This window comes from Panthera tigris, chromosome D3 (genome assembly GCF_018350195.1).
Source record: "Panthera tigris isolate Pti1 chromosome D3, P.tigris_Pti1_mat1.1, whole genome shotgun sequence".
Taxonomy (NCBI): Eukaryota; Metazoa; Chordata; class Mammalia; order Carnivora; family Felidae; genus Panthera; species Panthera tigris.
Window position 1 is genome coordinate 62,101,995 of NC_056671.1, and position 72,089 is coordinate 62,174,083.

The 72,089-nt window shown below is 38.7% G+C and overlaps 1 long non-coding RNA gene across 1 annotated transcript; it reads left to right on the plus strand.

The window, feature by feature from the left end:
- The first annotated feature begins 9,541 nt into the window (after window positions 1-9,541).
- On the plus strand, window positions 9,542-41,144 carry LOC122232774. The gene is made up of 2 exons (XR_006210168.1): window positions 9,542-9,720; window positions 39,631-41,144. It is a non-coding gene; the product is annotated as an uncharacterized LOC122232774 (long non-coding RNA).
- Window positions 41,145-72,089: the final 30,945 nt, after the last annotated feature.

The window sequence follows — 72,089 nt, forward strand, 5'->3', positions numbered from 1 at the left end:
CATAGCACTTCCTTGTGAACATACTGTCAACACTATTTTCTTTTTACATCTTGGGCCAAAACATGACAGTCAAATGGAGTGATTTTCCCAGATATATTTGTTTTTCTTTAGAAAGTAGCTGACCATGGTTTCTAGATATGCAGGAGGTGTTCCCCTTCTTTGGTTGATGATCACAAGCCCACCTTTTTTTTTTTTTTTTTCTGAAGCTTTGCCTTACAGAGATACTAATGACCACACCCAGCCAACTTTCCTTTCTCTTTTTGGCATCACAATCATAAATACATTCAGCACCCAAGATTTAAACAAAGCAACACTTCTCTGGCAACTTAACAGAAAGGAAAATCTTGATCATAGCCAAAGAAATTCTGTGCCCTTCAGCCTCAGAAATAAAGTCCAACTTTTTCCCATTCATAGTAATTGGATTTAAGGGTCAGTCCAAGTTTTCTGCAATGCCATGAGAAAAGGAAAATGTGCATTCCTGCCCTGCCCCCAACAACTTTTTACTTAAGTCTGAGATTTACAGGTCTCTAAAGTTAATGTGAAGATGAATTTCACTTAAAGGTATTCAAACTTAACAAGAACTCCAAACATTCTTCCTTTCCATCAAAAGTAAAATTCTTGGTCGGTTTGCTTCCTGGGGAAAAAAAAGTACATGATCACTAGGGAGATGGATATTTATAATTAATACACCCTGTGAATGTCAGCTTCAGCATAACTTTTCCCTCCACACTTGTCATGGTGTCGCATTCATCCTTGAGGGATCCATCAATTCACACAGTAGCATCAGGAGGCCAGAAGGAAAGTTTGTCTTCATTTCTACCTTCTTTCCAAGGTTAACTAACTTCAGATCACATTCAGACTAAAATAAGGAATTTGGGTTTTTTTTTCCCTGGGTTTTAGTTCTTAAATGTAAAAAAGAAAAAGAAAAATTAAGCATAAAATGAGTATGATACATATTCATGAAGGTCAAAGCAATACTCAAGTTATTGCAGTGTTGGTGACCTTGAGCTGTTATCAGTTTACTGACTTTTATCTGTAAGGATCTGAAAAAACATACCCCAAAGATACTGAATACCTATAGATTTAATGATACATCCATACATTTCTACTAGTAAAAACATCTGTAAATACAGAATCATACAATGATGAGGTGTTGATTACAACAAAGCAATGACAGTGACTCATTTCACTACAATGAAGCCTTCAGCCGAAAGGATGAAGAATCATTAATGTTGGTGCAAATGTCTAAAAGTAAAGTAGAAGCAGAGCCAAAGTTGTCTTCTTTTTGCTATCTGCTACCTTTATGTTCTTGTCCCCAACATTACACACTAGCTCTTTCCTTACTCTTGATTTGTATATAGCACTAAAAATCCTCAGTACTATGTTTTTAATATTATTTCTGTGAGCCCCAGTTTAGCTGGGACTGAGATTTCTTGAAATATTTTTTTATAGTTTCAAGGTTCTCTGTTGCATTTCCTCTTAGTCATGTACTGCTTTCTTCTGTTCTTTTAATCTTTGACTTCATCTGATTTTAAAACCAGCATAGTCAAATTTTCTCTAAATGACTATTCATGCTCTGAATATATAATCTGAATTTATTTTTCAGACTCTCCCATCCCCTCTTTAGCCACACAACTGCCTCAATACCAATCTAATGGTGTTTAACCCATAGTGTGAAGAGACTCTTCTAACTTCTTCTCTACCTTACAGATCTCCTTCTTTCTTACCTGACCTTTTTTTTTCTCTGTCTCTGCTTCCTCCACATCTTGATACTCCACCACCCACAACAACTATAGCTCTTCTTCCTCTACTTATCCTTGCCTTTGACTCTCTTCCTTGGCAATATTATCCAATGCCATATCTGACTAACTGTTCCACAAGCAACTCAAAGGCCACATGTTCAAAGCCTAGTTAGCCAACCCTCTGCCCAAATGAGATCCTTTTCCACAGAGGGTCACATCTCTCCTGTAACTGGCATAAACAGTTCCACAAAGTCAAGTTACAATATGGTCAAACAGAGAGGGTTGGCCAGAGACTCAACACACCTCCAGAGCAAGGAAACCAGTGTTTCAGCCTTGAGGTTCCTTCTCCTCTGGAATGCGTCAAACAAAAAGCCTAGGGGTATCTAGAGTCCCAAAAGTGAACTGTCCCAACTTTTACTACCAATAAGAATCTAACAAGTCTCTAGCTGACATTGTTGCCTTTTTTTTTTTTTTTTTTAAGAGTCAGAGGTTTGTCACACAGGGAATCTAAAACAGAGTTGACCTGGGGCGCCTGGGTGGCACGGTCGGTTAAGTGTCTGACTTCAGCTCAGGTCATGATCTCACGGTCCGTGAGTTCCAGCCCGACGTCAGGCTCTGTGCTGACTGCTCAGAGCCTGGAGCCTGTTTCAGATTCTGTGTCTCCCTCTCTCTCTCTGCCCCTCCCCTGTTCATGCTCTGTCTCAAAAATAAATAAACGTTAAAAAAAAAAATTTAAAACAGAGTTGCCTTGTGCAAGCACTTGCAGTGGCCCCAGTCAGTGACAGAGGAAGATCTGGCACTGTGGATTCTCTGAGTGATTGACCCCATCCTCAGGGTCCTTTCCCCACCCTTTGACACCCCAGCGATTCAGATACATCATCAGTTATGGGTGAGGAACATATGTGTGTTTTACAATGACATCCAAGCAATCCTGGTATGCCTTTAGCTTCTTGCCTTACCACAGTGAGCACCTCTAATTCAGTATTGTCTTTTCTTACTCTTTATTCTGAATTCCAGCATGCTTCGATCACTTGTCCCAAGGTTCCTATCACTTCTTAAAAAATCAAAAATAGTCTAGAATATGATGAAAATCAAATGGGCAGAAGGTTTTTTAAGTATGTAGCTTTTACTTTTAGCAAAATTAGTTCTTCCGTACATAGAAGTATCCCATCCCTAATATAGACATTCTGTGATCTGTATTTGAAAAGCAGTGTCCACATCTTCCCTCTGCATGAATTCTGAAGCATACGCCTGCTACATCACTGCTTGTGTGTCTAATTCCTCTTATCTGAGTTCAAATGCTTCCCACCACATCCACTACCCCGTTTTCATTGATTTTTCAGTTATAGATATTTTGAAGCTGTAAAACTTTTTCTCTTCTCTACCTATTAAACTATCTGAAGAACAAATTATGCCCTTCCATTCATAAATCTTGCCCTGCCAAGTCTCAATAGAGACTTTGGCAATTACATTTTGTGTATGTGTGTTTAAATATCATTATCTTTGTTCTCTTCCACTCAAAGTAATTTCTTTACTTTGAATTCCCTACATTGTCTCAGATTTATCTTATCTCTTGTTTCACTTGTCAGTTACTTTTTAAAATACAGTTTCATGATGCTTCTATTCTCTCTACTATACTGGAATACAGAAAGCTAGTCTTCAAGTCTTTTTAACATTTCCATTAGCAGAGGGCACATTTTCACTTATAGCAGATCAAACTTGGGGTATAACAGATATCTAATACACCATTATATATTCCTATAATGGTGCTAATAGTTTTCAATATTTATTTAAGTGTCAGATGAATTATATATCCTCATTACCACACCTGTAAACACCACCTATAAATTTCCATGAAAATTCTCCTATTTCTGGAGTTTGAGAAGGTAAATCCCAGAGAACAGAAGGAGGGAGTTGCTCAATGAATGCAATTTCTGGCTCCCTTTCCTCCTTTTCGGCTGAGATAACTTAGTTTAACAGACACTCAGGGCAAGGTGTTTAGTCAAAGTATTTATTTCAAGTTGTCAGAAGCAAGAAGCTAGGAAGAGATTAAATTTACTGCACAAAGACATGTTTTTACATAATTTACATAGAAATTTCTTGAAAGCAGACACATGCTGTTAAGAAAAAAAAAAAAAAAACATGATTAGGGCGCCTGGGTGGCTCAGTCGGTTGAGCGTCCGACTTCGGCTCAGGTCATGATCTCACGGCTTGTGAGTTTGAGCCCCGTGTCAGGCTCTGTGCTGACAGCTCAGAGCCTGGAGCCTGCTTAGGATTCTGTGTCTCCCTCTCTCTCTCTGCCCCTCCCCCGCTCATGCTCTGTCTCTCTCTCTCTCTCTCTCTGTGTCTCTCAAAAATAAATAAACATACCAAAAAAATTTAATTTATATTTTAAAAAATGACAAAAAGTAGTTAACAGAGGGTGCAGAGCCTTCTCCCACTACTTGCCAGTTTTCAAAGTGAATAGGGTCAAGGGCAAATGTACCACTTGGCATCTGTGATATGTTATCATAAGCAACTTAAAGTCTGAAGGCCACTGTGATATGTTATCATAAGCAACTTCAAGTCTGAAGGCCAAAATTCACACCTTCAAAGGCATAAAGGAATAACCAAGCGCATGGTCAAAGTAAATACATATTTTGAATATTTTGAATCCAGGAAACCAAGCAAGCAAGATACAAACACTAATCATCATAAGAGTGAAATTTAAGCTTAAGGCAAGGATGATTTTCCCTTTGACATCTGGTGATTGTCATATATGTTCTCTGCCTACCTGCAGATGACTCAGGACTTCAACAGAATACACACCTAGCTGGGGGCCAGAGTGCTACTGGCCAGACATATTCTGGTTAGAGCTTTGGTGACGGCAGGAATTTTGTAGCCTCAGAAATTTTGTATATGACAACTCCTTGTCATCAAGCAGGTATATGTCACTAGTTGATTAAGTAAAATAGTACACATGTAAAATGTAATTGCTACTATAGTAGTGGCTTTGAGAAAGTTCAAGAAAGAAAGTGATGAAGATGATCTGACATAAATACTATAACAATAAGGATAATATCTTATTATTATTATTATTATTATTATTATTATTATTATTTACTGAGCACTTTATACATACCAGACTTTGTTCTAAGTGCTTTATCTCATTTAATCCTCACCTGATGCCTGTGAGACAGACACTATCATTACTTTCATTTTTAGATCAGGAAAGCAGGTTAGAAGAGGCAAATAGAATTAGGCAGATAGTAAGGTCTGGCACAGACACTACAACCCAAAATAACCAGATCTTCAACCTAAACTGTTATGGGGTTCTGCAGTATGATCCTGAGGAGTATAAAGGACTGGGAATGCATAGGGGAGAATAATAAACCATTAAACACAGTGCAAGATTAGCTGGATGGGCTCAGAGTACCTCTACTTGGAAATGGGGAGATACACTGAATAGCTAGGGTAGGGCTAGATTCTAGAAGGAAGCCTTCAGGGACTATACATTTATAGACTTATAAATGTATAACTTCATGGGTTTCTGGTTTCCCCAAAGTCTCAGTCTCAGGAATTGCTAGAATTATTTTCTTTGTAAACCCAGGAGTTATTCATTATCACACAAATATGAATTTAATTCTGGTCTTCATTCATAAGGAATTAAGACTTACGGCAGGTCACTTAACTGTTCCAGGTCTGTGTTCACATCTGTCACATGGGGATAATAACAATACATATGTCATAGGGCTACAGTGAGACTTAAATGAGATAGTTCTCAAAACACATTCAGCCCTAAGTCTGACATATAGCAATCAGCCAATAAATATTAGTTTTTATCACTACTCTGCAGGGCACTGTTCTAAGAATTAAAAGCATAAAGTATGGTGTCAACCCCTGAACTGCTTAAGTTCAAAAAAGGAATACTGAGATAGTTGCTATTTGCAGATAAAATGACACAGGAGGAGTCTTTTCCATGAGGTGTCCCCCAGGAGATGCAATTGAATCAGAATTACTCCCCAGCTCAGCTTGTACTCTCACTGTCCTCAGTCTGTACCAAACATGCTGATAGGTTATATCTGCAAAATAAGAGACATTTGGTAAGAATGAGGCCTGTGCCCTGTCTATGGGTGGGTAGCTAAGGAACACGGAAAACAGAATTTGGAAGAAGAGCAGGTTTAATCCTGAACAAAGTGGCCGAGTGGTGTGTGTGTGTGTGTGTGTGTGTGTGTGTATCAAGTTGGTGATATTTTCCTGGGACTAGTACACAAGGGAGAAAGAACAGGGTGAAATAAATTTGTTGGATCTATTAAATTCAGGTATCCTGAATGTCCATAGTCCTCTTCCAACCTGATCATTTAAAAAACGAGTTTGGGGTAACTCGTGCCTCCACATAGCTCTTCCACCATCTAGTGAACACATCACCATATTTTTCCAAGGATTCATTATACTCATAGTCCTTTTTTGTAGAGAAGAGCCCTTTGTTTAACCAGGTTTGTCTTCCTCAGAGTTACTTGCTCAAAAGTCACTTTTTGCTTTCCTCCTAATTTCCCTTTTTCCCTGTCCCACATAATTAATTGTACTCCTTGGTGTATCTGGTCCCTTCTGTATGCCAGGAGGGAAGGAATGTAATTAAATAAACTCATCTAAGGTAAGAATGACTGATATCTTTTTGATATTACCAGAATCAGGCATACTTTGAAAATGTATGCTGAAAATATATACTGAATGACAGTATGGTTAGAATCTAGATTCAGCTAGAGTCAGGAGAAATCAAGCTCTTTCATACATTGAAGGGGGAAAAAAAGAAGGCAATACAGGAGAGAGATTGTCGGGGTTTTCCGGCAACATGGACAAGAATCCCTTCTTGTGGTATGTTTGACCCAAAATTTCCTTGTTATATTGGAAAATACTCTCTCATAGAATACTATTAATGTGACACATGAATTTAGAACCAGGGGGAATTCTAATTTGAGAATATATGCCAGTGGTATTGAATTATGCCTTCTGGGAAGATGGTGATGATTCCAACAAAATTTTAGCAACAAAGCAGCACAAGGACCAATGACATTCAAATTGGTGTGACACAAAGATAACCAGGTAGACAGAAACATTCCGACTTTTCATCTCAGCTTGGGACTTGCAGGCCCCCTGATGAAAGGGACTCAAGCCACAGCATTGAGGACCACTCGATAAAGATGTTTTCCCAGTATGTGGCAGCAGTTAAAAAGCAAATAGGTTCCAGGGATATAACAAAAAGGGTTGGAAGATACAGTGGCACAATGAACAATGAAGCTTTTTTCTTCAGAGGGACTGGACGCCTGCCATCTTACCACCTGAAAGCTACAGGGCAGGTTGAAAGGATCCCAAGCAATGCGTCTGAGACAGCTCGAAGTGAGGATGATCTATTCTGAATGTCTGGGAAGCCGAATCACTGGCAGTCAGATGGAAGGATTCACAATTATGAAAGGCATGGCGAAAGCTGATCAGATTCTCCTTTCTACTAGGCTTCATGCTTCAAAACAACCAGAACCTCATTTTTATTAAAATGCTCATCGCTGTCAGTTAAGGAGACGGGAGTCTGCTTGACAGCATTGCCTAAAAGGCATTGTTAGGGATGCTGGCGGGGCTCTCAGGCCACCTGACCCAGACAGGGCTCTTGCTTATGCATCCTCATAGCACAGTATTGGAAGCTAAAATACATTGTGAAGACAAGTCAGGCTGATTTCTAGATTAAATTCCCCTGTCCACTGCTGTGTGCTTCACCGAATGTGGTAAGCTAAGCGTGAACTTCAGCAAAAGGGCTGTTGAGCAAATAAAGGCAGATAAAGAATGTTAAAGGGCTAAAAAAAAAAAAAATTATAAATTGCAAACTGTCAGACCATCTATAGCCTCAGCCAAGTCCAAATGGCTTCATTTTCCTTTTCTAGCCTAGCCAGTCCGCTTGTGTCTCTCCCACTGGTATTTTTGGGATACAGTCCAGGCCATTATGAATAGATCCAACAATGTGCAGTGATCTTGAAGCTTGCAGAAAAGTTTGGGACTACTTAAATTACACCCCATTTATCTTTACCAGGGGATTGTGTAGATCTGTCAAAAGTATCCTTGGTTCCCCGGTGAGCTAACTTGCAGTAATTCTGCCATTTGGGAAAGATTTAGAGGTGCAGTTCATAATAAATGCTCAGGATTCAGTATTTCCTTTTAGTTGAATCTTCTGTCTCCTTCCATTTCAATGACTATAACCTCTTTCCCTTTGTAACATATAGCCATTCACCCTGGGTGTCTTTTCAGTTAGATATGAAGTGATGCTCCTTTGTCAACTTTAACCTTCACCCAGACATGGAAGGCTGTTTCCATACTCAATCAAGCCATTTGTTAAATGTTTATTTGCCAGGGGTACAGCTAGTTCAACCTCCTGTGTTCCTGAATGTGATGTTTTTCCTTTTCAGAATGGTACTTAACTAAAGCAATACTGTAGGGTAACTGCTGGAGTTTTCAAGAATCCAGATGCCAGAGTATGTGGTCTTGTGGCAAGAGCCCATGTCCTAGAGTCAGAGGAGCTGAACTATATACCAGGTTCTACTCTTGGTAACTCCACAATTTTTAGAGAGTTTATCTGGTTCAGCCTTGGTTTACTCCTTCTGTGAAATGAGAGCAGTGTTTGCCCTCAGAAATGTATTAATAATTAACCTATGTGATACACATAAGGACTATTTCACATAATGCCCTGTTTTGACTAACTGATCCTTTCTGCTTCTCTTCTTTTGCTTTACTTCGTACCTACTTTCTCTCCTCTCTCCTTCTCCTTCTCCCATCCTTCTGACCTTTTTCTGTATCCTATTCTGTCTGCAATATTTCCCAGTTACCCCCTCCACTCTCGCCAGAAAAGTCTGTTAACAGACCGTACACATGCAGCACTCACTCCTGCAGACTTTTTGCTCACATGCCCCCTGATTATGTCTGTAATTGTCTCTCCATGCCCCAAGCATTATTCAAAGACTGCTCTTCCTTTAAGATTCTACTTCAGTCTTTCACTGTGTACACCAGTCTGATAGTTCTACCCAATTCTCAGCTCTTTTTCCATTTCAATCCCTACTATACCTACTTTGTGTCCCTTTAAGAGTTGGTCACTCTTCTCCACGTTTTTATTTGTTTGGGTTTTGTCTGCATAGAGTCTAAGCTCACTAAGGCCAAACTTATACATAGTTTGTATTCCCTGAAGCACCTATAATATTTGTAGATAACTTGTAAGCCTTAAAATATGTTAAATGATGGGTGACTAAATCTTAGTCCAATTTTCCACTTTGGTCTTAACTATTTTAACAATTATATCTGTAGGTGAGAGAATTCCCTCGTTCTCCTATAAGGTTCTCACTCACAGGCCAATTGTTGTCATGTTTCTAGTCCGCAATTAAATATTTAGTTAAAGTTATTTTAAAAAATAATATTAAGGGGCGCCTGGGTGGCTCAGTTGGTTAAGCGTCCGACTTCGGCTCAGGTCACGATCTCACGGTCCGTGAGTTCAAGCCCCGCGTCGGGCTCTGTGCTGACAGCTCAGAGCCTGGAGCCTGTTTCGGATTCTGTGTCTCCCTCTCTCTGACCCTCCCCTGTTCATGCTCTGTCTCTCCCTGTCTCAAAAATAAATAAAATGTTAAAAAAAAATTAAAAAAAAATAATATTAAAAGAAAAGGCCTTCTGAATAAAATTTTGACTACTGTCTATGGCTTTAGTGTATTTAGGGTATTATAATATATGATGATGTTCTGGTAAATGTTTTAATGTTGTTGTAGGAAAAGTGGGGGGGGAGGACCCTTATCTGTACTGTTTATCAGTTTCCATGGTGTAAATAGTCTCATCATGGCGGACTTTGAGCTTCCAAAGTGATGTCACAAAGTACAAATTTGCACATTAAAAGATGTGTGTGCATATTCAGCCTCTTGAGTCATTACATGCCAGCTCCAGCTCACCAATGAATATCCCACCATCTTTAAAACAGGTGATGATTTTCTCTGTTTTAGAATATCTTAAGATCTTCTCTCTCCAGACAGCTCTAAAATACATTCATTCTGTAAATATCATTCCCATTGACAAAAAAACCAAGAGCTGTCCAGGGATGAACTTTCCACTTTGGGAAATTTTTCTCAGAATTCCTTCCTAATCTGCTTTAATAAAGACTGACATGTTTGTCCTTTAACATGAAGAACTGAAATCATCTCTCTTCATCTCCAGAATGAGTTCACCTCTATAGTACTAACATTGCTTTATTCATCTCTATTTTTATGAGCATATGCTAAAGAAATGGAATTCACTGAGTGTTTCTTTCATTTTAAAAAAAGCTGTTGGCATATAGCATTAGTTTGGTATACTTACACACCAGCAAACATGGAACTTTCATTCCAGGCATTGGTCTTTATTACTTAAAATTCCTCCTTTCCTAAATATACTTCTAGTCAATAACACTCTGATAACTGTTTTACCTCCAGGATGATAGATTCCAGCATTTCCCACCATGGCTGATTTTAAGCTTCCAATAAATTGACAAAATTCCTGAAAATGTATTCATCGATTCTAGTGAGCTTAGACTCTAATAAAAACAATCCAGCTTCAACACATCTCTGCCCCAGTGCACCTATGGTGGTACCTTATGGTACTAATGCAAAGTGGGTGAGGCATCTCTTTTTCATATTCTATTCAATGCCACACTTCTAAGGATTGTCTACTTCAGAAAGTACACTTGAACTGTACATATTCAAAGGACGAAAATTCTAGTCTGGATCTTCCATAATTAGCTTTGGGACTTTATGCCCATCTCTTAACCTTCTTTGGTCACTACTACAACATATGTGAGATGCCTTTCCAGCTCCAACATTCATCTTTCTGATCTAAGTGTAGATAAATGGGCTTTGCAATAATAACCAAGTCTATATGCCTTTGGCACCTGTGTCAAGTATTACACATCTATAGATGTTATGTCTGTAACAAGTTTCAAATAGCTTAAAAGTTTCACAATTTCAAGTAGTTTACACCTTACCAAAAAATGTGACTGAAGCATAAATTGTCTATATGTATTAGCTTATCAATTCCTTCTGCAGAAAACATCTCTGACATTTTACTCTTTCTGCTTACTCCTGAAGTCATCTTTGTAACTCTTTCCCCATCAGGACTGTTACTTTATTTCACCTTTGTTTTGTTTTCTTATTGTTGTTTTGTTTCTCTCCCTTTGAAACACAGTGATAAAGACCTGGGAAATAGGTTTGATTAATTTCAAAAATTCATGTTATCAGCTGCCCATCCCAGCAGATCGATCACATGCATCACAAAACATTCGGATCTTGTCTCTGTCCTAAGGTTATAATTCTTATATATCTGGCTCTCCTTTGTTAGGCCATTCCATTATTTAACATAATGTATACTAACAATTTTGCACACTACAGATAGAAATACTGGCTGTCTCTAGAGAATATAGGAAGATAATATATTTGTTTTCAGCAGAGTTAACATTACTTTATGCGACCTCTGTACATGCAACATAGAAAACAGCAACTCTAAACCAGTGCAAATCAAGAATTCAGCTCAGGCATCTAACCTCATACTGTTCACATGTCAAAGTGAGCTCAAGCAGCAGGAAACTGGCCTGCTCTTTCTAATTACAATTATGATAAGAGTTTAGCACAAGTCTACTTAAAATCATAAAACCTTTCGGTGCAAGATTGGTGTTTTATCTCATTGTATATTCATATGATTAGGTTTATTTGACTGCTCAGAGGAAAAATTGACTCTCATTGTCCAACATATTCTTATTTAGGATGCTACGAGGAGTAACCCATGTGCAATCACACATTGTCTAGTTTTCATGCAAATAACACAAGCGTGAAAAAACAAGGTGATGGGAAAGGCTTTTACTCTCCTCCCTAAAGCTAATCTCTCCCTTCCAGGGAGACCACAAATCTCAGGTTCAAATAAAAAAAGTCTTTAATTGGGTGGAATTTCTATGCAAAAAAAACTAATGCTATTTGGACCAGCAGGCAAGTGCAATTCTCCATCTCGCCAGGGAACCACATTTTCTCTAGTAAGCTGGGTCCCTCTTTCCCAGCACTGGTAAGGCAAAAAGTGTTCCAATTAGTGAAGCTGATTTTTCTCCTATCAGTCTTCTCTCATGTGCCAGTGTGGGGTAAGTAAGGGTAGGCACAGAAAATTGCTTTAAGTCATTGATGGAAGAACCAACTGATTGACTGATATTGGGCTGAAGCAATCTTCCCGTTCATCCATTGGTTTGCCACTCATCGGGAAGCCAAGAGCACTGAAAGTGAGCCAAGCCTGTCAGATGTGCCACTGAGAACACTGTTCTTTGCGGAATATTTTTGGAAGCCAGATGCCAATCACTCATGGGACTTTGCCACTCAATAAGAATTTCAGATGTGGACTTTAATTATAGTCTAGCAGAAAAAAGATGATGGAGGGAGCAGAAGCAGCTTTATTTTTAGCAAACCCAGCTCTTAGCCACCACAAACCCTGTGAATCTATTTTAGGGGCTTATCATTGTTGTTTGGTGGCTTTCATCAATGTTGCTAAAAAGTATCAGGTTGACAGTTTGGGGAGCTGAAGATCTTCACCCTAGATAAGTGGAAAGATAACAATGGCCACATTTGGGAGAAGCTAGGCCCCCCAATGATCTGGTACTAACTTACTGAACTTGCTGAACCACCTCTAGGAGATGTAGAAAAGTTTGGATTTTAAGAATAAACAGTTGCCTCTAATATCTGCCTCAAAACACTTTAGGGAGGCAGAGCAAGCTAGTCAAGAAGTCTACAACTGAGTGAGGGAATGAAGTAGAAATTAAAGGAGAGAAGAGTTCTAATTTTATTAACACTTTAGTCTCTATGCAGACTCTCATGGACCACATAGATTTCTACTGAAACAGTCATTTTGGCTGAGGCAATCAATAAGGTATTGACATGTAATGAGCACAAACTTCATACATAATTGGAGAACATGTCAGTAGGTGGAAATGCATAACATCCATACTTGTATTATATAGTAATGGTTTCATAGAAATGATAACCAGCTTCAGAGAAATGGCAACAAATTTAGTGGTGATATTTAGGAAGATGGCTTTAAAAGATGGCCATGACATATCCCACCCTGACCCCACACATACACACACCCTAGCTAGGAGTTGGACATAAACTCTTTTTATACCATGAGGCAGTCATCAGAAAGTAAAGACTTGATACATGTGAATTGGCAACCTACTGCCAAGAGGTCCCCTCAGTCCATTACCATTTCCTGAGCTCTGCATCCTCCATTTTTTAACTTAATGTTAAAGGGCAATGAGGCCAAGACACCCTACTTGGAGGTTGCTGTTTTATTATTTATTATACTCAATGTGCTGTCCTTACATACTCCCTCATTTCAAACCATGGTCATTATAGGCCATGAATATGTATTAAACAAATAATGCTTGAATGATACTGCTTTGGAATTAAGGAAGATTATATCCTGAATACATGGAGAGCCCTGGAGGAGCTTGCAATCAAATAAGAAGACTCAACTAACTCAGCATAGGCTTCAAACAGATGTAAGGACTCACTGTTTACTATTTATTTTCATTCAAAAACTATGCATTGAACACTTACAGTATCTGATCTCTGATTTGATCTAAGTGATTCTGGGGATATAAAATAGATACATAATGTAGCACCTGCCATCTACTATAGCATACAAGTTAAAAATGTACTGCAGATGCAATTACATATAATAAAATACCAAAATGAGGGACTTAAGTAATATGAATTACCTAAGATCAGATCAGAAAGAGATCAGTATGGGCTGATATATTTAGTAAAGATTTCAAAAAACTCCATGGAGATAAGGCAATTATCTAGTTAATAGCATAATAATAAATAAATTGAAAAAATTACCCTAAATAATGGACTTTTGGGCTGAAATTATCTACTTCATGATTCCGATTTGATCAGAAAAATGAGGTATAGATTTTGGGTAGCCACAAAAACACTGTTAATTAGATGGGTTTACGTTTAAAGATATATCATCAAATTGGAACGGTAACAGACTAAAAGGACCTTTTAGTAGTCTGCCTTTTCAGTGCTATAGAAGTAATACGTGTAGTTCCCTTTTGTGAATGGACCACTGTGATCTGAGGTGACCATAATGTAGAGTCCAAGTTCCACTGGCTCGTCTCCTAGGCATGTTTGGAACAGTTCCTGTTCTCATACTATGTCCACATGAAGTGGACAAAACTACCACCATCTGTTCAAAGCAGCAAGGGATAGCCCATAGCAGCAAGTCCTAATGACCTGTCTTGATCAATTCATCACAAGTATTCACTGAATTCTTGAGATGTTGAAGACAATCTTCAGAAGTATGTGGAATACAAAGAAGATTCCTGCCCTCTAAGAGCTTACTAAAGAGTAGGGAATCAAGAGATGAACATATAAAAAACAACTAATTATAAACAATATAATAAATAATAAAAGTCAAATCAATAATACAAGATATGGAAATGAAAGTAATGGGGATCAGTTTGAGAGAAATATTTCTCCCTTCCCCAGCTCTTTAAAATTACCAGCACATCTCCTCCCCTTCCCCACACAGCAGTCAGGCAAAGGCCAGCTAGCTATAGACAGAAATCCATTTCCTGGCCATCACCCAAGTCTGCTTTCAGACTTGCTTGCCTCCTTTACCCTATACTCTGGCTCTCAATATCTACTTGTAGCTCCTCAGTTTGGCAACTTATTGAAACTCTCCTTTCTAGTTTAGTAACATTGGTTCCTTCTTGGCTTTCCCCTCTGCACCTTCCCCTGAATTCTGTATCTACATAGCTTCAGATAACAGACTATCATTCCCCAGCCTAACAGAAGACTAAAAGCCAGGTCATCCTCTGGCCACTCCTGCCAAACGAAAGTAGCATCAGAGCAAAGAAGAAAGGACAATTAAAACATGCATACTGTGTCAAAATAAAATTAATGCCAAGCAGTCAAAAGTTCAGCATTAGAGAAGGAAAGGATGATGTTCCTCCAACTTGATCATTTCCCAAAGCAGCCACTGAGAAGCTTTAAGCCACTATCTTGAAATCCTTTTGTAAGAATTTAATGTTGAGCATTCTATTTGTTGGGTTAGTACTTACTGCTTGGTCACTTGTCTACCCAACTGTGCTTCATTTTGTTCTATGGCTTGACTGGCCTATGCTAATAGACGGTGCGTCTATGGTCATCAACCTGTTGTACTCTCTTTTTGATTTTGACTCATATTTACTGATTGCTGTTCAAGACAAAAATAAGTGACTTCTAGAGCACAGGCAGAGTTCTTAAGCATTTCAGATTCTCTTATCTTCTCAACTAGGATGTAATTTCTAATGAAAAGGACTCCTTTTGTTCTAAGTCTTGAAAAGAAGGGAAAAGTAAAACAAGAATATTTACTCTTATACCTCCATAGTTACCTTCTTCCTATGGCCAAAATCTTTCATCCCTAACCCTCAGAGACTTTGAAGAATTTCAGTTAAAACTCATAGAATAAAGGGATAGGAGAGCAAGGTAGGAAAGTGGGTTGTTTGAACTTGCTTTCAGGAGAACAGAATCAACATTTCCCCTGACTCCCTACATCTTAAAATGTGGCAGCTCAGTTATGGGTGATGACTAAAGGACTCTCTCTATGACTCTTTTATGACCACTCAGAATGTAACTCAGGTGCTCAAAGACCAAGAAGACAGATGCTGTAAGCAATTCTAATGTGTCTGGGGACAGCCGTGGTGGCCAAGCTGTCAGCAAGGTTGATATGCTGACACAGTGCCATAGAGTAACACCAACAGCCCTATCTCCTAAAAGCAAAGCCTCTACAACAATTACTGGGTTATTAGGTTATAACATGTAGTTTCTTAAGGAAAAAGCAAATATGTGAACCATTATCACTTCCTATCATTATTGTTTCAATCACCTCCTATAACTATATATATATGTACATATGTACGTGTGTATATATATATATATACACACGTACATATGTATGTACATATATACATATATATACACATATACATATATATGTATATATAGTTAGTTAACTATATGGCATTAACTCTAGAGCTAGAGATTCTGAATTTGTTTCTGTATGTGACATTTGGAAAGAACTGAACCTCTCTGTATTTTGCTTTCCTCATCTAAAATGGGGATAATAATATCTATTTCAAAAGGTTGTTGTAAGGATTAAATGAGATGGTATAGTAGGGTCTAGTAAGTGCTATTTAAGTGTTAGCTATGTGTGTTGTTATTATTACGAGTTGTCCAGTGCTTATAGACAAATGCTTAAAAAGTACAAGTAATCCCTCCATTGTCTTCTAGAAAAGTTCCCAACTCCTTAGATGAAAATACCATTCAAGTCAACAAATACTTAATTTTTTGCTCAAAGAGGGATTCAAAGACTTAAACACACATGGTTCTGAGCTTCTTACTCCAAGGGAGTTTCTAGTAGAGTTTCATAGGATGCACAGTGCTATCCACATTTGAAATCCATTATCAACTCACTCTGATCTGTGAATTACTCTTTTTACAAAAAGGCAAATACAAACACCCCCCCCCTCATTTCCACCCATGAACAGATTAAATAGATTTTTGCCTACAGAATCCAAGGCATGCAGGACAGAGGACTCAACAATGAACCACAGAACCTCACAAACGAAAGAGGACACATTCTAATATCAAACATTCGTCCAACACATCTCAAAGGAACCAAACCTCCTTCTTTTTGGAACCAAAGCCTCTTGAGCCTTGCTTTGCCTGAAGAAAACTTTGAGCATTTTTTTTCCTATGCTTCAAGTGATATTGCCTGCCTATGGGACAAAAGCCCCAATATAAGAAAAGTACACCCAGCATAAACTACCATGGCACAATGTCGCAGAAAAGGATTAGCAGAATTTGAATACTGAAAAATTCACACTGGATCTAAACAGAAAAAAATGTCATAATGGTAACAGGCTAAAGCTTCTCACTAACTCCTTCCAGGTGAGGTAACTAGAAATGAATATCACAACCACGTTACATTCAAGGTATAGTTCATTATATCCTTCTCTGCCTAGCTGAAATAAATAGTGCACTAAGAAAGCTGACATATCATGGTGTATGTTCTGTTGGTCTCAGCCTAACCTGTGTGTGTTCTTAGAGGTCTCAAGTTAAAGAACCTTCCAAGAGGTGTTAAAAGGAGCTATCTGAAATAACAGGATCCTTCCTGATGACTGGAACCAAGATCCTGGTGTCCAAAGTGGACAAAACTGGATAAGAAACACCTACCTATTGGGGCGCCTGGGTGGCTTAGTCTGTTAAGCATCCAACTTGGGCTCAGGTCATGATCTCACAGTCCATGAGTTTGAGCCCTGCGTTGGGCTCTGTGCTGACAGCTTGGAGCCTGGAGCCTGCTTTGGATTCTGTGTCTCCCTCTCTCTCTGCCCCTCCCCTGTTCATGTTCTGTCTCTCTCTGTCTCAAAAAATAAACAAACATTTAAAAAAAAAAAACAACCTATCTATTACAAAAGGTTCCTTAACAGTCTGGGGGCACTAACAGTGGCCTTGCACCTAGGCCTCTATTTTCCTATTGCAGTGGTATCTGCAATTACTCCCTTCTAGTCTCTACATCACTTTTTAAAGATAAGTTGGTTTCTCCCCTCTTTGGCATGCATCACAATTTCTCTGGTCTAGAATATTACTTTCATAGTCCTCATCACTTATTGAAATTTTATCTCTCCATTAAGACTCAATTCCCACCTCTGCACAACATCATCCCTGATCATCCCAGCCTAAAGGGCATTCCCTCCCAATTTACAATTGTGAACTAGTTAAGAGGAGTCACTCTGTTGGTTTCTCTTTCCCCCTCTTCCCCAGTGAACTCTGCATATGTTATTTGTTATATGAATTTTATCACTTCTAAATGCTACTATATTGTGACCATTTCCTTATCCCATTTATGTTGCCTCTAAATACATGTATAAAAGACTGACTATATTACAGCTCAGATGAGTAAGCTAGAAGGTAGGAAAAAAATGGAAAAGGCATCAAGACCATGCTGTACATAAAACAGTCCTCACTCTTGAGCAGGGCCTTGGCTTTGACTTCATGAACTTTACCAACAGCCAGTGTTTTTTCTTTTAATGATGTTATTTTTAATTAAGTAAAGGAGTTACAAGCTAATCTTTCACAAATGGAGTGAAAAGAAGGACTCCTTCACTTTAGGAATGAAATCTTGTTTCATTTCCCCTTTGATGTCTGTATTTAGGTTGTCTTTTGTGACCTTGGCAGGCAAATTCTACCACTGTGCAGCTGAGGTTACGTGACAGAAGGGCCTGGCCTTCTCCAAGCAGCATTTGCTCACCCTACAGAACTTATCTGGTGATTCCAAGGAACAAATGGCTTTTGCTGGGCTCTTCAATAATATGATTTGCATGCTTGAAATGAGATCGCCAAAGTAATTGTAGAATATTGCTTGCCATTACCGTCATTAAAAACAGGCAGATGTAGGAGCACTCCCAGGGAAAATCTTCCTGCTGGGTTTTCATGGAGATAAGTGCACAAAATCCACTTTTGAAAAGATGTTGAATGGAATGAATTTGCCATTCACTGGCTGTCTGATGATGATTTGCTTGTTAATTGGAAGTTTAGGCTTTAGAGAAGCCTTAACAAATTTGATTGCTAAATTCAGGAGGTTTACTCCCTCCTTACAAGCCATATTCAGAGGCATAAATCCTACTTTTTGCATATGTGTCTATGTGCTCATTTAGAATCTCTGTGAAAAGAAACCAATCCTTGACCCTCCTGTCAGTGCCACTTTCTGGAGTGACTTTACCAACAAACAAGGACAAAGCATTTTGTACATCTGGAAGTGTCTCTAGGGCCCAAATATTCACTAAAAGGGGAGGGGACAGAGCCAAGAGATAAGCTGAGAGAAAGGGCAGAAATGTTATTAGGTTATTTCAATGTACATGTCTGTTGAATGTCCCACACTTTGCTTCTAAAAACCAGGAGGCTGGACCCCACTTCTGGCACCATCTTATTTCCTTTGCAAATCAGCTCTTCTGCTGCTAATAAACTCAAGTAAAATGTAAAACAGGACAGTTGGGGAGGGGTGGGAGAGGGCCAGTGAGAAAACATTTGTTTGGAAATCCTGCTGCTTTTCCTCTCTGTTCAGACACAGGCTGAGTGTCCTCTGATCTGAACAATGTCAACTAGCTGGCAAGGTTAGCAGCCCCCTGAGAAGGGTCTGCTTTATTTTTAACGACCACAGTTGCACATCTACAAAATGACTTTATTTATCCCTGTCATTACCTATCCAGATTAGTTTCCTCTAAGTGACGATAAGTTTACTGCCAGCCAAGGAGAATGACAACTGCCATGTGGGGCTACATGAGCAGTTACGTAAACAATCTACACAAGAGCTCCTGTACAGTGTCATCTAGCATTTCCAAAATCTAATAGTTCTAGAAAGAATGACCAAATAGCCTTTTCTTTTTATCATTCCAGGGGATTCAATAGTGTATATGTACATCATCTAATAAGCCTGCACCAAACATTATTTCTAACAAATGATATTGGCATGTAATTATACATAACATAAATATACAGTGGGATCAGTTCTATGCAGAGGCCTACAAATAATAGCTATTTTAAATATTTACTAAATTAAAAGCCTCTCCCTGATCCTTAGTCCTTGTGGAGTCTTATGGAGTCCTTGTGGAGTCTTGTGTTTGTCATTACAAACAATATACCTAGGTACTCCTAAACCTCAACAGCCATAAAGAGGTAAATTCTCCCTCTGGGAGGTTAATACTCCAGCCTCACATGCTTTCTGCAGTTTGTGAGACACAGACCACTGTGGCTGCATTCATTTATTCAAAAGTATGTTTTAGGTGTTGTCTATGTGTCACGGTCTGTGTAGATGCTGACGATATAATGGTGAGAATGGTCTCCTCTTTCAAGGAACATATAATCCAGTGGGGATGAAATGAAACTGGACAGCTGTAGTGGTAAAACTTAACAAGGATTACTTATGAGGGAAGAGCAGCCAACCTAGTCTCAGTGGTCTAGGAAAGGCTTCCTGGAGAAGGTGACCATTAACTAGACACCTAAAAGAATGAGTAGAGGAGAGGAGAAGAGGGACAAGATGGTTTGGGTGGAAAAACACCATATACAGAGACTCAGCTGCAGGAGACTGTGAAACACACTCAAAGGCTGGGTGCGGTTCAGGAGAGCTGGAAGGCAGCATGAGCGAGGAAAGTGGCAGTGCTGATGAGAAAGGGGATCCTGGGGCTGTGAAGGAGATAGGCAGGGTCGTGAAGGCTTTTGTATCCCTGGCTCCTGGCACAGCGATTACTCAATAAATATACAGAATGAATACATGCATGGATGAATGAAAAGTCAAGGACATATATGAAATCCTGGCACTAACGAGGACCAAGAAGAAACATTCGCTTTGCTCAGAATTTAGGGACATAACCAGCTCCCCTACATACCATTCTTACGACTCTACAAAGGGACCAAAACAAACAAACAACTGTGAAGCAAATCATATTTATGCCAGAGCTTTGCTGAAATCATAGAAAAGTCACCTCAACAGAAAGGGGCCAGAAAGGTTTTGCCTGACTTGCCCTTAGGGCATCATAGCAAGGACCCGCCTACCTCCTCAAGGGTGGTCCAGACACTTCATTTCTGGTTACCACGTGGAAACTGAAAACAGAGAGCACTGCTCCCAGTGATATTCAGAAATTAAGGCAATTTTCCAAAATAATTTAAAAGAAAAGACCATTTTCCCAGGACACTTTGGGGAGAGGGGAGCACAAGAGCGGAAAAAGGAGAAAAAAGGGAAAGACTCTGTTTTTCAAGCTACCCTTCAGTGTCCCTCCAACTGAACCTTTCTCACACCAGCTCCCTGAATAATGCTAGTTCTAAACAAGGAACTAACCACCTCTGAAATTTCAGCCACACCCCAGAGACACAGGAGTGCATCCTATCATAGATACAAGATGCTGCTTGCCTGATAGGAAACAACAGCTCATTGATGGGGTTGCTAAGGAGACCCTTGGCTGGCAAAGCAGTGATTGCAGGGCAGCAGAGTTCAGCGAGGATGGGGTTTCCGCTGCCACTTTAAAACAGAGCAGGCCTCTGTCCCATTACAGTAATTGAATTCAGTCACAATACTTAATTTATTTTGAATTTCAGATTGTAGGAAAGAACACATGATATTTTTTTGTCTGTCAAAAAGAGGCACAGTGTGGGGGCACCTAGGTGGCTCAGTCTATTAAGCATCCAACTTCAGCTCAGGTCATGATCTCGTGGTTCATGAATTCAAGCCCTACATGGGGCTCTGTGCTAACAGCTCAGAGCCTGGAGCCTGCTTCGGATTCTGTCTCCTTCTCTCTCTGCCCCTCCCTGCTCACACTGTCTCTCTCTCTCTCTCTCTCTCTCTCTCTCTCTGTCTCTCTCTCTCTCTCTCTCAAAAATAAATAAACATTAAAAAGGGGGGGCACAGTGTTACAAAGGCTGAGAAACCGCACACAAACCCTGTGACAAAGCCTGCTATCTTTCTGGGTTTCTTTCTATTCAAGATTTTTAAACATCAGTGGCTCCTCACACAACATACACACACACACACACACACACACACACGCACACACATGCACACACACACACACACACGCACACAGTACAATAATGTCATTTATTTAGGTAGTGCTTGCCCCCATCTAATGCTAGGATATAGTCTCTCCTCGTTTCATCTATATTGGGTAACTGTTCTTCTATATCCTATGAACTTAAGATAAAACAGAGAGTGTTTATTCACCAGAGTTAAGGGAAATTAAACAGAGCAAGCAGGGCTAGTAAAGAGTTACAAAGTTTTATCCAAGGTCAGCGTTGCCTGTTAGTAGTAGAGCTGGAAATAAAAGTCAGGACTCCCCCTTCTTTTTCCTGTCCTGTGCCCATTGGACCAAACTGCTCTCAATCAATAGGCAGCCAGTTATGACGGATTCACATTCTACCCAGTGTCAATAAAAACAAAAATCAAGTTTTAATCAAAACACATAACCAAGATCTACATTTCTCTTGGCCACAATAAATCTTCCCCAAAGGAAGCGGGCTAAAATTCTTTACATTTAAAAAATGAGCTCCGCTGGGACTCCAAATTCCAGTTCGATTTTTGAGCCAAGGCATTTTTTTTCTTTATCATGCACTTGGTGCTGTAGTGTGATAAGGGCCCCATGCAGACCATAAAACTAATTTATCATCTGTAAGGTGTACAAAGAAAATGGTAGCTGCCTACTTGTCTGCTTGACATATGAGGTCATTTTTGCCGCTAGCTTTCTAATACTGAGCAATTTTATCAGCTATTTATATACATTAATTGTGGGTACCCATATGCTCAATGTTGTATTTAATAATGCATTGCATTGAATATGCATTCCTTAAGTTTTAGCATGCAGCAAGCATCTTGCATTTAACTATTTGGTTTGCCTATTAAAGCCCATAATTCAGCTATGCCATGTTACCTACTCTCTCAACTGAATTTATGTTTCTTTAAATCTGGCTCACCCTGCCGAAACCCACTGAACTAGACAAGGCCACCTCACATGTCCCAAGGGCTCCAAGAAAAAACAAGCAAAGGAAGTGCCATGGTCCACTTAATAATACTCAAGCAAAAGGATTATTTGATGAATCCTTTTCCCCAAAGGAGAACAGCATATTCACGCTTCACAGTGTAAATATAAATACAGTTCTCAGGCAACAGAGACACGGGATGCTAGATAAAGTGTGAAAAATACCACGGCAAACGGCTATGCCAGACTGATTTCTTAACTATCAAGAGGGAATCAGTTCAAACATCCTAAGCAATCCCAACCCCCTATTCTCCAACGCTTCCCCAATTTATCCCTCAGAAAAGAAAACAAAGTCAGTTTAGCTGGATCCTTGGCCGACTGATTGCTCTAACCATTCCTCCATGCTAGAAAACTCACTTTCTGATAAGGAGAAGCCCAGCTCATCACCCACCCTAGGCAGTATCTCCCCCCATAAGCTTACATTGTCACAAGTGTTAACACTTGCATCATAAATTAACTGCTATAGGACAAAAACTTAAATGGCCCTGACCAAAGACAAACAATTTCTATGGGTATACTAATCTATAAAGTATTATTCCTCGAATGCCTTGGCACATAATACAGAGCTTTTATTACCCAGGAGAACAAAAGAATGGTAGATTTTTTGATCCCAAGGAATTAAAAAAAAAAAAATCAAGGCAGCCAGGTCCACGTAAAACACAGCAATGGCAGATCAGTATGGGCAAAGCCAGCCTAATGGCCTAGGTGGTGGGGTTGGAAAGTGACCAAAGAGAAAGGTCACCTGGTCATCTAGGTGTGAAGACAATCATGTTTCTTTTCTTGCCAGAGTTTGTGATCTACATGGTTTGGGTCACATAATTTGGCATTTAAATGTGTTGAGAAGTCCTGCTACAACTGGATAACTTGAAACTATACAGAAAATAAATAACATGGTACCCCCCAAATTCCTCACTTTGGTTCAAAGTATGTGTCCTGACTATGCCTGATTCAGCTGCTATCTGTATGAGTGGAGGAATCCACATATAAATGTTGACATTACCTTGGTTTTTCTATAGAACTCTAAACCTCTAGCTTTCATGTAGGGTAAGCAGGATATAAAGAGCAAGCTGTGATGAATACCCCTATGAATTCTTCCAGTGACCAAGCCACCAAGCAGGGCTCTCTAAATTTGCTCAGCCTCACCAGACATTCCAATGCTAAATCTTTTTATTTGACTTGATAATTAGTTAAAGTCCCTGTGGCCTAGGCCCTGTGACATTGGTCAAGGCAGCCTGGGTCAAAAGACATTCTATGTCATTGCACCTGACCCTTTCAATGTCCCCTTATCCCATCTCTAAGGTTCTTATACCACACAACCTTCTACAGTAACCATTTCTTTCTTTTCAAGAGAACTGCTCAGAGCCATTAGTCCCATGTCTGCCCAGTCATTTATCTTCCCCTCTGCCCCATCCCCAGGAAGTGCTTGCTCTCTCTCCTTATAAAATTTCCCTGAAAACCCAGATATGCCTGGATTAGCACTAATAACAGATAAGGCTCCACCATGTAAATATTCTCTATTATTGACATTTAACAATTTCTGTTAAGAAATCATCTTCTCGAATCAGACTACAGATCCCAGCTCTGCTAGTTATTCATTGTGTGCCTCAGCTTCTTCAGCTGCAAAATGAAACTGTTAAAAACAAACAAACAAAAAAAAGAAATCATCTTCTCAATCAATATAAAATGGCTCCAGGCTAAGGCTGAGTAACTTGCCTGCACAATCATGTATAGTTTGGAACTCCTCTCGTAGCCCCCTATCTCATATGTTAGAATCACTGCCAAATTAATGAGCAAAAAAAAAAAATGATATCATAGTTTAATTAATGCGTTTAAAATTAATGCTAGGTAATTCCACAGTCTTTGGCTAAAGTGATTCAAAAAAATTAAGTTAAATTAAAATTAAAAAAAAATTTTTTAAATAAGAAAATATTTGCTTAGGCCTAACATAATTCTCTTTTGCCCCAAGTTATGCCTATTTTTTATATATTTATGAGCTTTTATAATTTTATGCTTCTGCTTAATTTTTCATACATTTTTAAATTACAAGATGCCAAATCTGGTAATAAAGTTCATGAAATCATTGGGGTCAGGAAAATGCATTAGATCACTTAGAAGTAACTACTAAGTAGAACAGAGAGGATTCCAGAATGTCGTTAGAGGAGTCCAAGAAGGAGGCTGGGAAGGAGTAGCTAAAGATATAGGAAGAAATCAGAAAGTGCTCCTTGCAGTTTCCAAGGAGCCAAAGAAAGAATACTAAAAGACTTAACAAGTCTCAAGCTCTCAAATGCTGCTGATAAGGTAGGCAAGGTGAGTGTCTCCTAAATTTAGAAACAGAAGTATCTTTTCTCCAGTTTTATTGAAAAATAATTAACTTACATCACTGTGTAAGTTTAACATGTGTAGCACGATGGTTTGATTTACATGTTGTGAAATGACCATCACAATAGGTTCAGCTAATATGCATCTTCTGGTATAGATACAGGACGAAAGAAAGAAAGAAAGAAAGAAAGAAAGAAAGAAAGAAAGAAAGAAAAACAAAGAGAAAAAGAAAAGAAAAGAAAAGAAAAGAAAGAAAAAAATGTTCTCCTTGTAATGAGAACTCATATAGGAAAATTCAGAGAATAAATCCTATAACATACAGCAGTGTTCACTGTGGTCATCATGTTGTATACCACACCCTTAATAGTTGTTTATCTCATAACTGGAAGTTTGTACCTTTGACAAGATTAGCTGTAGTGAGTAGTAGGGGTGAAAGACAGGTGGCAATGAGTTGAGAAGGGGTAAAATGGGAGATGAGTGAGGAGAAAACTTCTTTCAAAATGTTGGTTTAGTGGTCATAAGGGAAATAGGGAACTGGAAGGTTTTTTTTTAAGATGAAGAATATGGAATCCCAAGGAACCCTGAAGATCCAAAAAAATCATGAAAAAGAACAAAGTTAGAGTTCTCTCACATCCTGATTTCAAAACTTACAACAAAGCCACAGTAATCAAAACAGTGTGGTACTACCATAAAGACAAACACATAGACCAATTAGACAAAACAGAAAGCCCAGAATTAAACCCATGAATATATGGTCAGATAATTTTCAATAAGGTTGCCAAGACATTTCAATGGAAAAAGGACAGTCTTTTCAATAATGGTGCTGGGAAAATTGGATATCTGTACGTAAAAGACTGAAACTGAACCCTTCCCTTACAAAATTAGCTCAAAATGGATTAAAGACATAAAGGTAAGAGATAAAACTATAAAACTCTTACAGAAAAAAACATAGGGGAAAATCTTCATGACATTGGATTTTGCAATGATGTCTCAGATAGGACACCAAAGCACAAGCAGCAAAGGAAAAAAATAGATAAATTGGATGTCGACAAAGTTTTAAAACTTTGTGCAAAGGACATTATCAACAGAGTGACAAGGAACAGAAAGGATGGGAGAAAATATATGCAAATCAAATACCTAATAAGGCATTAATATCCAGAATATATAAAGAACTCCTAAAACTCAGTAACAACAACAACAACAACAACAACAACAAAATAACCCAACTTAAAAATGAGCAAAGGATTTCATGGTCAACAGATACAAGAAAATATGTTCAACATCATTAAATATCAGGGAAATGCAAATCAAAACCACAATGAGATATCACCTTATACCTGTGAAAATGCGTAGAATCAAAAAGACAAGAAATAAGACGTGTTCATGAGGATGTGGAAAAAAGAAACCCTCGTGTACTTTTGGGGAGAACATAAAATGGTGCAGCCTTTGTGGAAAACAGTACGTCAGTTCCTCAAGCAGAGAATTACTGTATAATCCAGCAATTCTATGACTGGGTATATGCCCAAAAGAACTGAGAGCACAGATTCAAAACGACTTTTGTACATTCAAGTTCATCACAGCATTACTCACAACAGCCAAAAGATGGAAGCAACCCAGTGTCCATCAGCAGATGAATAGATAAACAAAACGTGACATATGCATATCATGGAGTATTATTCAGTTTTAAAAAGAAGGAAATTTCAAACATGCTACAACATGGATGAGCTCCAAGACATTATAAAAGGTGAAATAGGTCAAACACACACACACACACATACACACGCACACATGTGCACAAAATACTATGATTCCACTTATTTGAGATGCCTAGAGTGGTCAAATCCATGGAAGACAGAAAATAGAATGGTGGTTTTGAGGAGATAGGCAGAGAAGGAAATGGGGAGTTAGTGTTTAATGAATAAAGAATTTCAGTTTGGAAAGATGAAAAATTTCTGGGGATGGATGGTGGTGATGGTTACAGAACAATGTGAGTGTACTTATACTGTGGGATTATACATTTATAAATTGTTAAAATGATAAATTTATTATTATGTATATTTTACCACAAAAACAACAACAGGGGCCACCTGGGTGACTCAGTCAGTTAAGTATCCAACTCTTGATTTCAGCTCAGGGCATGATCTCACAGTTCCTGTGCTGAGAGTGCACAGCCTGCTTGGGATTCTCTCTCTACTCCCTCTCTCCCTGCCCTTCCCCCCTCTCACTCTCACTCTCCTTCTCTCTCCCCCCTTAAATAAACAAATAAATAAATAAATAAATACACAAATAAATACAACAAAATATGAGGGAGATTATTTAGGAAGGAGACTCACAGAGCCCAGCTATGAATCAATACCTATGTCTCAACAGGAACCATGAAGATAAAAATAATAATGGTTTACCAAGTGAATATTTCATCATTTCTTTGTGATTAGCAAATACTGCAAGTCCCATTTTTCAGATAAAAATACTGAATCACAGACAGGCTAAGTAACATATCCAAGGTTTTCTGTATTGCAATTCCTATGCCAGCACCTTTCTCCAGAGACCTATAGAACCATTGCCAATGATACAGTGCACACAATCCAGTTCCTCTGAGTGTCTTACCATGAAATCTTCCACAATAGCCTGATCCCTTCCTACTCCAACTTCCCATTCCTTCCTTGCTTCCCTCTTTTCTACTGAGCAAATCCACTCAGATGTGTAATCCCCCATCTAATTGGTTTGCCTTTGCCCCATCTCTCTCTTTAGACTTAATTGGAGAACTGTGCCTTCAGGGCTGTTTTATGTGATTATAGTATCTATGGGCTGAGGAGAATTGTTGCTCTATGAATGCTTGTGATTGAGTTGACTCTGATCCATGGTGTCCTCAGCCAATGTGCTCCTGGAAGGGATGGAGAAATAGATGTGCACTTGCCTCAGAAATACCACTCCATTCTCCAGCTTGTTGCCATTACAGTCCATCCAGTGCCATGCACAGCCTTAGGTGGAGCCTGAGGTAAAACTAAAAATCAGTAATACTAATCCTGCCTTACTTTAAAATTTTGATACTTTCCCCATCATGGATTTTTGCAGTGACTTTCATTTTTTTAACATTACATTAAAATATTACTTATCTTTATTATTGGGTTCTTTGGTACTCTCTTAAATGTGCCTGAAGCAAATGCCCCTCACTCACCACACCCTAGTTCCGACCCAAATCTCTCTTCATAACTAAAAAAGACAGAAAGAAGGAAGGGGAAAAAAAAGGAAAAGCAGAAACAGCCTTCTCTGAATCAGTTACTACAACAAAATAGTGAAGTCAGGTGCCAGTCAAGTGTTCTGGGGATAAAAGACGTGAGAAGGATCAGCTATAACCCTAAGTAAAAAAAGAGCCTGGCATAAATGTCTTTCATGTACCTTTTTGACAAGATCGTTTCAACTTAAAATCAAAAGCTTATATTTAAACACCATAAATTGCATATCTATGAAAAATGAAGTCCCTACAGGCTAACTTTCTGCATTTTTGTTCTCTTTAAAGAAGGTATTAGAGCAATTTGGACTGTCTTCTTAAAAGATTTTTATTGTTTTGTGATAGGTAGCAGGAAGCTATCAACTGAATATGTAGCCAACAGGTCAGAAAGAAAGCAATGTGGCTTGACTACTAAGTATGTCAGTTTTGTCTTTAACTGACCGGAGGCCCTTGTGTATATGTATGTATGTGTGAGTGAGTGTGTGTGTGTGTGTGTGTGTGTGTGTACGTACACATGTTTTGCATTTCTCACCCCAGGCCTTGTTTATCAGCTCACAGCCAAGCAACCTGAAATAGCTTTGTTTTCTAAGTACTACAGACCTTTTCTCTTTGACTAAGAAATCTGTCAGGAGACCTGGCAGAACATTCTCCCATTTGATGACAATGGAGATGAGCAAGTCTGCTCTCCCCTTTCCAGGGAATGCATTTGGAATCAGCTTGAGAATGCTCTGGTCAGATCTCAATGTATAGGATTGTTGAGAGAGGAAAAACTGTCTCTTCATTCCTCAGGCAAGGCAAATACCATCACATTGCAGGCTCTGTGGGAGAGTGGAGATAATGAGGTATTTTGAAACAGCGGACATTGTCAGAAAGACAGAAATTGGGAAAAGGGCTGAGGTGGTGAGTGATTATTTCTCAAAGGAGCAGTGGAACACAAAATGGGTCTCAGTTTGGGTTAAGCAAGTGAGATGAGAAAAGGAAGTATGTTATAAATTATTTACCACTGGATGTAGTTTAGCTTTGATCTTAGTCCTAATTGTGCTTTGTCTTGGTGTGTATGAACTGAAATGACTTTCCAATTCTTCTGACTGTATATTCCCATGGACACACACATACCCCAATGTTCCTTAAAGGATATATACATAGGCCAAGTTTAGATTCTCTTATGAAGTATACAATTCAACAGGTACCGGGAATGTGATATACCAATAAATACATCCCTCACCATGGCCTGAAGTGTCTAAAGTTCTATCATTAGAGATGCATTAATATGAGTTCATCTTTATCTTCTCACTTGATCTTTTTATTTGTAAGTAAAAAGTGCCTTGGGGTGCCTGGGTGGCTCAGTTGGTTGAGCTTCTGACTTTGGCTCAGGTCATGATCTCTCAGTCCGTGAGTTTGAACCCCACATCCGGCTCTGTGCTGACAGCTCAGAGCCTAGAGCCTGCTTCGGATTCTGTGTCTCCCTCTCTCTCTGCCCCTCCTCTTCTCATTCTCTCTCTTTCTCTCTCTCAAAAGTAAATAAACATTAAAAAAAAATTTTAAGTGCCTACAGCAAGAGGTAGCATTTATTAGGTGCGCAATAAAGTATCTCCAAAAGGCTAATATATTAAATCTTTAACACTTCAGATGACTATACATCCTCATTTGACCAAGACAGTCTTGGGTTATGACTACTGTCCTGAAATAATAATTAGCAACCTCCTTCATATTAAAAGTCATATTAAATAATAAATTATACACTTACCCTATAAACATCATACTTTCGTTCAGTCTATTAGTTTGCTGTCCTCAGAAAAAAACCCTAGAGAAATATGATGATAATGGGTCTTTGGTTATACTGATGTGCTAGTAAGAGAGAAGTATTGAGCAGTGAAGATAAATGTCACCTATTTCATAATTTTGCTTCTGGGACATTTATTCTATCCATACCTCATTTCCAGCAGTTCCCTCATGACATGTGGAATATAACGCAGGACTTCTCATACTTAGTTATAACCACTCTATCAATTAAAATCCACCAAGAAAAGCATACAACAACTAAATAATATACACGTGCAGGAGACTGTGCATTTCATCTGCTAAGCAGAAACTTCAGAAGGGCACAAAAGGCCAAAATGGCCACCACTGCTGCCAGCTTCTGACCTAGAAGAAGAATTAGAGAAGAAAATGGGGAAACCTGAATAACTCACAAACTCAGTAATAGTCTCACAAGGAATGGAAAGGTCAGCCAGCATTAACTGAGTAGGTCTCAGAGAAAACTTGGCTTCTTCCAGATACTTCCCTTGCCCTTTTGACTAGGTCAGAATTGGTGGGATTCTCCATAAATACTATGGATTTCCTGTCTCATAAACCTTGCCACACTTTCCTGTTATTATTTTTAAATTATCCATCCTTCAGCTAGAATATAAACCCTACGATCATAAAAATAATTAACATGTATTATGTCAGGCAGTGGTCAAGGCACTTTGCCTCAATTCAGTGAATCCTTAAGGTCTTCCCACCAATGATATTCCTCTTACTTCTGATTCAAAAATAAATAAAACTTAAGCACAAGTAGATTCCTCTAGGTCATAACATTTTCTAAGAGGCAGAACTGGTACAGTATCAAATTCAGATTGTTTTTAACCACTAGGCTATGTTGCCTGCCTTAGATACCAGGAATTAGGCTGTCCTGTTCTTTACTGCTATTCCCTCAAGCCTGCCATAATGCTTGTACCATAATTATGGCTCAAAATTACTTATAAGACAGATGAATAAGTACCTTTTACATGCTGGCCACTATGTAAAGTACTATTCCAAAGAGCCAACTAAGTCACAGCTCCTGCCTTTGAGGACCTCACACTCCATCAAATCCCAATGAAACAGGTAAAGTCTAGTCAATAAGATGAAGACAGGGTGGATGCTTAAAGCTTTGACCTTGTTCCACATATTTTAAATTCAACAGCCTTGCTGTTAACTTTAAAATATGTTGTTATGATTGAGCTTAAATTTAAAGTGGTGTTTCGCAAAAGTAACACATTAGAGGGAAATACAGCAGAATCTTGAGAAATGTGGTAAACTCAGAGTCAGGTACTATCTTATTGATGTCACAACAGAAATGCTGAAGAAAAAGTGTAATGCTGTTTTCCTTTCCTCTTGAAGGTGCTGCATTGTCCTTCAGTAGCAAGTCAGTGAACAGGAAAAGTTGTGGACAACAACGGCTAGGGACAGCTCTGAGGAGAAATTACAGTGCTAGATAGCTAGGAATGAGTGATATACTATGATAGGACCTGCTGTGATACTTTTACTTTTTATACCATGATTTAAAAACATATGGCATATTTTCAGGTTTTTTTTAAATTCTAAACTTTAATGAATAACCAGAAGGGAGGTGTAAGAACATTTCAAAAACCAAAGAAATCACATATCAGGACACTATAAACCATCAGTCTTAGGATCTTAGTAGATAAAGGGCTGGCTAGAGTCACTAGTAAAGAGTTGTGGGCGACACAATGAAAGGGTGGGACAATAACGCAGGGATTAAATGAATTAGAAATAAGAAGCCTCTGTTGGAGTTTGTCTGTGGGAAAGTGTTTGCTATTATGGTAAATGGTTATTCTTCCATCATTAATGTAGGAACTTTTCCAGCCATATATATGCCTAGAATTATGTACTATGCCTTAAATCCTCTCTTTCTTGCCAACACTCTAAAATGAATTCTCAACATTTAAAGAGACCTTTCAGTTCCCCCAATCTCCAGCTACATGTCAACTTCATCTCTACCAAACTGACACCATGATGACTGACATTGGTTTTGATTTGACATTTCAACCGCTGAAATACACAGGCACACTCACTCACACTCACATACACGGAGCCTTCAACTGAGATTTGATTGGCATCAGTCATTTCATAACCTGTCTCTTGGGGATCGGACCAATGGACCTTTTTAAAGCTTGCCTTATTGAACTAACCCTTCTGATCTAGACGCATGATTCATACTTGCTAATCTTCTTGGGAGCCTTCCTTACTCTTAACAAGCCTGTCATTTCCTTCTTCTCCGAAATATTTTTCTCTAAGTACAAGATGATTTAAAATGTTATTTTTTATGTCTCTTGACTTTTGTGAGAAAAAAAAATCATATAAATGCATCAAAGAAGTAGCTATTCCACCTGATTAGTGAATTTCCCCCAAAGGAATATAGACATCACCATGGCTGTGGATTACATTTTAAAGGAACATAGGCTTCAATTCAACTTAACAAATATAGCACCATGAAATGTTAGGCCTGGAAAGTTCCTCAGAGTTTAGTACAAACTTCAACCCAGTAAAAGAATCTCTATGTCATTTCTCTCAGATAATTAGCCTCTGTTTGAACATTTTCTGTTAATGAAAGTTGTTTTGTTTTAAGGTTTGGTTTTTTTTTGAGAGAGAGAGAGAGAGAACAAGCATGAGCATGAGTGGGGAAGAGGCAGAGGGAGAGGGAGAGAGAGAATCCCAAGCAGGTTCTGTGCTCTCAGCACAGAGCCCGAAACAGGGCTCAATCCCACGAACCACTGTGGTACCCCGATAAAAGCTATTTTGAAAGTGAATCTCATTTTGGGTTCTTCTACCTCTTGAAAGTTCTAACTTACTGAATATTGAAATCAACCTCCTTTAACTTCATCCTAAGTGCCAGTTTTGTCATCTGGAACCACATAAGTAACAATCTCCCCTCCGCAAGATAGCTCAGGGCTGAACTAAGCTAGATGTCTACAGTTCTAAAGATTTATATATTTCTTGTACTCAACCTCAGGACAATCTCTCCCTACTAACATTCTTTATCACCTCTCACATTCTCTACAGGCACCTAAAGAGCCACACTGTGAGATTTTGTGATCACGCTTGCAGGTTTTCTTAGAAGACAGTTCACCTCTTGCTATGTTCCTATCTCATCTCCTCCTAATCACAAGGTGGTTTTCTTTTTCCACTTTGAAAACCATTCTTCTTAATGGAAGTCAAACATTCCCTGGACAGAAAAGAGAACTGTCATTTATTGAGGGGCTCATATGTGTCAGGCACTGTACTAAATGCAAAGATGAGAAAGACACAAAAATGGCAGAAATACAATACTCTCAAGAATTTCACCATCTTCTGGAGGGAAAGGGACACAGTTAAATATATAGATAAATACAGTGAAAAATAATGTGATATGTGCTATTCTTTTTTCTTAAGTTTTATTTTAATTCCAGTGTAGTTAACATAGAGTGTTATATTAGTTTCAGGTGCACAATATAGTGATCCACCATTTCTATACATTACTCAGTGCTCATCATGATATATGCTATTCTTTCAAATGAGTCAAACAATTTATAATCATATAGAAGAACTGTATTTCTTTCTTTCTGATGAAGGAGAGTAAAGGAGAGGGAGATATGCTCTAACATGGGAAGGCAAAAAAGGCAATATACAGGAAGCATTTTATATAACAGCTATACTATATATACATCTTTGATGTAGTAGTGATCTCCTCCTGTTTCCTAATCTCTACCATTTTCAGAATATAATTTATCCCATAAAATTTATTTCCTGCAAACAATACTCCCAATTCAAAATCCATCAATGTATTCTCATTACCTAAGGGGTAAAATACAATAATATTAATTTCCATACTATCTTTACTCTTAATTGATACTATTTCTCTACTTAGGTCTTTCATTTCAGTATACTCAAGAAGATTACAATTTCAAGGCGTTCTAATCCTTGGCTTTCATCCTTTTAACCCTGGTGCGCTAACATTTCCAAATTACTCCTTTCATACCACACTCGCTTCTAATGGAATTCACCATACCCTCAGAGCCTGGAAAGGGAGCTCACAACTGAATATCCACTCCACACTAGGCAATGAGACTACATCTTGTCAGAATGTAAACAATAGCCAGTTGGAAGACCATTAGCTCTCAAATTAGTATACTGTGTCATCAGAGCTAGAGTAACCAGCAAGGCAGATGGAGGTCAAGAACAGAGAAAAGTTAAGATGAATAGGCATAGAGAAAAGTTAAGATGAGCGGCAGGCCATGAGTTAGCAGTGTAAGCCAACTGAGAAAAAGAAAAAATGGCTCAGGCATGCAAGAGTCACAGAAGCCAGAGACCATGTGCCTTCGGCAGTGGTTGGGGGAGGAGCCTCTGTTCACAACTTGCCCATTCCAGTCCTTTCATGGGTGTCTGAGCAGGACTTGGCTTTATGACCTTTTTAACTGAGATAGTAACTGTTCTTTCAATAAAATTCCTTTCTACTTGAGCCAGAGTCAATGAGCTTCTGTTCTTGCAGCAAAGTAATCCTTGCCCAAGACACACCTACAGGATCTACTCATATTTCTCTTAGAGTCTAACTTATTCTTAACCACTCCATACCAGCATGGCTCCCAATAGTTTTTTCAGGAAAAAAATATATAGGACTATGATGAAACAGATGGTAATATGTTGGGTTTTTAAAAAATTTTTATTCTGTTTTAAAGTTAAATGAATAAAGGAAGAGTATTTCATGTTATTTCCTTTGTATAATAAGAAAATGGAAGTGTTTAAAACTAGAGCTTGATGAAAAGAGGGAAAAATGAAGTGGAAAGATTTGTGTACTTTATCTCTGAAATTTAAAAAAGCAAAATAATGTTTGGATGTTTTGATATGGGGTAGCATAAAGATGAGTCCCAAGCTGCAAAAAGAAATCTTAAGGGACATCATACCTAATTGAAGAAATAACTAACCCAAGTGGACAAAAACAATAAAATATATAGTTTATATTTACATATTTTAAATAATAAAAAAATATGCAACACAGTCCTAAGCCAGTCAATTCTTATTAACTGTGCTGTTCTCTTACCACAAGCTTCCCATTAGATTGCCAAGTCTGTCATGAGCCAGACGGCAGGACACAAGTGGAACAAGCAGGAAAAAAACAGGACTCTTTTTCCTCACCAGGAAATATGAGTTTATTAAGATCCTTTGATTCATTTTCCACATGTCTTGTCTTTCCAAGCAAAACTCCATATACTCACATATACTCATCAGGGAGGAAATATATTCTAATTAAAAGTAGACAGCAGTAAGAGTCAGAGTCCATAGTAATAGTCTCATTCCCCATCTGTTAGAAATTGAGAAAAACATGTAAATGGCCTCTATTCACTGGCTGAAATGAGAATCAAATGTGAATGTGAGAGGTGCTTGGGTGGCTCACTCAGCTAAGCATTCGACTTCAGCTCAGGTCATGATCTCATGCGGTTCATGAGTTCGAGCCCCGCATTGGGCTCTGTGCTGACAGTTCAGAGCCTGGAGCCTGCTTCAGATTCTGTATCTCCCTCTCTCTTTGCCCCTCCCCCACTCACGCTCTGTCTCTCCCTCAAAAATAAATATTAAAAAAAAAAATTTTAATGTGAATGTGAAAGAATTTTGCAAAACTAAAAAAGGTTCAATGAATGTAAGGTAAGATACTATAAATATTAAATATTTTTCTTTTTGGTTTTTTTTGCAAACCTAGAAGGAACAGAGAATAAAATAACATGCTTCTCTTGCCCTCTCCCTCCTCCACTTCCTTTAGAAGTTTGAAAAGTAGTAATTAAAACTTCAGATAAATCCCAAAGTTTTCTCATCCATAATGTCTTCATTGTTTCCTGGCTCTTTGAATGTCAATGAGTATATACCTCAAAATTACTCCTGTCAATTATGAAGGTCCTTATCTTGGCATTGATTTTTACATGCACAGATCAATAGCAGGATATGGCCCAATAATTAATATTGGGAAACTGAATTGCTTTTTTTCCCAGGCATTTAGCTTTAGCCACAGAAGTATTTCTCTTTTACTAATACTGTGTTTTTATACATATACCATTTTGTTTATGTTTCTACAACAAATTCTCCCACATAATAATATTAATTATTTTTAACTCTCATCAAACAAGAATTTGGTACCTGCTGCATGTTTTTAAATAAGGCTGATGACTGAGTAGTTATATACAAATGTCCCATGCACAAATATTTTAAATATAGGTTAAATTCTTTAGTCCATACTTTTCCCATACAGTCTTCCCCATGTATTCTACAAACTGTTACAATTTCAATTTAAGTCTGTTTTTTGTTTGTTTGTTTGTTTGTTTTTTCAATGAACATTACTGTGTGCCCAGCATTGTGTGAGACACTGGGGAAACAAAAATAAACAAGACATTGCCCCCTTAAAAACTTCACAATCCATTAAGTGGAAGAGACATCATAATGAACACTGTGATCTGTAGGACAAAAGACATAAGCAGAACATGCAGTAGTTGGAGGTGCTCTTTCAGCATGTGATGTAGCTGACTCATACTGACTCGAGATAGTTGTACACCTCTTCTCCCAACTGAATTCAGTGACACATTGGGATTTCAAAATCAACTATACTGAGAATATTTACACCACGGGAAGAGGCAAATGCACAAATCAGAACTCCCACCCTTTCCCCACCCCAGACAATCATTTGTTAAACATTTACTCTCACCACTGTCTTTAACCCTTCCTGCGAGATTATGGAACGGCAAGGGCTGAACCAGAGAAGCTGACCTGCAAATCCCTTTATTATCCTAGGCAACATAACACAAGTGAAAAAAAGGCTTTTATAAACTGTACTTGTGTTTTTGCATAATCATTTAACAATTTCAGTACAGGGTCAATTGTTTGGAACAACAGAACTGTGTTAACTTTTAATTCTTTGGACAGTTGATCAAACTGGCCAAGAAGTAGTGTGAACTGGCCCTTTAAGTGAACAAATAAATACAAAAAGTACTTATTAACCAGGTAATTTTTGTCATTGAATTAATTTCTATTACAACATTTTTGAAAGATGAGAATAATATCTCCTAGTGCTTTTAAGGTTTTATGCTATCATAGAAGTTTAAAGTATAGAGGGAATTGTCACAAAATAAACCTTACTGATATCACTTTGTCTTTGAATTGGCATGGTCAGGTAGTTAAATAACTGACTGTTCAAATTCAGATGAAGTTCCCATTAGGACAGAAAATCAAATACAGGTCAATATATGATAAACCTCTGAGTTCACCCTAGGTCAAAAGTCACAAGAGTTTCATGTGCATCCTAACAACTAGAATGAAAAGATTTACCGTAGAGATCTGGTTCTCCCTCCTCAGGGAGCTTCAGCCTGTGAAGTTATCCAGGCCACCTAGTTCATCTTATTTTTTTATTAAAATAGAACAAAAGTTCAGTAGAGAAAATCTCAAAAAGATAGATCAAAGACGTTAATAAAAGTATAAGCCCGCCATTCACAGATAATCCCTATTAAATATAATCCCATTCATGTGTGTATTTATATACACATACATATACAAATTTATATTGTATACACAAATAACAGAGTTAGATTTGAAATTGCTTTGGTATACTGTGTATATATTTCTGTGTTATTACATACCATTGTTACACAATTTAAATGCCAACAATGTATTTCTTTATGTAGATTCACCATTATCTAGTTAAATAATTCTTTATATTGAAAATATAAGTTGTTTCCTGTTTTTTCCTATAAATAATACAGTAATAATCATCCATGAAGGTAATCCTCACAAATGCATTTGTAATTAATTCCTTAAAATAAATCCTTTAAGATTGTAGTTTGGGATCAAAGAGTAAAAAAAAATCTAGGAGTTCTGAAATATTACCAAATTGTTCTTCCACAGATGATGTACCAATTTTTACTTTTACCACAACGTATTAAAGTAACATTTCTCTATATTCCTCATCAAAACTACATCCCCCCCCCACCCCGGTGATGATTAAAAAATCCTATTCATTTAGGTCCTTTGAACATAATTAAGTTAAACAAGTTTTTATAAGTTCATAAATTCCTAAGTTTATCAGTCACTTGAACTTCTTTGTGAATTTCCCACCATGATGTCCTTTGCCCAATTTTTTTTTTTTGAGAAAATACAAGCTTTTAATGGAGTGAGTACAGGAATTATTTTGTCTCAATGTTATAAATATTTTCTCAGTGTCACATGCTAATGAATTTCAGGGTCAATATTTCTTCAATGTTACTTTCCTTATGACATTTACCTATTGTAAAACAAATCCATTTGCTCTATCACCTACAGAATAAATCACTTCCTCAACTTACAAATGTTATTAACAATAATGACAATAGTGATGATTATAATAATAACATATTTGTAAAATGGAGTGTTTAGTATATTTATAAAGTGCATGTATGAAGTACAGGTATATATAAAGCACTTAGCAGTACTGTGTTCCCTGTATAAATTGCTATATATTTGGGAGTCATCCAAAACCAAATTTTATCATACTTAAGAAAAAATTAAAATTATCTCACAATATTAATGCATGTTACAGATGAAGAAACTGAGACACAGAAAAACTGTATGACATGGTCTAATCACAGAAAATCATTAAAAATAATTTCTTCTGGCTCTAATCCAACATTTTATTATCCTATAACAAAACAGTCTACCAACTGGACCAATCTGTATTTCCAGTAGTATTTTTAATTTCTTCCAGTAAACAAGCCTGATCTCCCATCAGTATGCCTAACATTCAAAGGCCACTTTCATTTCTAGCAACCTGAACTTGTTCAGACAACAGCCAACATAGCAGCCACACCCTTTCACTACCTCTGCACGAATACATATACCATTTTTCAAGACCATCTCAAGTTCAACTGCTTTCATAAAATTTTCCCTTATTTCTTGGCTCCAGAATGACTTAGAACTTCTTTTCATTTCTATTCCATGTGAAGTTAATAACAGTAATAGCTAACATGCATTGACCATTTTCAAGAGAAGCAACGGAAGCACATCACATATCAAACGGTATTTTAGGCTCTGTGTGTTCATCAGCATAAATTTCTGTTCCCCATTAGCTTGCGGGGATGTATCTTAACTCATTTACATTTCTCTCAGAAGCAAGCACAGTATTGTACACACCCCCAGACACCTTATAAATGCTCATTGAGCAAACACGGTCTATGCTGTTACCAGATTATTCATTTAGCAGTTTTACCTGCATAAATGGCATACACGTTACGTGAATCAGTTAATGATTATAATGTGTCTTAGGTAGTAATAGTTAAGAATCCTTTGTTAACTACTATTACCTTATTACCAAAGATTAGATTTAACTACATTTAAGATTGGGACAATTTAGTTATATGACTAGAATCAATTGTGTCCACCTCTGCTCTTGCTAGAACTACACTATGAAAATTGATCACTATAAGCAATTGTTTGCTCACATTTGTTTTTGTGACTCATGAGCAAGATATTTCCCTTAGCTGATGATAACACATCATAACTGCCCCAGATATGTTGTTCAAAGGAAGTTATATCAGTTTAAGTTCCCACAGAGGATACGCTAATCATATAAATAAATTATACATCGGTACAGGAAATTGCATTATAGCAAATTGGACAAATTAAGTTTAAGAGAAGAAAACATAATTGTGTAATTTTAGTAAGGAATAAATATTGACCAAAATGCACATTTTTACAAGGAATGTTATCTCTGATCAGCAACAAACATGTTTCTTGATCAATATTTGTAGTTTGATTCATTTCCTGCCATACAGAACTTGATGGGCTCGTCAATATACACAAAGGTAAAAAAAAAGAGAGAGAGAGAAGGTTGTTTTTAAAATAAGCTTTTCTAAAAGTTCCTTTTTTTTCTTTCATGTTTCCTAAATGCACAATAGTGCAGCAGAAAGTGAGATCTGTTGAAAAAGAAGAATTTCCTTGAGACATGGTGAGGCACGAGAAAGTCTTCCCAGATTTTGAATCTTGATGAAGGATACTTTGGACTAAGAAAATAACATGGGAATAAGACTGAAAAGTACATAATCCTGTTATGAAATGGTGATGAGCCTGGTAAATTACTGATCTAAGAGTTATAGTAGGAAGTGACACTGGAGGAGGGGGTCATGTTTTTCAGAGCCTCAAATGCAATACCCTGTTGATAAAACCTGACTTTTCATGAATTGTAAAGCAAAAACAAAAAATAAAATAGTGAGCAGAGGATCACTGATATCACAACAAGCTGTGTGTCTATAGATTTGTTTTGCCTGCAAATGTGAAAAGTGCAGTATAGGCAGGCAATAGGCCAAAGGACAGCAAAAGAATTAAAATTACAGACATCTGGACCAGTATCTTTGCAAAGCACACTGATTTTCAGTGATCTTTTCAGAATTCAGAATTTCAGTGTTGAAGATGAACATGATGACAAAATGCAAACCTAATTGAAAAGTAACAACCATCAGAAGCTGTCTCCAAGCACTGAATCAGGCATCCACTGAAGGTCCTATCATCTCCACCCCTGAGCCAAGATTAGAGTTGCTTTGATAGTAGAGATTATGTGATCAATGCAATGTCTCTTTAAGAATGGGCCTCAGGACCAACTAATCGGGATTCAAGGAGAGACTGACCACTATTGCCACCAACACTCATGTGGTGACCTCTGGATCCCACAAGTACAGACATTTCTGCACACAACAAGGGGCAAGAGTGGAGACACACTCAGGGTCAGACTGTAAAAAAAACATATCAATTCCTATAGGGATACACAAGTCAACACCAGCAGAGACTATACAAAGAAGAAAAAAGAATTATATAGGAACATTTTTTTAAATAGTCTCGATACATCAAACTCAAGTGAGGTGGTCTCTGAGCATAAGTGATGAACCCTGGCAGCAGAGAAATTTCACTAAGTGAGCAGTGGATTGAAGACTGACAAAGCGGTGAGAGAGTTCTGTAACATCAGTTTGCATATAACTGAGTATGAACGCAAACCTGATTTGACCAGCTGAAGAACTACTCACTAGACAGGACACTATTTTCTGCAGCAACATAACATGTCTTTCATGATAGAATTATTGAAAATATCAGATTGTAGGTGCCCAATAGGGCAGCCCTAAGAGACAGATGTGAGAGGAAAGAATGAAAAGAAAAAGAAGACCTGCAAGGCATTTACTTGGGGATTCTTTGCACGTAAATATTTTCAAAATGAATGTTCTCTCTATTGAGATGTGTTGGATTTTCAGATTATAAAAGCAATTATAGTATTAAAAAATTTTCAAAACAAAAAATTATGAAGATAACTGAGAAAATGGCCTATGAATCCATCACCTAGAAATATTCATGGTTAACATTTTGAGATGTTTACTTCCATTCTTTTAATAATACAAATATCTACAATCTCTAGCAGATTTGGAAACAAGATGCTGTGTGTCTATTTTTGTTCATTTAACAATATGGTATTCTCCTACATCATTTAATAAACTTTGAAATGTGAAAATAAAAATACAGTTATATCTAGGTTCACCAGTTTTAACAAATGTACCACTCTGGTGGGGATGCTGATAGGGGAAAGGTTACAGCATGCATTGTAGGGACAAGTATATACGAAAAATCTGTGTATCTTTCCCTCACTTTTGTTGTTAACTGCTCTAAAAAAATAAAGTTTTAATATTAAAAAATTAATACAAAAGTGGAAAGAAATTTTCCCTTCTAAATATCAAGACACGGTCTCTATGGTAATTAAAACATTGTTACAGTATCAAATATATAGCATAGTTGAAAAAAAATAGACCCATGCCTATTTGGAAACGATTTATGACACAGTGGACATTATAAATCAATGGGAAAGGATAACTATTTAATGCCTTTTCTAGGAATATTAGTATCCAAGTGAAATCAAATCCCTACCTTACAGTATACATAAAAAATGAATTCCAGATGTGTTAAATATGTATATGTAAGTGGCAAAACTATAAATCTTAGAAGATTATACAAGAAATTACCTGTGTTACTTCTAGGTAGGAAATAAGTTCTTAAACAAGATGCCAAAAGCAAAGCCACAAAGAAAAAGATTGTAAATTTGACTATACTAAAATTAGTCATATGTTTTTATTGAAGACAATAAAGATTATATATACATATGTAAATACACAGACATAGATATATAAAATATATGCAGATAACATTAAATAAATGCAGATATATATTATACACATGTATCAACAGATTTTAAATAAATAAATAAATGACTGAGCTTGCTTTGACACACTGTAACTGCTCTACCTCAAATGTCTTTTCCTCCTTATGTTAGTCTGATAAATTCCTGTAGTACCTTTAACATACCATGAACCTTTTAATTCTGAGGACCCTAGCCTGACAGCCACCCTCCACCTCACTTGACTAAGCAGTCATTCATCTATCCTCTGTGCCATTTCTGTACCTTGCACATTCCAACAATTAGAGCATCTCCTTCCGAAGTCAGGTACCGTGAGAAGAGCTTTCTTAACATCTGCTGTCTCATCTCTTCCTCACTACAATATTTGTGTTGTGATTCATTAGTATCTGAACTTTGAGATTGAGACAATGAAAATCAGTACCTTCAACCTAATAAAGTTGCACACATCCAAGAGGCAGAGCGATTGTTGCTAAGGCTCTATCATTCAGAGCTGCTATGCAATAGTCTACATACTAAACTGCATCACTTACATCAAAGTTTTTGTTTTAAAAAAACTAACTGGCTATCCACTGCACATAACAAACTACCCTAAAATTTAATGGTTTAAAAAAAAAACATGTTTTTGTACCTAATGATCCCATAGGTCTGGAATTCAGGAAAGTCTCAACTGGATTACTCTCCTATTCCACATACTGTTGACTGAATGCATTTGGTAGCATTCAACACAGTACACAGCCAAGAGGGCATCACAAAAATGGCTGGTGCCTAGGCAGAGATGACTGATAGGCTGGGCTCAGCTGAGACTGTAGAACAGAGCACCACTCTAGTTTGTGTCTCTCTAGCTTGGCCATTTCAGAGTGATCGGACTTCTCACATAGAGAGGAAGCTGAGAGAGTGCTCCATGAGAAGAAATTAGAACCTTACGTTTTATCAAGTTTTTCACCCAGAAACTGGCACAATGTCACTTCTACACTATTTTATTGGTCAAAAGAGTCCCAGATTTAAGGGGAGGGGCCATTGATTATATGTCTTTTTAGGAGGAACATGAAATAACGTGCAGACATCTTTAATCTGCCGTATCACAGAAAATGTTGATGACAGATTTAAAGAAAATATTAGCCATATCTAAAAACAACAAGACAGGCACCTGTGTGGCTCAGTCTGTTAAGTGTCCAACTTGGGCTCAGGTCATGATCTCATAGTTCTTGGGTTCAAGCCCCATGTCAGGCTCTGTGCTGACAGCTTGGAGCCTGGAGCCTGCTTCAGATTCTGTGTCCCCTCTCTTTGCCCCTCCCCCACTCTCTCTCTCTCTCTCTCTCTCTCTCTCTCTCTAAAATAAAATAAACATTTAAAAAATAATAATAATAAGACCAACAAAAAACTAGAACAGCTCTGTCCTAAACAACTTTCTGTAATAATTGAAGTATTCTCTGCATAATCCAATACGGGAGCCATATGGTAGAAACATGTGGTTATTACTCTGGAAAACAGTGTGGAGGTTTCTCAAAAAATTAAAAATAGATCTACCCTATGACCCAGAAATAGCACTGCTAGGAATTTACCCAAGGGATATAGGAGTGCTGATGCATAGGGGCACTTGTACCCCAATGTTTATAGCAGCACTTTCAACAATAGCCAAATTATGGAAAGAGCCTAAATGTCCATCAACTGATGAATGGATAAAAAAGTTGTGGCTCATATACACAATGGCATACCTCTTGGCAATGAGAAAGAATGAAATATAGCCTCTTGTAGCAACGTGGATGGAACTGGAGAGTGTTATACTAAGTGAAATACGTCATACAGAGAAAGACAGATACCATATGTTTCCACTCTTACGTGGATCCTGAGAAACTTAACAGAAGACCATGGGGGAGGGGAAGGGGGGAAAAAAAGTTAGAGAGGGAGGAAGGCAAACCATAAGAGACTTAAAAACTGAGAATAGTGGGCAATGGGCATTGAGGAGGGCACTTATTGGGATGAGCACTGGGTGTTGTATGGAAACCAATTTGACAATAAATTTCATATTTAAAAAAATTTGGTTATTTAGCATTTGAAATGTAGCTAGTGTGACCAAGGCACTGAATTTTAAGTTTATTTAATTTTCAATTAATTTAAATTCAAATATTCATAAGTGGCTAGTTGCTACTGTATTGGACATAGCTCTATAATATAAAAGATATCTCTGCAAATCAACAAGAAAATGACAGGAAACCAAAATAAAAATGGTCAAAAGATATAACAGATAACTCATAGAAGCAGAAACTGACTCTCAAGTACATGGAAAGGTATTCAAGCTCAGTAATAATCAGAGAAATAGAAATTAAAATGATATCCTTATACCTATCTGAATAACAAAAATTAGAAGACTAGATAATGTCAAATGTTGCTGGGAATATAGAAAAAGAATTAGTCTCTTCCACGGCTAGTGGGAAGAGAGACTGGAATAGGTATTTCTGAGAACAATCTGGCAACATGTGGTCCAGCTGAGTAATCATGTACTCTATCATTCAGAGCAAGCTCTACAACATGTACAAGGATATTCATTTAGCAGAGAGGTGGAGACAAGTTAGGCATCCATAACTGGAGGAAGGGAAAAGTAAAATGTGGTCAATGAATCCTGTGGCTTATTACAGTCTTTAGAAGCAAAGGTTACAACTGAAGTACACAGAGCAAAATGGATGGATCTTAAAAATATGATGTTGAATTTCAAAATTAAGAAACATTATCAGGGAGTGCCTTGTGGCTCCATTGGTTAAGCATCCACCTCTTGGTTTCAGCTCATGGTTTGTGAGACCGAGCCCCGCATCGGACTCTGTGCTCATAGCACAGAGCCTCCTTGAGATTCTCTCTCTCTCCCTCTCTTTCTGCCCCTTCCCCACTCTCACTGTCTCTGTCTCTCTCAAAATAAATAAATAAAATTAAAAAAAAAACATTATCAGTCTCATGTCACAATGTTTTTGAAAAATGGAATTACATATGCATACAAAACAACAGTATGCGTTCTACAAGGATATACATAAGTTTAGGGATACTTAAACATATTGTTGGTATGCACACTTGGGAGCTTCAAGGGTAAAATCTGAAACTGGCCCCCGTACACACAGTGTAATGAGAGACTGAAGAAAGAATCAGACAACTCCAGATTGGTAGGTGACAGTTTTAATAAGCTGGGGAACTTACCTAGGAGGCTTATCTTAGGCAGCAGCAAGACAAGTGGATCTCCTCACCAGAGTCTTAAGAGTTTACAGAAAGGCCCTAACCTGGCTCAGTCACATGTATTATCCAGATGATCTCAATAACACACTGCTCTCTTAAGGTTGGCATCCTTAAAGTGGCTTTGGCTATGGGAACAGCAGGCAGAAGGTACACTCCAGGACAGGGGAGAGGGTAAGGAGCCTCCTACTGTCCCAGGCCAGCTCTTGGGTCAACCTACAGTCAAGCCCTCTCAATGACTTTCTCCAAGGAGGGAAGAGGATGTATGTATGTATGCCTGGCTTCCAAAATTGTGAAAAAAAAAAATCTGTTGTTGTTTTAGCCACCAAGTTTGTGCTAATTTGTGACAGCAGCCACAGGAAACTAATAACTAACCACTAAAGGGGAAGTGAAAGATACTGAGAGATTAATGGATTTGCTAAAGTCCAAACACACCTACTCTAGATTGGCCTAAAGCTTAAGTTTATTAGAGAGGGTGGCATTCCCCAGTGAGTAGGAATAGTTAGGAGATATCACTCAGTGTTCAGATTAGAATTTTGACATGTTCAGTGGTTTGATATCCGGAACATTCTGAGATATCTTCACCCATCTCACTCTGGACCAAGAGAAACAGAGTCCCCTCTCCCATTTCTACAGTACTCTCCCATCCCACTTCTTAATTGCAGTCTAACATACAACTCTTACCCCAGGCCTGTAGCACAAGAACTGCACGACCTTTAATGACTCTGCAGCCTCTGCCCTCTGCACACAATCTCCCTTTATCCCCCAGAGACATCCAAATGCATGGCATTAAGTGCAAAACAATTACATTATCACAGACAGTTACAGGAAAGTTGCTCTTAACCAAACTCTGCTTTTGTCTCTGCTCCACAGTCTTCAACCTTGGCTCATCAGAATTACCTGGGGTTTTCTAAAGTTTACTAATATATTAGTCCTATCCTCTGAGATTCTGATTTAATGGGTCTAGGTTGCAGCCTGGGAACAGGGTTTTAAACACTCCCTAGGTGATTCTTACTTATAGCCAAGATTGAAGACTAGCCTGTCTAGCCTTTCTTCTCTTTCTAACCTGCTCTAGGGAAAAGAAGGGATAGGATCTCAATTCAATATACCTAAACATAGAAACAAACCATCATATTTTTTTCTGTAAATGTTGATGATTTAAATCTAACTCTTATTTGTGAGGTGAATACTGGTAAATGTTATCAAAGGACACAGAAGCATTGAGTAGCTACAGGAAGACAGGGCTATCCTCAAGCCTCCTGGCCATGCCATGACTAGGAAGAAGCCAGGCTTCACCCACAGTTGTCTTTACCTGCAACACATGTCAATGATGCTGAAAGCCTAAAACCCAACTGCTGGATCCAGCTGAGGTCACTTACTCAACAGGAAGCCAAGCCCCTTTCTCTCCCATGCCAATCCCAGTCTTGGCCTGCCACCTGAAATTTCTAAAAACAGCTTATTACTCAGTTTGTAGCACCAATGACTTAAGTACATTTGTAAGTGTTGTGGAGCTTAACATCTACCTACTTCCTCCTATATTCTAATTTCCTGCTTCTCCACACTATTTATGTTCACCTGTTACTCAATTAGCACCCCAGTACGCTGAACTCCTGTAGTTGTTTTACCCTAGCAATTAACCCTCTCCAGCACCCCCCTCTGCAAAGAGCTCCTGATTAAAATAAACTGCTTGATTATTCACCTAACAACAGGAAGCATGCCACAGTAGACAAGAAGAACAATTTATTTTTTTTTCCTAGATCTCTAAACGTGTCCAATATTGGCAGAGAAGAAAGATTTTCCTGAAATAATCTAGAGGACTTGGTCGAGGTTTATGGTAAGGGCACAAATTTATAAAATGTCAGCACCTATCTACTAGTTTTGAGATGGTCAGCATCTCTAGTCTGAGGAAAATGCTAAGATGAAGAAGGAAATTCAGTTGCTTTCCTTTTTTTTTTTATTCTACAAACTGCTGACATGAATTTCTCATTAATGACCACAGTGATGTATAGGAAAGATGTAAAGACAAAAAGGGGAGAGACAAAGTGAAAGAGAAAAAAATAAAAGGATACAAATACTTAAATACTAAGTTACCCAACACCTTGAAAGGATGGGATGTTCTATTTAGTCAGTATTTCTTTATGACTGCAAAGTATTGTGCACACAACACATAGCTTCCCTATTACTAAGGATATAACATAATATATTTAACACAGAAACTCCAATTAAACATAACTTTTTCTGGAAATTTTTAAAAGAACTTCAGAATTCTGAATGCCTGAGATAATTACCATGAACAATACCTTTACAAGGCAATAAAGTGAGGGATATTATCAGGCTGATAATATCTATGTATTCTGTGGATCACATTGGTAAAATGTATAATTAATGGTGGATCAGAGGTGTGACAATAACACAATTTTCCAGGAGGGTACACACTGTTATGTAAATATCAAAGTGGGTCATAACTGTATTTGTACCTGTTACCACAGAATCACCTATAACTGCCTACATACCCTCTATGTATATTTTAAGGGAAAAATCCCTTTTTAATCTAGACTGCAATTTGTTGATCACTTTCTGTTCTATTTTTCTTTACCCACACATATTATCCATAAAGCAATTATCCTACAATCAAAAAGGAAGAAGGCACACACAATGGACAGAAGCTCATGTGTGTAACTGGTTGGAGAACAATCAAGAAAATGACTTTAGTTTTATCTAGAAAGAACTGTATTAAAAGTTACAATTTTTGAGAGAGAGAGAGAGAGAGAGAGAGAGAGAGAGGGCACGCAAGCAAGGAAAGGGCAGAGAGAGAGAGGGAGAGAGAGAATTGCAAGCAGGCTCCACACTGTCAGTGCAGAGACGAATGCGGGGCTCGAACCCATGAACCTTGAGATCATGACCTCAGCAGAAATCAAGAGTCAGATACTCAACTGACTGAGCCACACAGGCACCCTAAAAGTTACAATTTTTAAGTTTATTTGAGAAAGAGAGAGAGAGCACGCACACGTGCATGCACATGTGCACAGTTTGGGAGGGCCAGAGAGAGATTGGGTGAGAGAGAAAATCTCAAGCAGGCTGCACACTGTCAGCACAGAGCCCAATGCAAGGCTCAAACTCTTGAACCCATGAGATCCTGACCCAAGCCAAATGGACCCTTAAGGGACTGAGCCACCCAGGTGCCCCAAAGTTGCAAGTTTTAATACAAGATTGCCTGCTAGACAATTGAGGCAAAGGTATTTCCAAGAATCCCACTCTGAAAATGCAATAAAATGGTCCTCTACTTTTACATGAGTTTCCTGCAATCTTTCCACTGCAAGAACCTGCAAAAGCCAGGCATTTTAAGACTGCTGGGGTCTGTTTTCTGTACTGTGGATAGAGGCTCCCTTTTCCAGAAGCCTTCATTAACTGAAATACTAATCCTACCTAAACTTGGATGAGGGGGGGAAAAAAATGAAAGACCCTCTTGCATACTAAACTATGTAAACCGGGAAAACTGTTTGCAAACAAGAAGTAGCGGCTCATAGCTGTGACTTTCCTGCTCAGAAGGAAAGCAGCTTGCCAGCTGTGGTGTCCAGAAGCAGGGAAGAGCATAGTCACTGCTCCCTATGAAATTTTAACAATTCATTAACAGGGAAAGGCTGCATAAAGGGATGCAGGATCAGAGGCAGCTTGGCAGCATCAAATTCTGAGAGAATGAAGGATGCAGAAAGGGGAGATGTAGAAATTCAGACTGAGAAGGAAAGGAAAAAGACGAGGGAGATTTGATAGAAATAAGAACAAAGAGAGACAGGAAGGTAAAAGAGTAGGAGAGATTAGAGAACCTGGGAGAGGAAAGGGAAGAAGGGATTTGAATAAAATTCAAATCTCTAATCTGGTTCTACTTTTAATCTTCTTGGGGGGTGGGGGAGGTTGGATGTATGATGCTGACTGTTCTTGCATTTTTTCTGAGCCACCCCTAACTGACCAAACCATGTGTTAAAAACAGTTTCCCTCCTGGAAGGGATTATGCCCTTTGACTTTCAAAGACATCTCTCCCCTTCCCAACATCAATAAGGCGAGATGTGGTGTGTGCGCTGGTGTGGAGCACAGCGGGGCGTCTGCAGAGCAAGGAAATTTCACAGAAGTCAGCCAGGCTGGTGCAGGGACGCATTGTTTCTTAAACACCCTTATCTCGGACAGTGTAGGCATATTTGTTTGTAAATATACACGTTATGTATGTGCCCATGTAAATAAATAAGTTTAAATATAATTTCCAAATGAACAACACGAGAAAAATTGTCAATTTTTGAGTGTGTCAAATAATGACTGCAAACAAAGTGTTTTGCAGCCACCGGCAGCCCAGCCCATCCCTGAGGCCACCCTGCCATCTAGTGGGACTCTGCCAGAACTCCTCCTGCAGCCACAGGCGGCCTCATTTACCCTCACAGCTGGAGACAGGGAAGTGTATTCTCCTAAATGTGTTAACTTAGCAGTGCTATACACTAGAAACAAATTAATATATAATTCTTCTGTGTCTTAAGGTCATTACTGTCGAGGCATAAATTAATAGAGCTATTCCAGTTAATTCATTTTGGCATTTGCTTCTGCATGTCTGAGCGCATATGTGAAAATAGGCCTCCCCTCAGTGCCGTAGGGGGGAGAAGAAAGGAGGCCTAAAAGTAGCTTAGCCAGATGAGCAGACTCTCTGACCTAAAAGCAAGGCAAGGGCAATACCTTCCACATACAGCTGCTTTACCTTTCTCACTACTCTGAGCCCCATTTAACAAAATTCTTACAACAGCCAAGCTGAAATAGGGATGGTGGATGGGGCTTTTGGGGGCCAGCAGAGGGGGTAGGGTCTGGGGGGGGGGCACCATCATCAGAAGACAGCTTTGTAAACATATCTGGTTCAGCTTTCTATGGCAGAATGACCTGTTACAGGCAAACATGGTCTTCTCCTTTAGAATAGGAAGGAAGTGGCATAGCCATATCCAATCTGACCACCCTGGCTACTGAAGAGACTATAAGGATGGTCACCTGCCCTTACCCCAGAGGTGGCTGCATCTTTATCAGCAACCCCATATCCGCAAGTTTCCAGATAGTCTAGATAGTCTACAGAACAGCTATCCTACTGTGAAAAAAATCCCCACCGTAATAGAAAGGGAAGTCCAAAGTGGGAGGGAGATGGAATGTTCCCCCACCTGATTTCAACTCTTTCCAGGATGCACAGGGGCACAGGCAATTGAGGAATGGGGTATACTGACTTTGTTTTGCTTTGTTTTGGTCTATTTGCAGATTTTGATGAGATTCTGGAGCTCTACTATTTTCTCAAGTAAATTCCATAACCTCTTTTCTCAAGTAAATTCCGTAACAGCCAGGGTAAATGTATATTGGAACAACAGATTAATCCCAAATTTTTATTTTCATCTGGGCCACTGTCATTCATATAAATTCTGGACTCTAAAACAGAAATATCTAAAAATGCCTTCAGGTTGCTGTTCCTGGAAAAATAAACAGTGTTCTCTTGAAATGTATTTGTCCTGTGAAGGCTCCCTGAGGCGGGGGTCTTTGCATGTACATCGTGACCAGAATTGTTTAATAACTGCCCTGGAGAAACAGGTCTGGAATCAGAACCATGTCTTTTCCCAACATCCTAGCAAAGTAAATTAACCAAAGGAATATACTATACTATTGGCAATGCAAATGCTGGAAGATAAAATACTCCAAAGAAACTTTAGCGCCTAATAATTTAGTTACAAAGAAAAGATTAACTCAAACAAAAACAGGCAATGCAAAACACATCCAACTGAAATTTCTGAACTTTATGCCTCTGAATTGCCTGCAGGACACAACTGCAGAGATCAGGCCATCCAAAGTCCCAATCTCTGGGTGCAGACTTTTTGCTTTTGCAAAGTTCCATAGATAATCCTGATGCAGAGCCAAGCTGAAAGCCAATGACTCCAAATTAAAAAAAGAAAGAAAAAAGAAATCCTTGCATGGGTGATTCTGTTGAGCAACCAGAAATGAGAACAAGCATATGAAATGCAATTGCAGATAGTGCAGCATGGACTTTAGCCACTGTGGGTGTTTGAGAGGTGAAACCAATGGGAGTTAGTTACAGACACAGAAAGTGTCCTGGAGAGGGCAGCCCCTCAAGAATGAGTAGAAGATAAACAGAGCAAGAACAAAAGAGCAGGTATTCCAGGTGAGCACATCCTGCAGGAAAACTGACTACTAGTTCTACAGATCACGGAGAGCTGCCCTGGGGAAACAGAGCATGTTTGAGAGCAGTGAGCCCAGTCCTCTTTTGGGGGCAGAAAATGGCCAGAGAATAGCCATCGGAATAAAGAGAAGAAAGTACTGAACAGTCCAAAATATGGCCCATGCCCTATCTTAACAATGGCATACATCTCACTTTTATCCAAGGGCCTCCCTGACTGCCTAACTTCGGGGTATTTTGAATCCCTTAGATGTAAATGGTTGGTTTTTCCCATTGTGCTGCTACCTGGGAGCTAAAGATTTCCACTTCTGGTGAGATAATGCACTCAGCTGCATTAAGCAGACAATTAATTTATCCCGTTGGCTGCCCACTACCCACCCGTAATGTACTTAAAAAAAGAAATAATGCTTACCTAGCTTTAACTTGCACAGTATCCGGAAGTAAGAGGGAATGCAGAACATGATACTAAAATCCCTGCACTGTGAACCGCCCTAATCCTCACTGGATCAGCATGTCATATATAACTTCATAATATTGTTACAGAGACATCAGAGCAGATGGGTAAGAAGGATCTTCATATGAGGAAGTGGAATATTATCACTTCATTTCATCTTTATATATCACAATTATAAAAGTGCTGAAATTCAGCAGGGTGACCAGTATATCAACTTCTGACAAATGCCAGCCTGTACAGTATCTGAGGTAATCATAGATATCCCATAAATGTGTCTGAGATTAACAAGACTAGGTCCTGATTTGTGAAAATCTGGTTTATCTGAGTTTGATCACAAAAAGAGTCAACATCTTAATTGAAAGAACACAGTAATCTACTGGATTAGGGAATTAGAATGTTCCAGAAGTACTTCCTGTCCAGGTTGATATAACACTTTGTTATATGAAAACATGAGCTAGAAGCTGATGGCCTCACAAGATTCTTCAGATACATAATTATGTATTATGTATGTATTATGTAAAATTATGAAGCATTTAATTTTACTTTACTCAAAAAACTTTAAGTGGACTCCTATGGTCTATATTGGTTAAATTCCTTAACAGGCTACTCAAACTTCACCAAACCCAGTCAAAGTGTTCTCATATTGCCCTCCCATATACATTCTATCCTAATCATATTAATCTGAACAATGCCCTCTGGATATGCCTTCTTCAAACTTGTCCCCACACACTATACCACATTGTTCCCTATTTGCCAGCCACTAGGAACCTCTCACCACCAATCAAAATCTCCCCCTAAATCCCAGTCGGTCACTTTCTCTCTCAGGGAGCCTTCCTTGCAGTCTCATTGTGAAATACCTTTGTCTGAGTATTGGTAGTGCTTGATATCTCCACTACCACATCGCACATTACATTATATGGTTAATTACCTACTTACATATATAAGTCTAATCTCCCTCTCTAAATGTAACTTCCCTGAGATCAAGATCTGTTGATAAAAATATTTTATCCTCTTTACATCAGCTGGTATAGTACCTTCCCCAGACTTTGTGCACAGTAAGGTCCAGAATTGGTCATTTGTTCACCACTATATTTCTAGAAGTTAGCATAGAGCCTCAGGAGCTGCGCATTGGAGAGTGATACTTTTCCTTTTGGGTTTCTCAAAATACAAATACACCTGCTCTCAACCACCCTGTAGAATTACAGATCTCATTAGACAATGCCAGACAAATCGAAGTGTCTTTAAGATATTTTCAGTATGTTAAAAAAGAAAACTTCATTCATCCTTTAAAGAGAAAAAAATACAAACATCATACATTCTCTTAAAGTGAACCCCTATTTGGTTAATAACTTCCAGTGTAATACAGAAGTAAAAATGATATAGAAATATAAAATAAAAAATAGTTCAAGTTATGGGATTCATTCAATAATTGTTTTGGGGGGCACCAGGGTGGCTCAGTTGGTTGGTTGATTTTGGCTTAGGTCATGACCTCATGGTCATGAGATTGAGCCCCACATAGGGGCTGTGCTAGGTATGGAGACTGCTTAAGATTCTCTCTCTCCCTCTACTCTCTCTCAAAAAAAAAATTTTTTTTAAATAATTGTTTTTGATCTTTGGATGATTATTAAAAAGTAAGAAGAAACAGTAGTTCATGCTCATTAAAAATTACTTCATCAACAAACATTTGTTTATGAGACCTGCACTATACCAGAAGGTGATAAAAAAAAAAAAAATCCTTATTCTTCACACAGTACACTGAGATTAGCCTCAGGAAAAAAATAGGAGACAGATTTTCTAGGAAAAAGTTGAAGAGAATACTATGAAATTGTACTCAATCTTGGACTAGTTATCAGTAATGATGGATATCTACATATTTCTTATAAAGCATATCATCGTGGATTCTGTTGCATCATTAGTAACTATGTAAATGGGAAATTTCATGTAGCCAACAATAAAAACAAAGCCATGGCACAGTAATGTGCTTTTTATGGAATCCATCCAGATCTTTCATTCCTAGAAATTTCACAAAGAAAGCATACACGTGATCAGCAGGTCTATAAACTAAGACCTTGGTTATGAAGGGCAGCAAAGCATTACAGGTGTAAACAATGCTAAAATCTGAAGTTGAGAAGTCCCCATTATATTTTGGATTTCCAAACCAAAAGAGAACACCTGCCTTTCACCTCTCTTCCTCTCTCCCACTCTCCCAGCCTCTGCACATGGATAAAGAATTTGTAAAGTTGCCAACCTTGCCACTTAATGATCTGGATGCATCTACATAATGGCCTCCCGATACTGGCCATTATGGATGAGATTCACGTTATTTATAAATTAGCTCTCTTGTTCCTGCATATTCCTGAGTTTATCATCATTAAGGAGGAGAAATGTTTCTCAACAAAAGGCCCAGGCACTATGGTGATAGACACAATAGTAACTGTTAGATACACAGATAGGCATGTTTCCATTTTGGTCTTTTGTATCTATCTTCACTTGTCCCAGATATGCCATTTTCTGATTCTCAGGGTGAAGAATGTTTTGAAATACATTTGCGTATTCATGGATTGTTGGCTGTATTCACATTTTTTATATTCAGCTAATATTTAAATGTATTTAGGAAACAGGCCTCAATTTAGATTTGCAATGTGGTATGAAATATCATAAAGGGAAATCACTTTCAGGCTGTTAGATCTGGTGCAGCTGGGGAGACAGAGAGGTTCAAAACATCTGTCAGCCCACAACGTTTTCACAAACCCTTTCCACACTCAACAATACTGAGTGATGTGGCTGCTAACCCAGAAAATGTAAATACCTGTAGAAACATGAGAGCAATGGAATGAACCTAATTTTCAAATATTTTATTTAGATTCTTACCAGTTCACAGGCTGAATTCCTTTGGGCAGACTAATATCCTCCAGATGTGGGCCTGTGTCTATGCCAATTTTTAGTCTGGTTTAGTGTATGGCTGGAAAAGACAAGGAAGGACTTCCCATAAGGAGAAAAAAATATTAAAAAAAAAAAAAAAGGTTTTGAAGGAAGCAGCTATTCTGAGAAGACATCCGTACCTTCATCAGCACCTAATACATTAACTCTCAGTTCCATATTTGCCTGTAGGCAATTAGCCCTGTGGATTCTGTACAGAGCGAATGAGATCTAACCCATATAAAAGTATAGGTCCTAACTTTACACGTGTTATATCCTGTGGCCTCAGGCTAAGCTCCATAGCCCAGTTAGTCATCTTACAAAGTTACCTGGGCAAGAGCACAATCTGATTCTACTGCCTGACAGAACAGTTCATTGATATGGATATAATGGTGGCATCTCTCCTCCATAAAGGATTCTAAATGCATCTCTTTTATAGTGAATAAAATAGCCAAAAACAGAACCCAACTCATGGGCAGTACTTAGTAAAGTTTTGAGGATGAGGTTGACAATGCTGTCATGATGATGGGGGTGATGAAGGTGATATTAACAAAGAAGATCTCCAATATTTCTACCCGTCAAGGTAAAGTAATTTTCTTGTGCCCAACCACCAAATAAAGAAATAAATAAAACAAGCAAAATACAAATCAAAAACAAAAACAAAACTCATTTTATGCTGTTTGTATTGTCAATGATGTGTGCGTCCGTGTGTGTGTGTGTGTGTGTGTGTGTGTGCGTGTGGTGTGTGCCTAACTGAAAAGGAAAGAAGTCAGAATTAATAGCTGAGACTGTTGCAAACATCCAAATTCCAGTTGTGGCCTGAGATAAATGGCACCCTATGGCGGTATGTCCTTCTTTCCACATGTAGCGATGGCTCAAAGTCAGACAATGAAGAAGTCATGGTCTGTCTCTGGCAAAATTTACACTGATTAGAGAAAAGATCACTCAACAAACATCCCGGCCCACTCACATGATCCTGGAGACACATAATCTATATTCATAAAGCATTTTAGGATAATTAAATATCAGGTTCCAGGACAGTACAAGATATAATTAATCATTGAGACAAACGAAGAATCTCCATTCAGCTAAACACACTTCACATTTGGGGGGATAAGGGAGCTTAGTAAGATTTTTTTTACACATCTGCTCAGGGTAGTGGGTTTGCAGCACTCTCATTTGCTATGTAATTTTCCTTCGACAAGCAGTAGTTTAGAACCAACTGATTACAAACTGAGAACAATGAGACAACCTTGTAACAATTTCAACACAGAAGATTCCAGATTATACTCAGTGGAAATCAGAATAGTGTTACAGGTATCACTATTTATCCAATATAATTGTAAAATAACTCAATAATTAGTAATTAGTAATCTTTTTTTGAATATGACATTTATTGCCTTGCTCAGAATGCAAGACCTTTGGATCAAGAATTGTGTGATATATTTCTTCTGCATTCTCATCAACACTTGGTATAGTACCTTGCAATGAGTAGATACCCAATAAATAACTGTTGATTGATAACTGAATTAATATTTCTGACATGCAGTTCTGATTATAACATTATTGTACACACAAAAATTGTGACAGGCTTCTTGTTGGCTGTAGAATAAAGTATAAGACTTTTAGCCTTTAAGTCATTCTGTATCTTATAACGGAGCCCCAAATGACCTTTCCGACTGTAATTTCCCCCCATTGCCCTCACAGAGCTCACTGTCTCCTATTTATATGTCACGTTTCCTTCAATTTCTTGGTTCAATTTGTTTCTTTCATACAAAACATTCATTTTCTCATCATCTCATAATTTTCCTGGTCAAATGTTACTTCCTCATGTTCCCTTCCCTAATTCTCCCTGAGATTCTCAACTGCAGTGATCATTGTTTTATTTGAACCCCCACAGATTATTAGACATCACTTTCTCAGGGCTTAAATTCTGCAGTCATTCTTGTGTATGTCATATTTGCTATCATTCTGTAAATTCCCCGAAGGCAATATCTGCCCCAAAACTTTGATTCAACTTAGAAAAATCCAAAATCTTATTATCTTTGAAACCCAAGGCTCTTAAACAGAGAAGTTCCCAGTAAATATTTCTTGATTTAACCTGCTATTGATTAATTTACTCATATAAAAGACAAAAATCTTGGTATAAAGTCAGATGAAGCAACTAAAAATATTTCCGTTTTGGTATTAGACTCATTCTGAGTTCTTCTGAATGGTGTGATTTGGCTCAGGAAGGATTTAGTGAATGACATGCTTAGTAACTTTTATGAGTCCCTCCAGCCATGGCAGATTCATCCATATCCGGCCACATGTTCCTTTCTTCCATTTCCTAAACTCCTTACCTCACCTGCTACTGTAAGGTTTTTCCTTCTTCACTCCATTTACTCATATCACTTCCTTGCTGACTTTATAGCTATTCCATCCTTGTGTCCTTGCCTTGCCCATGTAATTAGGTTGCTCCTAACCTGGCTAGCTTTCTGACAACAGTTTTGTCTCTCTAGTTTGGCCCAACACAAGAGAATAAGAAAAATCACGGGTTCATTCCTTGGATGAATGAATTATCACTGTTATGCTTCCTGTAAGAGAAAGAGGCAATAAATACAAAACTCACTCCCAACATAAGCAGTCACACTTGCATTTGGTAAGGAAAAGTCTATTCCTTCAAAACAACATACATACGCTACTTAGAAGATGTCTATATAGTCTAGCAAAGTTCTGGACTTTTCTTAGAAAATATATGACTGTATTTTTCCAGGAAGACCTCCAAGGAAGTACTAGATTGTGACATTCTCAAGAGGATGATTATGCATTATTCACTGCCACATCCTAAGTGTCTGGTGCAGTGCCTATGATACAGTGGACCCATTGCAAATATGTGACAAATGAATAAGTTTATATATTAATAAATGAATGTAGTTCCTCCATGGTCCTCCATTTCGAAGAAGGTGGTCCAAGTTGTCCTCTCATTTTCTTCTCGTGATGAGCATGCCATATGCAAGAGCTCTGCTATCTATCTGCCAAACACCGACTCCTCAAATCAGGTAACTGTAGTCCTTAGATAAAGGGAGAAGATATGGAAAGGAGAGACGGCATAGGACGAAAGGACTTAGAAAAATGTCCAGGAATAAAAAGGGAATTTATAAAATGATAAAAATGCCTTTTATTTGTGCAGCAGCTTACTGTATTTTCCAATGTGCTTTTGAATGTATTTTCTCTATTAAGTCTCATGATGATTCCAAGGAAGCCAGATAGGCATTATTCCTTTTGCACCCCTGTAGTTCCACACACATTACACATTATATTACAAATGAGAAAGCTGATATCTCAAAGTAGACCCAGCTAGTAGGTTAAGGATCTCCCAATTCCAGAATTCAACTCAATGTTTATAATGACTATTTTAACTTGGCCTCAATTCATTGTGCTACGCAGATACTACAAAGAATGATCTTGGCTTGTTTTTTGCCAGCTCCCCTTCTTTCCATCACCCCAATCTCTCTTCTTTGTTTTCAGTTTAGATGGATAAGGGATCCAAAACAAGGACCACTCATCATTTCCTGAAATACTTTTGTTTTTCCTTATATTCAAGAAGCCTTTCACGCCATTTTCTTGCCTGTCAGTGCTGAGGCAATGACCCCCCACTTCTACCCCATGTGCTCCCAGTTACTCGGGTCATTTACTGGGAATGAATAATTGATTCCAATTACTACATCCATAGCTAAGCAAGTTCTGAAGAATCCCAGTGAAGCGGAGGTGGAAGTACCATTAGGACTAAGAGGTTGCAATGTAGCAGTCGAGTGCTGTCTTTAGCATGGTATGGCTGAAAAGTGGTTGGTTCAATCAGGCACAGGAAAATACCTGCTCTCCACAAGATTGCTACATTCTTCTCTAAAAGAAATTTCTGAGGTTGTCTTCTCAAACCATTTTGAAAGAAAAGCTTACCACTTAGTTTTTTTGCATTTCATCCTTTTTGCAGTAATAATACACAGTGCTATCCAGTGGACAGCAGCAGGTGGAAGAAACACATGAAACCACTGTAAGAATCAAGGGTCCCAATTTCTGGTCTGGGGCCCCACTCTCATTCATTAGGAAACCTTAATTGTCAAGTAGGTTACCTGAGTTCAAGATGCAGTGCCTGATAAGGTAAGCCTAAATGACCTTTCTGCTAAGACAAAGGCCTTTCTCCCTCTAGAACTACAACCCATGTCGGTGAGCTCAGAGTGGCTGGGGTTCATCATCATTTAGCCCCCTGCCAGGCATCTTCATTCAAGGCACACACATAGGGGTGGTCTTGCCTGGCTGTCCTTTGCCAACCTGCCCTCTGAATGTGTAATTCAGGCTTTAGGAGCCTCCAGCATTGTGACATTAATATGGGAAAATTCCTCCTGACCTCTCCTGTCTACTCCTGCTCCCCCCTTCCTTGAGCAGAATGTTCCAAACACCTTCAGCTTTGCTGTCCCTCAACTCATCTGGCCCCATTTGGACTTGGCATTCAAAAGGATGCTATTCCAGATTGCTAATGTTTACCCTAGGTCCCAGACTCTCCAATATATAGCACTGCTCTCCTCTCTAACAGCTTAGGATTCATCCTACCAATGCTTAGACCACTGACCTGATCTGGAAAAATGGGTATATGCTGCATAGAGAGGTTACTGTGATGATAAATGGTCAGACTGTAGCTACAGAGTTATTTTCGGCAAATATATAAACCAGTGTTATGCCAGGGCAGTACCTGGAATTCCAGGCAGATAGAGCAGATGTCTTGAAAGGACAGGAAAACAGATGCCTAATTGCAGTTACACGCTTCTATCCCAGGGAGGCAGGAGCACCCAGATAGCTGCTGACCTCCTTACCCGCATTTACTCACCTGGACAGTAAAACAGGGAAAGCTTATGTTCTTTCCATTTGTTTCTATAAAATTCCCAAGAAAAGTGCTTGGCAGAAAAAGAAAGAGAAATGAAATCAAACCTCATTTTTTTTCCTCTTTCCTTTCAGATGCCTGATTTATTCACTCCACGAGATGAGTGGCATTTGGAATTAAAACCTCCAAACCCAAAGGAATAAAGGCTTGGAAGATGAGAAGTTAAGCTAACCAAAACAGAGTAGGTTAGAAAAGGCAAAAGCGGGGGAAGCAAGGGCAGAGAGAGAAGAGAAAGTGAATGAGGTGAGAGAGGCAGGGGGTGGAGAGGTGGAGGGGAAGAGGGAGGGAGTCAGGAGGGTAGCAGTTGGGATCTAGGGTGAGAGAGAGGGGAAGGGATAGGGGAATGAAGGAAAAAGAGGAGAGAAAGCAGAAGGGCGGAAATGGCAAGAGGGAAGGAGGGAGAAAGATAAAATATAGGTTGGGTGACTAATGCTTAATTTTGATACAAAGGTAAATTGTCATTTAAAGCACCAGATGTCTTCATTTGCCACAGCTAAGATTTAAAAGACAGAAACTCAATTCAGTTGCTCTTTTCTCTAATACAAAATATGTTTTATCCCAAAGGAAAAACGTGTTTCTTTCTGCCAATAAGTGTCAGCAGCTAATCTGAAGCCTTCAATGAAACAATACCATTAAATAATTTAACCTGGAAAAAAGTCACTGATATCTGTGAAATAATGTATAGATTCCAGATGGATCAAACTCAAAAATGGGCGGGGGGGGGGGGGAGTATAAGAAATGGGCTTTGGGAAACAAAGGGGCATCTGCCACTAAACAGAAAGGAAATACATTAAGCTCAGGGAATTGAAAATAGCCATGGCAAACATGTACACTGACACAGTGTTGTGTCTAAGTACACAACAGGCTTCTCTTGCTGCTGTAAGAAAATTGTTCAGAACAGAGCTTCTGCAAAATGAAATTTGGGGACCAAATCAGATCATTATTCTTTCCCCTAGAATACAAATCTGTGCATTCCATGAGCTCTCCCAGGGGTGTTCATAAAGGGTGATTTCACCACTGGGGTATTTCTCCAGGATCTTCAGGATAAGTAAGAAAGAATCTGGACTAAGTGTTAGCAAATCAAAATTCTAACTCAAGTTTTGCTACATGCTAAAACTAGTCTCTTTAATGTATTTATCCCAAAAGATCTTAGTTTTTTCACTGGTAAATTTGGATGATCATACTTAAAAATATATAAAAGCATCCCAGAAACACACAATGAAGTTATTCTCTACATATAACTTCTCTCTCGTTAGTCATTTACTTATGCTTTCACTCATTGGTGTCTCATCAAAAGCCAGGCAATTATCTCTACTAATTCTAAAGAGACCCATTTCTTTCAACACCCCGATAAAATGGTCCATAGACCAAAAGGTTTGAGGACCACTCACTCTGGGGCTTTCTCTTCCCTCTCCTCCATTAGTACCTCTATTAATCATCTAGGCCAGTGATTTTCTACTCAAGCTGAGCATTAGAATCACCTGGGGAGCTAAAAACAAAACAAAACAAAAAATAATAAATACTGATCCCTGGACTCCACTCCACACCATTTAAATCAGAATTTAAACATTGGTGCAGGCTTGCATATTTTTTCAGGCTTCCGAGGTAATTCTAACAAGTGTTGACACCACAATGGTTCCAGACACAATATGGAACTTCACTGACAGCAATACATTTGACCAGTCCTTTTCAAGTAAGACCCAAATCAAAAGCTCTTGATGGAGACTCTCATGAAGAACAAAAACTGTATATTCAAAATGAAGCAGCTAGAAAGAGGACAGGGAAAGATTAAAGTTATTACAAACCTAATCATTATCTTCTTCCTAGTAATTGAAGCAAGACTTCTCAGAAGACCATGGGGGAGGGGAAGGAAAAAAAAATGGTTAGAGAGGGAGGGAGCCAAAACATAAGAGACTCTTAAAAACTGAGAACAAACTGAGGGTTGATGGGGGGTGGGAGGGTGGGTGATGGGTACTGAGGAGGGCACCTGTTGGGATGAGCACTGGGTGTTGTATGGAAACCAATTTGGCAATAAATTTCATATTAAAAAAAATAAAAATAAAATAAAATAAAAAAGACTTCTCTATAATAGCTGAAATTTTTGCAATCCTTGGAGTTGGTGCTTTATATTCTGACTCCAAATAATCAGTACCCAAAGTTGAGTTAAAGTAAGAAAAATTATCCCTGAATTCAGAATTATAGTTTTAACCCAGACGGGATCTGGGAAATAGATAACTGCAAATTCCCTCAAATGGCACAGGAAGTCAGCACAATCTTCTGAAGCCAAATAAACGCCCTAAAAAATCCAGGTTTTGGAATGGAAAGAATTAGCTTTCAATTCATTCTGCCACCTTCTAGCCATATGCCCTTGAGCAACTCACTTTACTTTCACCTGAGCTCCAGTTTTCTTATTTTTTTATTATATGTTTATTTATTTATTTTGAGAGAGAGAGAGCACATATGCACAAGGGAGAGAGAATCCTAAGCAGGCTCTGCACTAACAGTGTGGGGCTCAATGTCACAAACTGTGAGATCATGACCCGAGATGAAATCAAGAGTCAGAGGCTTAACCAACTGAGCCACCCAGGTGCCTCCAGTTTTCTTATTTATAAATATAGTAGGAATAACAACAACTATTTTGAAGTATCACGAAAATGAGACTTACAAATAGAAAGACCTCACATTCAGAGGCACAATAAATGTTAACAACTAGAAGGATGGTCATGATCATGATCATGACTTAAAGCAGAGAACTGGTGTAAAGACAGTATGCTGTAAAACTGGTTAGCATCTTGGAAGGAACCTTATATTTGGCACTGCAATTGTTTACCAAAAAATAGGGAGAGATGTAAATAATATTTATAAGGTTACTTGAAATGATAAATCTTAAATGAAAGTTGAAAAATCCAGTTGATTGCTACATAATATTAATATCTGGACACTGAAAGCCACCATAGGCTTTGTTTGTGCAGGTGTTGTCATATTTAAAAGACAAAATAAATCTTTTAATCACTAGATAAATACCCGGATGAACATGGTAGGTATTTGTAAGAGAAACTATTCCCATCTCTCTTTTTCATTTCTGAACCTCACTGAATTGCCTGCAAAGCCAAGAAATACTTTTCTCAGCTTTCTCTTTGACTAAGAGAGTCTGTACAACCCAATTTAGGCCTTCTATTTTCTCATTTCTTCCTGTCTTGGTTGTGCAAGCAATGGCTAGAGCCATCTCAAGACAGTAAGGAAAAAGCCAGGAGACTCACAGAGAATCCAGCCCTGACATCACTAAACCACAGACTCAACCCGGTAACTGCTTACACCTCTAGATTCTTTGTTATGTGAGAAAAATACAACCCTGTTTGCATAATAAGAATCTGTAATCAGGTTTGTATTATTTGCATCTGAATACAGTCTACAGTGATACAATATAATTCACTAAATCTAAGAAATTCACAATTTGGAGTATCAGTAGCCATCACCTACAGATCTCAAGATCGATATAATTGTTATCTATCCATCTGAAAAACTGACTTTTTTTTTATAGCTAAAAGTGAATTAAAAACTGTCAAATGCAAAAACAAACTGTATTAAGAGAGAAAATACAGGCTCTATAGCTATTAACCTACTATCAAATCATAGGCTGCTTTTATCCTGTGTGCTTAGGATACCACATTTTATCCTGATATTTAAGTCCTTTCCCCACCAGAACCTGTTTACTGTATTCCAATATAAGCAGAGTTTCTTAATTGTCACCTGTACGTGCTATGACTTTCCATGCCTTTGGAGGTGTCCTCATCTTTCTTACCAGCAGGAATGCTTTACCTCATGGCTTGCCATTTATTCCAATTGTCCATATTCTTGTCATGTCCCATGTCCTCTCTGAAGAGGGCTCTGATTTCTCAAGTCCATAACTGTCTCTTTAGTTTTTAAACCACCTAATTAAAAATGCACTTATGCATGTGCGCGCACATGTGCGCGCGCGCACACACACACACACACACACACACACCTCTACCACCTTTGCCCTATGTCTAGGTTTGCTTTCCCCTGACTATAACTCTGCAAAGGCAGAGCACATCGCCCAATGGCCCTCCATCCTCACTGCGCCAGACTTATTACTGGAGCTGCACCAGAATGTTAATGGGAAAATTATGTGGATTCTCAGATAAATACTGTGGATTTTTGTGGACTCTTCAGGAGACACTGTGCCTGCCCTTATCTAATACCTGTTCAGAATATCAGACATTCCAGGAGGCCATGAGAAGTCACCTTTAAAAGGCAGAATTGGCCTGAAAATATTCACTCGCATATCACCCTGCAGAATCCAGGCACGAGAAGTGGTGCTGTCTGTGTATGGCACATTGGCCACACTGCCAATTTGTGCCCCAGAGAGATCCAGTGGCCCCAGGTTTCAAAAGCTCCTTCTGAAGAAACTTTAGCTTTTCGTTCCTTTCAGCAATTCTTGAGCCCATCCTTCTTTATGCCAATTTGTTCTCTTCCTCCTTTGTCTCAATGTATCTTCTGTTTACTTCTCCATCTCCCCAGTGCTTCCTATTCTGCCTCTCCTTTCGCTTTTCTTTGTGACGTTCCAATCACTGATCATTGCCTTGAGTGTAATTTTCTTGCTCTGTGTCTTCTCATCCATTCATTATTCTCCAAGTTTGACTTCTCGATCTCCTTTCTACCTGGTAGGTGGCTTAGGAACAAAACCAGTTTTGCTTCGTTTTGTTTTCAGGATAAAGTGAACGAAGGCCCTGGCAGAAAGGTATTTGTCCAAGGCCACAGCAAGTTAGTACCAGTGAGGACAGAGGACACTCAGACCCCATGAAGACCATGTCACTGAGTGGTCCCATGCACCACGTTAGATGTAAAAATCAATTCTTTGGCAGTAATAAGACATCACAAATTTCAGAATAGTGACAGCTGATCTGATTAATTCATTCTACAGAACAATGAGAATAACAAGAGAAGAGAGTTAAGAAACTTAGAAAGGATACAGAAATGAACAAGTCCCTCCTTTCTTAAAAATGGTGTTAGCAGGATATTAGATTTACTAGTGAATTTGAACGCCCTTTTCCACCCTACCCTACCATGCCTCTCTTTTAGCTGGGGATTTATTTCAAGGCCTTACCAATCATATGCTAAAGCTGGTACATCACTAAAACATCTTCTGGGAGGACAGGGAGAAATCCAATCTAGGATTGAAAGCTGCAACTGTCATAGATAAAAAATACCCTTCCAAAGGCTGCTATTGAGTCAGACAGTTGGAAGAATTATTGCAAAATTGCCTGAGCTTCATGTAAGTTACTGGCTAGTACTCTGCCCAATGCCAGTAGTACCCATTCTTAGGGACCCCCAAGAGGAATGCAATTGGGCCCCTCCCATAACCACTCCCCAGTGACTCAACAATGCTATTAGCAGAGACCCCAGGAAGGAACGAACTAAATGATTTCTACCAGAAAAGATCCAAGCTTTAAAACCAGATCTCTCTACTCTGAATTGTGCATTAGCTGAACTCTCAGCACTTTTGAGAGAAGCTCTAGCCAGATAAAAAAATACCTTTGGCAGAAAGAAGCTATACTATACCCTGCCATGAAAAGGTGTGTGCTGAATGCATGACACCACTGTCATCAATACGCTGTTACAAAAGCCTATGGTTCAATATTTGCACATTCATGTCCTGCCGATAAAAACTCCTAGTTTTTAGTCATAAAATCTCAGCTTTCCTAATTAGAATCCTCTATGCCAACTGACGGCCCCAATGCCACCAGTACCATCCCGAGTCTTCAGCCTTATGATCTCACTATCTCATTCATGTACTCACATATACACGCATGTGCACACATGCACACACACATACTCCATGAGCATAAAGACATACTTCTAGTTTTATGGCCTGTATCAAATTTTCCAGGCCTACCTGTGGCCTAGGGTCATAGATAATCCAATATTTGTGTCATTAATTTCTGTAACACAGGCTTATTTTTTTTGTCAGCAAAAATCAGAATTTTATAAATTAAATAAGAGATTTACTGGGTCTTTACTTCCTGGGATAGCCGTGTGGTGAGTCAGATTGTTCATTCAGTGACACAGTCTTTGAGTCAAATGACCCAAATATATATACAGCTATATACAGATATAATTACAAAATCCCTCTTTGAGGAATTCCATTATAGAAGGACAACTCACTGGAAACAAAGACTTGTCAGAATGTCTTCTTTCATCATCAGGATTTTAGTTTTTATTGCAAATAGGAAAAGCAGAGTGGCTTGCTTCTTCAGGTAAGGGGTGGCTTAACCAATTATTTGAAAGAAAGAGCTGTTTTGGTATCTGTAAAATCTGAAGGAATATGCAGTGGGCTACATTTAAGACTTTAAAACTGACAGCTCCAACTTGAAACTTTAGTATGCCCCCAAGATGTTAAATACAAAAGGACCTTTATGTACTTTCAACTGCAAAGTCTTTCTCAACATACCTATATACCTTAACTTCTTCCCTCTTTTTACTAACCTACAAATGCCACAACCTTTCCTTTTCCTGTACAAAAGGATATCAAACAAATTGCACTTCTTGATATATGTCGGTCCCTTCACTCAGGAAAAACGACATGGCTATTTTATTAGACGGGAGGTCTCAAGAGCTCCTGAACCCCACAGACAGTCTCATAAATTACCAAGAGCCACACCACCGGAACAACAATAAACTTGAAATGGGTTAAGTGGTTTTGTTTCTGGCTCTCCCCCACATCTCTCCATGGATAGTCCTGGAATTATACACCTCCCTGGATATGTAATCACGGATACATACTTAGGTACCTGGGGCCCAAACTCAAGAACAACATTACACCTGACCATGATTTTATAATCAGCAAATTGATTGCATCTTTGGATAACATTCTCTAGGGACTGGAATTAACTATCTAAGGGTTTATGTATCTCTAAATATATTTCACTCCTTGAAATTCTTCGTATTTTTCAGCTCACCGATGATGTAATTATTTCTAAAAATCTGTAAATTCTCCCATTTTTATGTGTCATAATGGCTCTTTTATTTGACCTATACCTGCAGTTTTCAAGAATGACCTCTGATATGAGCATTCTGTATTGATCCAGTTAGGATCAATCAAGAAGACAGCTAGAATCAGATCAGCAATGTTGCAGCCCTGTGTGCCTGCTGGGTAAAACTGCAACTCCACAGCTTAAAGAGCAAGCAGAGGATGAGGAAGCAAAGCTCACCTGTGAATGCCAAGGACTTCCAGCTCCTCTCCTTGGTTTGCCACCTGTGGATGAGAGATGTCAATGCATTCTGACTTCGTTATAACTGTACATACAGCACAAGTCAGGCTACTGGTCTATGCAATGGGCAGCAATAATAAAGCCTCTAAATAATAATCTAGTCCTCAGATCTGTGGCCCTCTCCATTGCTTTAACATGTCTTCAGGAAGGTCCAGGAGCCTGACTCCCTGCTCAGAGCTGCAGCTAGGCACAGATATGGCAATCCCATTTCTATCTTCTGTGATCAAATGCCCTTCCCTGTGCTTACATCAGGTGTCACCCCACCTGCAGTACTCTCTCCCCTCCATATATTCTCCTCTAAGAGACTGGCAAATATATCCATTTGGGTCTCTGGATCCTTATGACCACCTACATAACATGCAGAATTCTCAGCTACTGTGCTTGAGCACTGCTTCCATGTTTACACTATAAGCTTCATAGACAGTTATTTTGCTGTTTCAGAAAAAAAAATGTGTAATGATAAGATATCAGGCCATGAAATAACCTTGCCTGGGTTGCCAACCAGCCTCCAATGAAACCTTTTATATAACTTTGGCAAGTCTTAACTCTCCAGTGCCTCAGTTTTCACATCTGTAAGATGGGGATGGTGTAACAGCCCCTGCTTTAGAGAGCTGTCATGAGATTCTCTATATAAAAAGCTTAGCCCAGTACCGGGAGTATACTAACCGATCAAAAAAAATGTAGAAGTTTATTATTATTCACTGTAGAACTGGTTATCATATGTCAAGTGCTGGAAAGAAAAAGATATGTTTTCTCTCAAGAAAGAGCTTATATATATCCTATTATGTCATACCTGCTACAGGAACTCACCACCTGCCTGTCCCACAAGGGCTAGAAAACTCCAAACTGGAAAATATACATATGCCCAGTTGTGTGCAAACTCTCAAACACAATTAATTTTGTGAAAGATTTATATAAAACTTGGCCAAAATCCACCTCACCCTCAGATTTCACTCTCAAAGGAAGAGATACAGAATCCTAGGCTATGTTAGACTAATGAATCCATTCATTTGTTCCTGATTTGGGGTCTGGTAAGCTCAAACTTTGAGGAAAATTAAATGATTATAACTATATTCAAGTTGGGATTTAGGAAAACAGACAAAAGAGTGAGGAGGGAGCTTTGAGGCAGTCAGGAACGTAATGAGGAGAAAATTCCAAATAACAGTCACAGAATACAAAGAAAATGGCCTTTTATGGACACCACAAAGGAATCATTTGGGTGTGAAATATCTTTTCTTAAATGCAATAATTTGGTGAAGATGAAGTCACAGGGCTTCGAGAGGAGCATGAGGTGGCCTGCAGGAAGGCACAGATGGCTGGAAGCAAACTAAGCAAAGACCCAGCCCCACGCAGCCACTTCTCTGAAAGGCTGTGATCGCCTGGCACAAAGGCCGACCAGACATGTCAGGGAGGAGAGCAGGAGGCAGCTGGAGAAGCTGAGATTAATGAGGAAGCGCAAAATGAGAAAGAGCAACAACTGGAAACCCTTATGGTGACATCAGGAGCAGAGCCAGAGAAGACAACCTTGTTATCACATCTGCTCCATCGTTATAATTAAATGGTAATGCGTGTCTCTTGTTGGGTTACCAGGGTGGAATTCCAAGTGGGGGAGCCCCTCGCCACGCACTCAGGCCCCCAGCCTCTGCCCTTCTTGTTGAAGCTGAGGAATCGTTCCGGGTGCTAATAGGCTGGGTGTCTGGAGCAAGTGTTAATTTTGGATTACATCTGAGTGGAAATAAGATGAAGGTCTGGGGAATGCTTTGCCTTCACTCAGATGTTTCATTTCCAATTACTAGCACTGCAGAATACCCGGGGAGATGTTTTCATTCCAATTTGGAAGATTTCATAAACTTCCAAACTTTGAGGTATTGATCCAAACTCTTGAGCTTTGGAAGCGTGCACACACACTCGGCAGGGAGGATCTGAAATCTCCGGAGGAGAGGGGGTGGGGGGAGAGAGAAGGTAGTGTAAGTCCCATCTGAGGAGATATGCCCACTCTCAAACGGGCATACCTCTCTGCTTTTGCCAAAATTGGCTCTGCCCAACCCCAAGGCCCATTAGAGGCACTCAGAACCATTAGCTCCGACTGGTTCTGTGCTGAGTAAATACTCTCGTGTCCAACTAGAAACTAGGGCAGCTGCCTCGGTTTGCTTTTTTTTTTCTTTCTTTCTTTCAAATTCAGCAACACAAAGTTCTCAACCCCAAATGGCTCAATTGCACCTCTTAATAAGTATGCTGTTTTATGTATTCTGCTAGTGGAGGTCAGCATTAATTTGAATTTTGCTAGACTCTCAGTCTTTTCTCACTTGGTTTTGAATATCCCAGATTTCTGTTTGATTTTGGACAGGGTCATTTGCAGGGAGGGTGCAATAATCAGATTTCCACCATCAGAAGGTAAGCCATCTATACCTGCAGGAAAAGGCCTCTGTCTATCATCTTTGGAATCTATGAGCTAAACCGCAGTTGTTTGTGAAGCCTCCCAAAGGAGGTTTTTAAAAACAAAGCACTTCACTCAATGAGAATGGGGAGGGTATAGCATAACGCTGTGCTAATGCATTATTCAGCACAGCTTCAACCAGTGAGTATCTGGTTATCATAATGCCCCAATACCTGGACATTATGTGGCTATGTTGCAGGGCAAGAAACAGATACAACTAAACCTAAAAGGGATTTACTTTATAAATAATATTTGTCCTTTCTTTCACATTTTAGGTTAAGAGCCAAATGAACTGGAGAATAAAGAACCTATGGAGAAACTTCTCTTGTGATTAAAACAAAATTATCCTAACACCTTGTAAGATTTATTTCTACACCCAAAACCAACAGAACACCAAGTGGCACAATCATGAGGTGCCATGCATGTTTAGTTTCTAGCTGACATTTAGAGATATTGTACTAGAAGTGACTCAGTGAAATCAAAGCTACCCAGATGAGTTAGGAACATAGTAAACACCCAATAAATGCTAGCTATATTGAACTGGGGGTCATTCCGATTTAGGCTTTTATCCAGTCAATACTTCTCACTCTCCTCATTTTCTAATGCTGCCTTCTTCAGAAATGACCTAGGGAAAAACTAGTTTTTAAAAAATGAAATAAACAACCAGATCACTGGCAGACACCATTGTAGATGTTCACCAGTGCATTTCCTTTTTCTGGATACATAGCAAAACTGCATTTCCCAACTTTCTGTGTCTCAGTGGAGCCAGAAGAATGTAAGGAAAACTGGTGACTTACAAACTGAGTAAGCTTCAGTGGTGAGGTTGGATGCTACATGCTGAAGATGGCAGTGACTAAAGATGGAAGGATCTTGAGTTCCTGACTGACCACATGGAGCAGAGCCCCATACCCCACCTTCCCTGCCAATCAGAGTAAATTATAAATGTTTAATGTGTTAATCCACTGAGAATTGAAGAGTTGTTGCTTTGTTTTTTCTCTTACAACAGGTAGTATTAGTTACCCTGGTATGGAAATGGATAATTTGAAATGGAGATCTATTATAACAAAGACCAAAAATGCATGGCACTGACTTAGAAGTCAGGTGGCAAATAACAGGGAAGATATCAGAGGCTGGAAAGATGGTGATTCACATTATGCAAAGGCAATACAGGCAATAACCTGACAGGAAGACTTCCTACCTACTGAGCCTGTTGCTCTAGGTAAAGTGGTTGGAAGGAGAGTAGGGTGTTAGTATATGTTTACAATTAATGCTGAATTTGGTTAGAAATTATAATACAGTGATAAGTTCAAGAGAAAATTGATCAGCTTGTAAAAAAATAAAAGGGAATAGAGAGAGTCCAGTAATATGGGACCTTGGATTACAAATATTGACTGTTTCGTGGGCTCCAAGGAGTAGGAAAAAAAGATCAAATAAGGCTTTGAGCAACAGAGCCCCACTAGGAGCCAGCTTTCTGGGAAAAAAAATCAAATTAAAGATAACCCAATAGCCTCAAGGTAGCTGCCATTAAGCTGAAAGAAGAAAACGTGACTGAGAGGAAGCAAATAAATAATGCAGATTTGGACACTTTCCAGGGAAAGAAACTTGGGTGCCTCAGTTACTAGCATGTGAGACTGACTTTAAGCAAACAGATCAGCACCCTCTTAGTTTTCAAGGGAAGTATGTTTCTGGAGAAACCATAAACCAACTAATACAAGCCTTGACCACTCAGGATTTAAAAAAAAAAAATCCTTGTGACCTCAGCCTTCTGAAAATGGCACAGCCCCAAGAAGGGCACACATCCCAATGCCTACAGTAATAGTTAATTTTATCTGTCAGTTTGAATCAGGAAATGACCAGATATGGTTACACAGGATTTCTGGGTATGTCCGTGAGGGTGTTTCTGGAAGAGATTAGCATTTGAATTGGAGGATTCAGTAAAGTTGATCTCCCTCCCCAGGATGGGTTAGCATCATCCAATCTGTTGAGGGCCTAAATAGAACACAAAGACTGAACCAGGAGGAATCTGTCCTCTGTTTTCTGCCTTATTGCGTGGGCTGGGGACATATCACCCCTCAAAATGGACTTTATGTCATCAACACTCCTGGTTCTCAGGCGTATAGATCCTGACTGAAATACACCACAGCTTTTCTGGACTTCCAGGTTGAAGAGAGCATCAGATCATAGGACTTCTCAGCTTCATAACTGCATCCCTCAGCCCATCCCTGATAATAAATCTCCATTACATCCTATTGCTTCTCTGAAGAACTCTGACGACCCCAAATGTTGCAGGGAGGACAGTGAACAGAAAGAAGCCCTTTCTCCATGGACTGGTACAGTAGCCAAGGAGATAAAAGGAAATACTCCCAGAGGATGAATTAGTCTCCTCAGGAATTTCCCCACTGCCAAGGCAGAAAACTTCACAACACTTGACCTACATTTCAATTTACTACGGACCAATGATATCTATATGTTTTCTATCTCTTCTTTTTCCAAATGGGAGTTTTAATTACCATAACCCTGTCCTTACCCAACCACTGTATATTGATTTAATGTGGGAAGTACACGGATATTTGTTTCTTCTCTTGCACAGCCAAAAAAGAGCCATATCAATGCTCAATGGCATAAGTGGGCAGTCAGTTCTGGCTGCAGTAAGTGAACAGGATTTTGAGTTGCTTCTTTTAAGATGATGGGTCATGCAAACAGGACACATGCCCAAGCAGCTCGCACAGCTGCACCCTCAAACAGTAC